Raw genomic sequence first — 72,089 nt, forward strand, 5'->3', positions numbered from 1 at the left:
GTTAAGCTAGTGCAAGACCCTATCTGAAAAACAAAGTATAAAAAAAGAAAAGGAAAAAAGGACTGGGGCATGGCACCAGTGGTAGAACACTTGCCTAGCAAGCATGAAGCTCTGAATTCAGTCCTCAGTACCACATTAAAAAAAAAAAAAAAGTAACGTTTTATTTCAAGACAATCTAAAAGCATTAAGTGAGAGCCACGTGTATTGGTACATACCTGTAATCCAGGCCAGCCTGAACTGTATAGCAAGACCTTGCCTCAAAAAAAAAAAAAAAAAAACCATGAAGATATGGAAAAAAACCTAAATTGAAATTAGACAAATTCAAATCAGTTTAAGGAAGCATTAGACATAAAAAGAAACTCATTTTGGAAAGAATTGCTATACTAGAAGGAACAGAAGAGTGAATAAATAAAACATAATACCTGCAGAAAAACAGTTATGAAATGGAGGAAATTTTTAAAACTCTAAAAGAAATAAAGAGAAAGAAGTCACATAAAAGCAACAAATATTAAAGATAGGCAAAAAAGATCTAATATGTGGATAAAAGGAATTCTTGGAAAAGAAAACAAACAAAAGAGTAGAGCAAATACTAAAAAGTATGACTAAGAAAATTCTTTCTTTTAGAGTTTAAAAAAAATCAAAAGGTTGTAATGAAAAGGCAGACTTGTCAACCAACAGTATGATATGTTCCAGTAGGATACCTGAAATTTTTTTTTAAAGGAAAACATTTGGGCATTTAGACAAATCATTGACCTTCAGGGGAAAGTATTAGATGACATCAGACTTTTTGACAGCAACCCTTGAATGCAGAAGAAAATAGAATAGAAGAAGACACGAGGAAAGAGTTAACAGTCATGGAATGGACCTTCAAATACAAAAGATACCAAGTTATCAATACGTAAGAACTTAAAGACTGTCTTTCCCGTGAGTGTCTTTGTTTTTCTGTAAGAATCTCCTAGAATCTACTAGAAAATCATCTTCAGATCACCACCACAAGAGACATTAATGTAAGAACTGGCAGTAGGCATTAATGTGTTATTGCTTGTGTGTATCTGTGACTCAGAGGAAAACTATGGTAACTGTGGCCATGATGAGCTGGCAATGCAGGCAGAGTGTAGCTGTGAAATTAAAGGAGGAATGGGAGAGCAAATGTGAAAGACTGCTTCAACCATTGTCAGGAATAATAATTGGTGGTCTTAGTACTATCCTAAGAATCATCTCTGTATGGAGATCTAATCTACGAAAACTAAGGTAAAATTTCTACAATCCCAAATTTGAATTAGAGTATAAATTCATGAGATATTTAATCTTTAGCATTAAGGATGACTAACACTGAAAAAGAGTAAAAATAAGACATGAGTGTTTCTAGGTGAAACCTCACATTACCATCATCAGCCATGCTAACAGGATGAACCTGAGTGTGATCAAGACTCTGGATCTGGCTGTCACTTTGCAGGAAATGCCTAGGACAGAGGAAGAGCCTGTGAGGCAACCAACAAAAGGAAGCTCCACAGGTCACATACCACATGGTCCTCAACAAATACAAAGAAAATGAGTAGAGGAGGAAAATAATCTCATCTAGAAGGTCTTCTTCACCTTGCTTGTGTATTAACAGAGTAGTTGTAGAATTTAAGAATGACACTTGCCCCTCAGTATCCCACCCTAGGCTCAAGTCTCTTATATAACATTGTGTGGCATTTGCATGGTACATATGCACATATTCTCACCTACTTTAAATAATCTCTAGATTCTTTACAATACCCACTACAATATAAATGCTATATAAATACTTATTAAACTGTATTGTTTAGGGAATGACAAGCAAAATAGCCTTATATGTTTAATACAGACATATTTTTTCCCAAATATTTTTGATTCATCGTTGGCTGAATCCTTGGGTGAACCTTTCGATAGGGATGGCTGATTGTGCTTTGAAACTTCAGGAATTATTTACAAATCCAGTTGCATGATAAGAAAATGTAGGAAAGATTTGAGGATTCATCTCATGGCAGTGAAAGGAAAAAAAAAACCATCATTTATGGAAAGCCTATCCTATATATGGTACTGTAACAAGAACCTTACATGTGTTGTCTTTAGTCCTCACAGAAAGACTGTGAAATAGTGAAAAGTGCCTCCATTTTACAAACAGGTTAAATAAATCTCAGAAGATGCCTGGTATAATATATAGTTGAGTCAGTGGGCTAACCCAGATAGGGACTTTGTAGCATGAAATTTTCAACCGTATTGCATAAAAACTATATTTTAGCTTGAAAACCATCTATAAAGAAACCTGCCTATGTTTTAACCTTAATGCTATCATTTAGGAATTAAGATTGTTACTAAAAAGAAATCGATGTAGGATGAGTATTTTAGTATTAGTATTGGCACTGAATCAGCATATCAGAGAGAATTTATATTGGACATTAATTTTGGCTCACTGAAGAAGCCATATTTTTTAAATTTTATCCTGGCTTGAGAGTTGTCAACCACTGTTTCTCAACATTTTATCACTTTCAATCTTATTTTGCATCTCTCATTTTACAGAAATTTTGTTTAGCTGCTTCCTTAAAATCTTGGTTTCTGATGGAATCTGAACAAGATTTTGATGATACCCTTGAAGGCAAAGTGAGAACCTATAAATCAGTATTCTGTAACTGGTCCCTTGGACCAGGAAGCTAAGCTTGTTGAAGGAAATAACTTCAGAGTTTCTGACCCAGTGTAAGAGAGTTCTGTGCTTAGCGCAGCCCAAATATTCCATGCATGGTAAACAGGGAGTCATCTCTTAAAATGGCACTGATTTTAGGGAATTCCTCATTCTGATTGGGAGACACATAAATCTACAATCCATTTTACCCTCTAATATCTTTGTTCTGATGCCTCCATGGCAAGAAGCATGGTCTTAGAGCAGCATACACCACCCTAGAGATTGCTGCAGGGGATTGCCATGATAATATTTCAATTTGCTATAAGGCCAAGAGTTTCATCTCTAGAACCTTTCTCTTCCTTTCTATTTCCTTTCCTGTCCAACTCATTCTCACTCAGCTTAAAGCCCATCTTGAAATGGTGTTAAATCTAATACCACTCTCAGATTTCATCAGTCTTTGAGGTTGGCTGTTGCTGCATAGAGTAAAAAGGCAAGCAAAAATGGGCCTCTATAAATTATAGATTGGAAAGTACCTATTAGAACACCAGATTCTAACAAAACTTTCCCCTTCAATATACAGGGCTTGAAATTGACCTGGTTTTCTCCTCTGAAATGCCTCAAAGAATTTTAAAATCTCCTCTGTGGCAGTTTGTGCTTCCTTGTGCATCCAATGCTCATACTACCTCAGTTTCTTAATTCTGACTTAAAAATTTAGTCTGTGTCCTGGAGAATTCAGGATGCTACAGAAATTGATATAAATTTCTGTAAGGGGACCCCAGCCAAGGAATATGGAGAGCACTGAGCAGCATTTCACATTGAAGGTCAGTGCATTTTCAATGATATGGAGAAAAAAGTTTATTCTGGGTATATTTCAGATCCAGGAAAGAGGAGTCCAGAGAAAGTCATCTTCTCTAATATAGAAGACTTTGTGGAGGAGGGGGATTTTAAGAGCTTTTTAAATGATGGATGAGACACCAGTAACTTCACAAGGATTCTGTGTTGCTGAATCAAATACTTTTAAATCACTTAGGTATTACAAGAAGAGATTCTACAAAAGTACACAGCCGGATCTCTGTTTGAAGTGGTCCTTTAACTTTGCTCATCACCTACCCTTTAGATAATCTAATTTCCTCTTCTGAATGTTGGTGTGTGCACACCTGTGCTTTTGCCTTTGGAGTATCCATGTGTGGTTGATACAAGCAATAATTTTAAGGATGCTGTATAAAATAAAATCTATAGATCATTGAAAATGTAATATATTTTCACAGTTAAGTGTCTTTGGGATTGATTAGGGCTGTTCAGCACGACTTGTAAAGGTGAAACATCATCTCCTTTTAGACAAATGGGTTTGGTTATCCTAATGAAAGATTTTTATGGAAAAAGATCATATTCTCTTTCACTATGACCATCAGATCATAATTTTTATAGTGATGATCAGGTTTCCTATATTATATTTATTTGAAATTCTTTTATTTTAATTCTTAGGGGGAACTTAGTAAATTATCAAAATCTCATGATTTTCAGTAAATACTCATAATCTTGGTGAGTTGTTTATTATAAGCTAAAAGTAAGTAAAACAACAGGAAGCCCCTGGAAGGTTTAATCAAAGTTTTTAATTCTAGACCCAACATTGATTGGATGACTTATGTAAGTCATTTAACATTTCTAGACTTCTGTTTCTCCCTCTGTATAATTTCAGTGCATCTTCTATTTTTAAAAAATTTTGTGAGCACATCATAGTTGTACAGGGGGATACATTGTGATATTTACATATATATAAATATATTATATATAATAGGTATATATTATAATATATCTTATTTAGATTTACCATCTCCTTCTTTCTCCCTCTTCTCCCCTACCCTGCTTCTTAGAACAATTTCAACACATTTCATTCTTCTATTTTCATATGAATATGAGTGCAAAGTATGTGAATTCAAAGTACATCTACCATATTCACCCACATTCACTCTTTCCTTATGCCCCCTCCCAACTGGTACCTACCCCCGAAAAGGCCTACCTTCATTTACCCTTCTGACCTTCATTTTATTTTAAGTGTATATTGATGGTTCAAGGGGTTTCACCTTGGTACTTAGGCCTGTGTGTATGGTGCTTTAATCAAATCAACCCTCCTGTTACTTGCATTTTCTCTATGACCATGCTCCCTTGATGTCCAACAGCTCACAGTACAGTACATTATATTATATTCATATAGATAGATAGATAGCTGGGTTGTTTCAATATTTTTCATTCTCTTTAAGAGGTTCTTTCCCTCTCCCACCTCTTGTAGTCCCCTCAGACAGATTCTCTCTCTCACTGTGTGAGTGAGTGTGTGTGTGTGTGTGTGTGTGTGTGTGTGTGTGTGTATGTGTGTGTAATACATGATCAAATATGTAAATCTTATTTCCCAAAATGCTGGATGGATAGATAAATTCATGGGCAGATGCATGGATGGATACATGATTGAAGTTCTGGATAGATTCTTGATTCCTGGGCAGTTGCCCAGACAAATGCAGGGTTAGATTTCTGAATGCATTCAGGGATTCGTGGCTGAAAGAAGGATAGAAATACACACAAAATGACATACTTTTATAACAAAAAAGAAATAAATTCATCAGAAGAAAAAGATATTGAAATAAAACTGGAAGAATTTATAAAATTCATAGAAATGTTTTTTCACTCCCCAAAGGAAAAAAACTATAGTGCCTAAAAAATATGTATATATATGTGTGTGTGTGTGTGTACACATGTATGTATATATATGTGTATATGTACATATTCAGTTTAAGTACTCTGGTTTTTGTATCATCAAGAAAAGTATAGTTGGAATGGGGAGAGGGGAGATAAAGGAGAATGAAGGATAAGGTGAATTCAGCTATGATATATTGTAAGAAATTTTGTTAAACCTCCAGTACAACAATAATAAAAAAAATTAAGAAAGCATAGTTGTTTTTCTGAAAGGAATACATCTAAAGGAAAAAGTCAGCATATCCTGGAGATCCCTGCACACCCATGTTTATATCAGTACTGTTCACACCACCCAAACTATGGAATCAGTGTATCAGGTGTCTATCAACTGATGCATAGGTAAAGAAAATGTGGTATATACGATGAAATATTACACAGCAAGAAACTTGAACTAGAAAGAACTGGAGGAGATTATGTTAAGTTGAAATAAACCAATCTGAGAAAGATAAACACTGCATATTCTCTCTCATATGCAGAATCTAGACTGAAAAAACAACAACAAAAAAGTGGAAGAATGTCAGGAGTATAAAAATGGGAGGTGGGGCTCTTTGGGAGTGGGAACCAGCAGGAGTGGGAAGGGCAAAAGGAGAGGGTGAATGGGGACTTGAGTATGATCAAAGTACTTCATAAACATGTATGAAAATAGAATAAAAAAACCCATGAAGTCATTTCTAAAAGGTGGGGGGAGATAAGAAACAGTAATAAATGGAGTGAATTTGATAAAAGCATATTAATGCATATATGGAAATATCACAAAGAAACCTCTTTGTATTAATATATGGTAATAAAAATAATAATTTTTTTTAAAAAAAGCACAATTGTACCTTAACATACTTTGGGAATAAAAATAACATGATACTAAAAAATGGCAAACAACTGACAATTTAGTCATGCAGTTTAGGAATTTATCCTTGTATAATATGACAGACATTAGTCACCTGCGGCACACTGTTGCATACCATTGTTTAGGGGAAAAAAGCCAAAAATCGAGTTCACATTCATAAAGAGCATGACTTCTGATTCACCTGTAATTTAGTTAAGTAACTCCAGGATAGCTTTGGCCTGCTGGTCAGAGGGGACTCTGAGGACAGCACTTGCCCACATCCAAGTAACTAACAAGAGCAGGAGAAAAGTTTAAGCAAAAACCTTGAACAGGAAAATCACCCTAAAAGCAGGTATAAGGAAACAAGAAGTTTCTAGTTAAGTCATAAAATGGGTCCAGGGCCAAGATAAAAAGGCCCTATGTGGAGATAACTGCCCATTCCTGCCTTTCATTGTCTCCTGTAAAAAGACATTTCAACAGAGGTCCCCCGCTGCTCCTGCCAAAACAAACCTGATCCCTAACCCCCAATGTGAGCCCATCTATTAGTGACTCACCCTAACCTGATCCCTTGCTCTCCCCTATAAGAATCCTGTAATTTCAGTGCCCTGGGCCCAGAATTTTGAGTATGAGCTCATCTGGGACCACTGGCATAAAATAAAGTCTGAGTTCGCCTACTTCTCTGAGTGTCTCTTGGTTTCTCATTGGACAATATTTCAGCAACACCATCACTGCCTAGACACGCAATGCTGACAAGGACTTTGCTGAAGTCATCCTTCCCAATTAGAAAGAAAATGGTTTGTGCCAGTCCCTATGCTAGATTATGTTTCATAGGTTTTCACAGGTGTTTCATAGTGAGTTTCCTCCATTTTTCTAACAAGATTCTTGCAATCAACTCCAAACTCCAATTCATCTTAGGATCCAGTTCGGTTCATAGTTGGGTCTGTATAGAGAGCTCTTAAACATTGGTCTGAAGGTTTCAGTCCATCCAGAAACCCACAACATACAGAACACTAACCAGGGGAGCCATTGTTGTATTAATTTGTTTTGTTAGATTAATGATTCTTCTGCTAATATTTAACCTTTTGTCAAATTGTGATACATAGGGTTGTAAATCTAGATCAATACAAATGAATAATGGGACAGGCGTATTTTTTCATCTCATTTCTTTTCCCACTAGTATACAACACTCTGTTTTATTGACAGGGTGCTTTAAATGGTCTGTAATTAATTAAACTCAGAGAATGGCGTATTCTTTCACCATATGAAAAGAAACACCAATGTGTCCCCCTTGGGTGTGTCCTGAAGCCTTGGATTTGTGAAGTCTCTTAGAGGTCTGAATGGAGGGGGACAGTATGGTATGTTTCCTGTACTACTTGCAGACAAGGTGCTGTGCCCAGAGAAGCAAATATGAAAGTTTCTATGTGTTTTGGAAGTCAGCAACATTGAGGATATTATTGGAAGTGATGCTAAATAAAAAATGAGACAGTACCTGGGAATTTTTTCTAATAGCATTGTTTAAAATTAGTAGGACTTCTCTCAGAATAGAAAAGAAGGAGGATAAAATACAGCTCTCCTTTACCCCTTACAATATTATTTTGACAGCTCTTAATTTTAAAAGCATCCTTATTTACCCATTGTCTCAATAAGATTTTTCAGGGCAAAGTCCTCCCTTCATGTAATGCAATATTTAGAATAGCCAGCTTCACCACCACATAAGGTTGAAGTTTCTGCTTTCAAATCCACATTTCTCATCATGGCTCTGAACTCCCTACTTTGCATCTGTTTGTCTGTGTCTCTGTAGCTGAATAGCTTCCCTTTTGCAAATCTGTTGCTTCCTCCTCCCTACCTGGGGATCCCCTCACCCCATATTTTTTGAAGTTCACATGGGTCATGCCAGCCACATGCAAAGATTGATGAGCTGATTATAAATTTCAGTTCCACATCTGCAGAGGAACCTATTTGTCTCACTTAGACTAATTGGTCAAACATGGCTGTAGATCTCCGTGGGTGTGAAGGCGGGAGTGATTGTGGGAGAAGGGGAACAAGCATGACCTAGGAAGATCCCTCCACCAAGATGCGGTGGGCTGAATGGAAAGAAAGTTGGAAAATTGGAATGAATGGCTTATATTTTTTGTTCCTTTGGATTTTTGATGGTACTGGGATTTGAACTCAGGGCCTCATGCTTGCTACACAGGCACTTTACCACTTGAGCTATTCTGCCAGCTCATGATTTATATTTAATTGGGAATTGCACTTCCTTTTTGAGGGCATCTAAATTTAAGAAACAGAATAATTATAACAGCATTTTCATAAATTAAGTAGTATTGGGCTTAACCTGAGTCACAGCTGGGTGCCTAACACAGCGGGGGTTTAATAAAGACTTGTTAACTGTCTAGAACTCTGTTGAATTTAATTTAGCTTGATTTAGTATTTCCTATATGCAAAGTGCTTGACAACAATTGCATTTCCTGATATTTGCAGTCTTCCTGAGAACACAAAATGTTATTTCTCTATTTTATAAATGGAAAGATATTATTGCCCAGAGAGATTCCTTTATTTGTGGGGGAAGGGAACAAATTGTGAAGGATACCAAGTGAGGTCCAGGTATTGGCTTCCCACTCACAAGCCCTATGATCTTAGTCATGTGACACAGTGCTTTAGAGCTTCTCTTTCCCAAATCTTAAATAAATATTCTGAACTTACCATTCCAAAGTTTTGTGAGGATTAACTGAGAGTTAGGATCAGAGAAAGTACTCAACATGTTAACTCGTAATATTTGTTTTGGTACAAAATGTTATAGTGTGTCAGGAAACAGTTTCTTTCTTAAAGAAGAGTCTTGGGAACATTGTGACACAAACTGCTTAAGAGTTCATGGTGTTGTTTGCCTCATTGCTCCCTGGAATACTTTTAGGTCATAGGTCAAGTTCATATAGTTTTTGACGGAACAATAATGTCTCCATTTTGTAAATCGGCAGCCATTTTATCCTCAGGCCTCACTTGAGAAATGGAGCCATTCCCAATAACAGCCCTGCCCTTAAACAGAAATTCCCACACTCCAAGACAGCCCCACCCCTACCGAGACTCCCACGCATGTGCTCACTTCCTCAACCTCCCTCTTCTGTAAAAGCCACGCCTGGCCCAGAGTCTGTGCTGTGCCATCTTTCCCCAGCCAGTCTGGCAGTTTGAGCCTGCCATTAAACCTTGCTCTTGGATGTGAGACTTTTCTCATGAGCTTTCTTTGTGAGCGGCGTTTTTCCTAACAGTTTTGTTGTTTTTGTTTTTTAACTTGTGTCAGAGTGTAGTGAACAGGCCAACGAAAGTGTGCATCAATCAAGGCGATCAACCACACTCAGCTGGTGACACACGTGGAGGAGGATCAGAGCCACAAGTTCAATTCACACATTTGTTGAGGGAATTGTTACACTCATAGGGGCTCACCAAAGGGAGAAGGGGTCCTCTGCAGAAACGTCACCAACCAAAAGCAGGTTCTGTGAAAGCCAGGAGGAAAGCTAACTTGTCTCCCTGGAGCACTCAGGTCCACAGCAAGTCTGTTGGGGAAAAGGCGACCAAGGGAAATGTAGAAATATTGTCAGACGAGAAACCAAGCGACACTCTGAGAAGTAGCAGAACTTGGATTTTTTTTTTTTTAATTTTATGCCAGTAGTCCCAGATGAGCTTGTACTTAGAATTCTGGGCTCCCAGCAGTGAAATCACAGGATTCTTAAAGTGCAATGCAGGGGATGGGGTTACAAGGAACGTGCTGGTTGCTAATAGGTGGGCTCACACTGGGGTTAGGGATCCAGGGTTGTTTAGGTAGGAGCAGCAAGGGGGCCTGTTTTGGAAAGTCTGTTTATAGAAGGAGACAAAGAAAGGCAGGGATGGGCGGTTATCTCCACATGGGGCCTTTTATCTTGGCTCTAGACTCATTTTATGGCTTAACTAGCAATTTCTCACATCTATAACCTGCTTTGAGGAGATCTTCTTGTTCATAACCAGACTCTGGAGCCGTGCCTCTGACCTGTGGTGAGTGGCCACAGCTAAAAGGTACTGGTTGCAGTGGACTGGTACTACAACAAGGGAGATGGAGAATGACTGAGGAGAGAAGGCTGGCAAGGACAGGCACACAGGAATAGTACCTAGATGCTCCCATATGTTTGAATGCACAGGATGCAAAGAAGTGCACTCTGGTGGTCGGGTCCTGCTGGTCAGCTTTTATAGTGTCAACATGGTATGTCCTTCTTGGGCATAATGGATTGGTTACACCCTTGGTGTGTATGGGTGTTCCAAGTTTGGATGGGCGTGTCCTCAAGCTCTCACTTTGTGTGCTGTCACGTCTTGGCATGAGTGAGTCCATATTCTCCATGTTCGGGTCACAGAGTTTGCTCTTCCCCTCAGAAGAAGGGGTTCTTCTTCTTCAAGGGATAGACCAAGCTCTGGAATTCAGACTTGAAGGGCTGGAGAGGTAGGTACCTGGCTGCTCTTATCTAAAGAGTAGCAAAGCTAAAGGTCAGTTGTACACAAGCCACACACACTGTCAGGATAGAGTAGGGGAGCATTGTTAGAACATGGGAACAGATTCAAAAGAAGGCTGAGCAAAGAGAAAGGGCCCAGGTATCATTCCAGAAAGACATTTACCTGGAGCATGGTAAGTATGCTCCTGAGGCACAAGCCAGAGAAGAGCTTGGGGGTTCATGGGATGGGGAGCTAGAATTAAAAGCACCACATTGAGTCAGAGGCCATTATGCAAATATGCTACTGATCTTAACAATAACCAAGAAGCATTATATGCTAATCATTGTATAATGTATATGCTAATTACTGTACTATTGATTATATGTTGATTGGCTTTCTTGCCACTAGTTGGAAGAACACAAAGTTGTTCTACTAGCATGGCCTACGGTGTTGTCTTCAAAGCAGCTCAGTTAAATCAGACCATAGTATCAGTGTTGGTACATTCATGTTGGTTAGTTAAAATCCTGATTACATCATCATTAACCATGGATATAGATCCATCTCTAAGTCATATAAATACCATTTTGTTATTCATCTGTCACCTCATTTATTTCACTACCATTGTTATAAAAAGTATAGTGTAAAACTATAGGAAAGCTGGCAGATACAGCCCATGTCTCTTTTATCTATTCTATGAGGACTAAAAACTGTTGGCTGATTTATAGAGGGTCAACAGATGGCCAAAGAATCAACCAGAGAAGCAAGTTCAGCCTAAATTCAACTGATTAGAATTCTAGGTCAGCCGTCAGGCAAGAAACCTGAACTCACAGGTTAGTAGAATTAGGCAAGGGTTGGTACAAGTCACCTTCAACATTAAGACCTGATTTCTCCTGTCATTAAGATTGGCAGTCCAGAAGGAATGAGCAATGGTGTACCTTCAAGCTGGACATTGTATGGAAGCAGCCTATTTGAAAGTCAGAAGGAAACAAATGTGTTTACGAGGGTCTAGTATTCACAGCAAATTGCTGTTTTGGAAGACAGTTGCCAAACAGACTCCAATATGGCAGAGTTGGCACTGCTAAATCCTAGATGAGAGTTCATGGTCAAATGCTTTCTTTATTATATAAACCCATCTTTTAAGTGAATTGGCAGTGCAAGAAAGTGCCTTTATGATTCCTTGTCCTTGGGGAAATGATAATTGAAGCAAAGCACTGCCATCCTACAAGTTCTGTATCCATCATTTAGTCAATCAATACCCCTCAGGCACCTACCACATAAGGAACCACTAAAAATTTCTGAGTTATAGCAGCACAAAGAAAAGTTGTAGTCCTTCCACAGGAAGAAGAGAAATGGCTAGCAAGAACATAGCACCAGAGATTTATTCTATCTGTACCATGTTCTGAGACAGGTAAGAGTGTCAGCAGATTTGGTGTCTGGTAAGGGCCCAATTCCTTATTCTGTTTTGTTTTATCAATGGTGAAAGGGGTGAGAACAGCCTCTAGGTTCTCTTTTATTAATTAATGGAACTAATCTCATTAATGAGGGCACTCCTCTCATGACCTAATCATCTCCATGACCTAATCATTTGGAGGTGGAAGTTTCCACTTCCAAATACCCATGAGAGTGTAGATTAAGTTTCAACAATGAGTTTTCTAGAAGCAAAAACATTCCATCTATAGAAGTCCCTCATGCTATGAATGATGCATTTTACTTCTCTGGTGGTCACTTTTTGCCAACCCCTTCCCTGCCAGCTCTTATGTTTTTATACTTCTATTTATGTGGCCTCTCACTGTCAATTTTCCTTTGCCCTATCAGGAAGGCTCCTGGGGTGGGGAATGGGGGCAGTTTAGAATGGCTCCAGGTCAGCTATCTACTTTCAACCCCACTGAATCCACTGCACATTCCTAGAAAAGACCCATGCTTCTGTTACCTTAACATAGTCTGGGAACGAAGTCTAATTCCAAAGCTGCCATCTTTGTTTAACTCTCACCTACTCAATTGCTCATGCAAGACTCAGAGCCTAACCTACTGGGCCCCTCGGCTGTGGAGAACACATATCAGGCTCTCCTACACTTAAGTCTCAGTCCTTCTCCATGAAGGGTGGGTAGGGACATACAGCACACCAACAACTCTCTCTAAAACATCAGTGCCCTGTTCTCTAACTACCCAGCTCTTTTATGGCATCATCAAGAAAAAGGTCAGGAAACCACTTCCTAGACATTTCCATTGAAAATGGAACCCGTTCTTATATTTTGGTGCCACAAGCAAAACTTCCAGTGTAACATTCTGCTGTATAGACTTGTAATCTTACTGCTGTGTGTTGGAGAGAACCAGGCAGAAAAGAACGTCCTCCATTCTCCTTGATTATGAAAAGTAGATATTGGTGGAGAGAAGTTAGGAAGAGTCTGAAGAAGGAAGAGAAATGAAATAGAGAAGGAAGAAATCATAAGAAATGTAGACTTTCAATGAAACATCTGAGATACAGTTGTTGAGAAAGGAGGTCATTTCTCTAGTTTGAAGTCATAATTGATGAAAGAAATTTGCAGTTAGAATCCTTGTCTCCAGCCTAGAGTTACTATTTTGCTTTAGTATAGGCCTGTCTTTCATTGTGATCCTCCTACCTCTGCCTTCTGAATATCTGGAATTACAGGTATATACCACCACATCCATTTTGTTTTTGAGACAGGATCTCACTAACATTTGCCCAGGCTGCCCTTGAACCACGATCCTTCTATTTCTGCCTCCCAAGTATTGATTACATTTTAAACCAACTCATTGAAGAGCAAATGGCTTATGCTAAGCCTGACAATCAACTCCACAAATGGAAAACACTGCAGTTTTGCTTCTGGGTTTTGTATTTTCCCTTCACATGCATGAGATTTGAGGACCTGTCATTGGAAAGCAGCCAAGTAAAACTGGGTTATCTTGAGATGTCTCTAGAATGGAGGCTGCAGCTCAAGTGGTAGAGATGTCTACTGGCATCACTATCATGTGCTCCCAGAGCAGCCCATGAACACCCAGTCTTATCCAAGAAAGTGACAAAAAGTCACATTCTGCTCTCTGGGACTGGCAGATGCCCACAATGGTACTCTTCAGGTTTGGGCTGCTGAATAGAATATGAGTGTTAAGAGATCAGTGTTAAAAGCTTGGTACCCAAATGACCACACTTCCATTATCCAATTGAGAAAACAGTGGCTTATGTGGATGAAAAATGGGAGGTCCATGTTAATCTACCTCCCATAGCTCTCTCATTGGCTGTCTTGTACTTGTTCTAGCTGTCTTGTATTCAATGCTTGCTCCCTCCCAACCACTGTTTTAGTTCCTGACATGTTTCTTACTTCTGTAGTAGTTACCTTTTTAGGGTATCTTTCCAACTTACCAGTCTGCCATTAACTGATGTCACTTTAAAAATCAATGAATTCTCTTCCATAGCAAAAATTCTGCACCATGTGACCCAATGCCTCAGCTTGGGTCACAAGCTTAGATAGCATCCTACCCATGCTGGACTTCTCAGGATCCTTTTCAACTAAATTTGGAACTGATCTCAATAGACAGCCTGAGAGGTTATCTCTATGTGGTAAAACTCAGGAATTCTGGTGAAGTTGGGCCTTCTGCCATGAAGACTGGAGCAAAACAAGGCAACCTACAGGGAGAGGTAGGAATGATGTACAGTCATAAAGAAACAGTGACAGGAGATGGGGAGAGAACACTGGGTGAGGTGTTAGCAGAAGCCAGTGTATAGTTCCAACCTTTCCTTAGGCTGTAATCCTAATCCTGATTTTGCTAGAGGTACAATAATTTGTACTGTTTAGTCACCATAGTGTTGTTTTTCTCTACTTTAGATGAAAAAGTCCACAGACACTCTATTTCTATTGGACCTTAATTTTATTCTTGTTAGAGAACCCTCTCTTAGTCTAAGTTATCTCAAGTTGACTTTCCTCACTTTCATTAGGACCAATGCATATGGCAACATTCACGAATGGACATTTTAAAGGGTTATCTCCATTTTGCAGGCAAGAAAAACTTAGGTTCTGGAGTTAGGCAAGTTATCCAAGGACAAGCACTTAATAAATGATAGAGCTGGGATTTGAACCAGTTCTGCCATGTCTGAAACTGGTGCATTTTCCACCTAACTTCTGTGTGTCTCAGGGACACAGGCTTCAGTTGTTCTTGTAGTCAACTGCAATTTTGCCTGTCTGAAAGCCTCGAAAGACAGATTGGGTGTCCGAAAAATGAATCCCAAACTTTTCTGATTAAATATCTGCTTTCCAATTGCTCTTTGAAATATGAGATAGAAAACGGCAATGCTGATGAAGATGAAATGAACTCTGGCGGAAGCCTGAGCTGAATTTGGAGACGATGATTAGTGAATGGAGTGCTGGTAGAAAACAAAGATGTTGTTTGCCTTTTTTCTATTATCTATGTGTTATTGAAAAGGTGGACTAATTCCCACCTGAGAGAGCTCTAATTAAAAGGTCTTTTGGATAAGACTCTGAAGGCAACAGTGGGACAATAAATTAAAGAATATATGTTCTTTGTACTGTTCTGGTTTCATTAGCCACTGGACCACATCTTTTTCTATTATGCATCAGGGATCATTATGTAGAACAGAGCTGAGTGCAGCCACAGGCCAAGACATGAAGGCCCATTAGACACTGATTCTTTGATTTTTTTTTTCTTCCCAACTAGGTAAAATAATGTTTTTTAGAACCGAGTCTATTATATATATATATATATATAAATTAGTTTTAATCATTGCCAGTTTCTTTTCTATAGGTCCTCTGGAATGATCTGATGCTGCTTAATATTGCAGCATTGTTTTTATTTGTTTAACTACATTTCCCCAGTGTAAGCAAGGTCTCCTCCCAAGGATACAGGTCAAAGTTCCACTAGAGGAAATTCCCCCACTCCAACCACCGCCCCACACACAATCCCGCTACCTTTTCTTATAAATTCATTACTGGAATAAATCAGGAATTGTGGGGACTAAAAACTTCCATACTGCTGGCATGCTTTTCTCATTAAAGTGCTTATACTTCTCCCTGCAATTCATGCTGTCCTTTTAATTGCAAAGGATATAGCACTCATTTTACTGGTCAGCAATCAGAAGAGATCGATAGAGAACAGAGGGGCCAACTCATGTAAGGGAGGTGTTTTTTTTTAAATAGCTCACCAAGCTCTAGAATTAAGTTGAGCTTGGAAGTATGGACAAACCAGGTCTAATAACTCTTAATTTTTCCAGTTTCCCACAGTTTATCATTATCTTGTTTGCTAAAAGTAAAATTTGCTCTTGCTGCTTCCAGAGGAGAATAGGGAAAGGGAAGGAAGGGGACAGGTAAAGATGGAGGAGGAGAGGAGGAAAGAGTTTGAAAAGCTCCATAAATTATCAGGGCCCAGAGGATGACATAATACCTCCTAGTAACTTTAAATTGTCTGGCACTGTCTACATTGCTGACTATGTTGTTGGCTGGAAAGTTTATTTAATGCAAATCTGTCATTTCATTACAATTCTCTAGCTAATGTAAATCAAATTGCAACATTTGCTCAACATTGAGCCCAAAGCCACAGATGGAGAACAGATACTGTTCAAGGGCTAGGGTGATTTCTCTTCAGTCAGGACCCTTTCCTAAGACAAAGCTGTTCTTTGTTGGTGTTCTACTGGTCAGGCCTAAGGAATGAGGTCCCACATACATTGAGCGCCCTTATTCTTGTGTTATGTCATGGACATGGCATAAATATTGGTGTTAGGGTTGATTATGAAGCTGAATGGCTTAGAATAAACCAGATAATTTTTGACTTTCTACTTAGTAGACCAAAGTGCACTATCTCCATCAATGAGAAATATACCAATGAAGGGGCTGCTGGGATTACCAGGGAGAGTTCTGTCTTTTCAGAACATTGCTTCATGTTTTAGTTTGGAAGAAAACATATCCCTTTTGTGTTTTCACTATTAGAATATTCTGAAGAGGGAAAGTCAGATTTTTTTTAAAAACAACTGTCAACTGTTTAAAGTGGAACCACGAGTGGTGGTACATGCCTGTAATCCCAACTGTTTGGGAGGCAAAAATAGAAAGGTTGTAGTTCTAAGCCATGGGCAAAAATTAACAGTGTCTTGTCTCAAAAACAAGCTGGTTGTGGTGGTATGAATTCACAATGCCAGCTACTTAGAAGGCAGAGGTGGGATGATTGAGGCCCAAGGCCACCCAAGCAGAAGAGAAAGACCCTATCTGAAAAACAAACTAAAAGCAAAAGGACTGAGGGTGTGGCTCAACTGAGTTTAATTCTCAGTACTGAAGAAAAAAAAAGAAACTCTTTACAAGACAGTAAAGGGTCAATTCATGCTTAGCCCAGATTTGAAAAGGAGGAACAAATGAGCAGGCCTGCAGAGTAAGTCATTTTCAAACCAGTCATTCCTTCTAGCTTGAGATATTTCTATGAGGTGAGACCCACACATTATCATATATATATTTATACCCAAATTACTACATTTAGATCAGTCCCAAGAAACAGTGTGAAACCAGGAGCCTCAGAAGTATTTGTACCTAAGATGTATGATTGGTAGCACAAAAATCATTTCATAAAATACTACACCTATCATTTTTGATCACTGTCTTAAGGTGGATGATCTGCATAAAAATATAAATTATGAGTGTTAAAAATGGTGATTAAATATGGGCTTTGTATATCAGTCATTAATCTTTTCATTTAAATGCAAATTCTTCATTTTGACCACTATCTGAAGATACTCACATCTAATCAGAAACAAGTTTAATCTTCTAATTTATTATTTTAGACAAGATGTTTAAAATATGCATTTCTTGTCATGAGAAAGGGTGGGCTCTATTTACATTTTTTAAATGCACTCTAAAAAAAATAACAGTCAACTAAACATTTACTTAAACTCTCTTGGTGGGTGTAATTGAGAACTAGGTATGGTGGTAGAAACACATTCTCCCTCAGTGGTCCCCAAGTTAAGGACTACTGGGGAGCTTGGAGTTATTACTGGGGTTTACAAACCTTTTCTCCACCAAGAATTATCTTAACAGTCAAAAAATAAACATGTTTTTATATTTTAACAGTAATTATTAATATATATGTCAAGATGTACCATATTAAACTCTTAATTAACTCATCTATCTGATCATCACAATAACTATGAGTGATACAGGCAGCATTTTATCCCCAATTTACAGATAACGATGTGATGCCGGAGAGGCTGAGGAGCTGGCCTAAGATTAATTGAAGGAACCAGAACTCAAACCTGGATTGGCTGATGCCAAAGCCTGTGAACTCACCTCTAGACCCTGCTGCCTTCCCAGGTTACAATTTAAAGGCATTTCTAATGAAGCGTTTTTCAAAATTAGTATTTCAAAAAACACAGTACTCAAGCACAAGGAGGCTGAAAGCCCATGTTCTAATTGAATCCCGACCTGCAGTTAATCAAGTTCGCTCTTGTCACCTGGGTGCTTTCTGAACTTAGGAGATAAGAGAAGATGGGCAAGAGAGCAACTGAGGGTGCACAGTTGGTACATAAACTAATCTGCCACTTGGAAGAAAAGGCACAAGCCATAGACCTAGGTGTCAGACAGCCATCAGTTAAATCAGTTGAATGAGCAGAAGGGTTATAACCACTAACAAACTGCTTTCCTGTTCCTTATAGATGGCCAGGGCAAGATGACCCAAAGGGAAAAAAAAATGGGAAATGAAGTACAAACCAAAGCAGAAAATTTCATCATTAAGCAGCATTTCCTTCTCCAATATCATAGGTGGGAAATGTTTCTTTCTCTAGGCTGTCACTTAAAAAAATGTTAATAGTATCATCTCACAATGTCCAGTTACATTACTCAGTGACACATGCTTACATGAGACGCGCATAAAATGGACAGGCTTGGTTTATCCAATAACTTTTATGGCAGGACAGAATAGAAAAATGAGCCTCACACCAGTGATTTGCAAAGTTCTTAGAGCAGCAAAGCAAAACAAATCATCTACCCTGTTGTCTTGTAGGGGCTGAGTGTTTTGAAACAGGCCACAGGAGATACGGGATCTGGTTCAAAGCCTTTTGTTTGGCGGTGTGGCATCTGAATGAACCACTGTGGTCTCTTTCAGTATCTCATTGGTGCTGGGCTCTGCAACAAAACAATGAATAAAAGGAATTGATCAATTCATACTACATAGAAAATCAGTTACAGAAACATCTAAAGCAATATGCTTCACAAACCCCACCCTTCTTGGGCGATTTTCCTTGAAATCAACCATAGTGAGAGTATTTATACTTTGGAAACTGAGGAGTTCTATAAACCAGAATTGCTGTCCCAACATGCTCCCTGAAATGTTGCAAATCCTTTACTGAACACACCTGTTGACTCTTCTCTGCCACCGCCTAGGTGATTTCAGACAAAGAAGTTCTCTGTATAATATTTAAGCTTTTTTCTGTAAGATGATAATGTTTGTGCCTACCTCATAAAACTCTGGAGAAGATTAAATGAGATAACATATAATGAAGCTCATTTTCAAGTATTTGCCATTTAGTAAATACATGGGGACATAGTGACTCTGGCCACTGGTACCTCAGTGCCATTCATGAATCTGGCTAGATGTCATCTTCCTCATGTCCATTCATGTTATTTTCCCACTGAAATCATTCAGTTACCCACCCCACCCTGACTCTTCCTGCCTACAGCTCTGAGCATGGAATCAAAGTTCCTTGGCAAAGCAAAGGAAGCAATCAACCTAATTTGGAAGTCAACTGTGTCATCTTAACCTACCAGATCAGAGGAGCAGGTCCCCTTTGGAGTAATCACTACAGAGGGTCTGGTGCTATTTTAAGGCTCTATCCTTGCATTTCCTGAAAGACAAGGAAGAGCAGGAAGGGGTATCAGGGCTCATTGTTGTGGACAGGGATCCTTCTAGCATGTGCTTGCAGAAAGAGGTGAGACATAGGTAAAGGTTTATTTTAGAGACTCCTGTACCTTTAGGTAGTGAGAAAACTTGTCTACTCTATCCCATGGAGCTTGGTCATGAGACCAAGGTTTGGAGTCAGAAGGTTTTCAGTTTAGTATCCAGTGCCACAACCTAGAAGCCATGCAACAGTGAACATTTTTAAAAACGTTTTTTGAGCCTCAGTTTGCCTATAAAATGGGTAGGTTAATACCAGCTTCATAGACTTGTTGTGAAGACTGAGTTGAATAATCTCTGTTACGTCCTTTAGCATAGAACCTGCAGTTATTTCTGACACTGTACCCCGCCCTCTCCCTCTCCCCCAGCCCCCATGGACAAAGTAGTAAATGCTGTGAAGAGAAAGGGGAAATTCCACTGCTTTTTTTCTTTTCAAGCTGTTGTGGTGAAACATCTGTTAAGGCTCCCTCTAAGATTCTAGGACACTTGTGTTCTCTTAGGCATGAGGTGACACTGGGAAGAACTATTTAGTAGTTACACAATCAGTCATTAAAACAAGCAGGGTTCATGGCAGGTGGGCCTCGCCATGCTCTGAAGACCATGCTGTCTCTGACCTCTTCAACCTTTCCCAGTTTTATTTGCTGGTCCATCCATCCCCTGCCCTGCTCTGAGCATTACTAACCTGTAAGCCTTCGAAAACATAGATAATTGTAAAGGTTAAAGCAGTTCACAGCATTATAATTAACTGCTGTAATAGATGTTTTACAATCCTGACACAACCACAGAGAGAAAATGTTTAATCACAATTGAAAGCACCTCGGAATTAATCCATTTTCATGCTAGAAATTGCAGTGAAGGCATGAAATCAGGCACAGGCAGGAAAGTCAGCCCATTTTCCTTGCAGATGCTAGCCACTGCCATTTCTGCTGCTGGTTAGACTTCACCACCCAGAACTTTCTTTGTTTTTTATTGACTGTTTTTGAACTATAGTAAATTTATCATATTTTTCTTGGGGTTAAGATTCTCACATAACCATCAGAAGTAAGTTGCAACTGGCCATATTCTGAAAGTGGCTGAATCTTGGTCGACAACAGCTTCCTGCTCCGTGATTACGTCACACAGCCCTTCCATAAAACCTGACTCAGAACCAACTATCTATGGGTGGCTTGTTCTTTATGGGAGCCACAGTTTTGCAATTGGGCTGGGCAAATCACTTAGCTGCTCAAAACCTCACTTTCTTCACTATAAAAGTGACCTGTGGGGCTCCTGTGAGAAACATAAGTAACAGATACAAGTTTCCAGGCACAGAGTATGTGTCCCAAAGATGAAAGCTATTGGGATTCTCCTCACTGAGACCATGAATGAATAGTGTCACACAAAAGGGGATGTTTAGTTGTCTGTTGGTATTACTACAAGTATTTTTTTAATGACTCCATTCCTGTACTCAGACAAATTTATTTACTGATTTCCAAGATTCTTTTGCACAGTCTAAAATTAATTACTTAAACCCACATGAGGAATCCCCAAAGATTTGTGATTTAAGTCACGTGATAGCACTTACTTTAAGAATAGGATGTTTTGTCCTTGGCAGTGACTAGCTCCTAAGGTGCAGGTTTGCACAGCCTGAACCCATTCTACAAATAGATTTCTGCCCATCACTGTCCAGTGGATGGGCAATTTAAAAATGGTTTCTAGCACCCTGCATTGCAGAGCTCCCTACGCAAACAGTTTACCATCTTCTAATAGGAAACAACGAGGCCGCCAATGCAATCAGGTCTTGAGGGTGGCCAGGTAATTTATTTGTACAGCGTGTCTGGCCTTATCTGCAGAAGGTGTTTATTTTTAGCTTCCCACACTGTTTCTAGCACCATCTCTCCTTTGGAGGCCGACAGCTTGATCGAGGGACCTTAAACAAGCTGTTAAAAGCAAGGAACTGCTGCAAGTGAGAGGCAGCCAGGCAGCCGAGAAGGTGATTAGAGCAGGGATCACCTTAGGTGTCAGAGGCAGGAAGGCGGCTTCAGTGGAGTGTCAAGCAAGTTGGCCAACAAACTTTTAAAAAACGGCCCTGGTGACACTTGCCCGCAGCTTTAAAGAAACCATGCTTGAGAGGGCCTGGGAGTGCAAAGGCAGCTGGGTACAGTAGCTGGCGCTGGACCTAGGACTTCTCACAAAGAGCAGAAAGCTGTACTCCTGAGCTCAGGCTGCAAATGCCAAGGGCAGAAGCAGGAAACGAAATCCAGGGTCATTGATATTCCCACAGGGCCAGCTGGTTGGTGCCTGTTCAGGCTAATTCAGGGTGGCAGGAGGTCTGTGCTTGAGGTCACATCCATAATCATGATGGTTAGCATCAGAAGCCTGACACCATCCAGACAGTCCCTGGACACCTACAAGGGACAGAACTCCAAGGTTACAGAAGTCAGCAATGACAGAATCTCAGCAAGTTAAGTCCCACAGGGTCAAATTCTTTGTGGCAATGAAAGCAGGAGGAGGGGCTGGGGATGGTGTAGTTTGGAATGGTGCCAAGTGTTCGGAGTATCCTTGATAAATATTAAATAACAGTGGTGACATATCACATCAAGTATATCTTTAGGACTTGGAAGCCTGGTTGAACCAGTTCAATGTGACAATCATCAGAAAGATTACTTAAAGATCTTTAGTGTGAAAGTGACAAAAAGGGAAATTAGACAGTAAATACCACAGGCTCTGAGAGCAGCTTCAGCTCTCAGTCTAAGCAGGCACATAGAGTTCTCTCCCATAAGAACTGGTCAGCAGCCTCTCTGCCTGGTGCTTTTTAAAAATTTATTTATTTCAGCAGACTCAAAGACATGGATGGATTCACAGAGCACCCAGGAAAAGGAGAGCAGATGAAATTCCTTCCTTGCAATGGTTTAGAATCACCTTAGATCTTTGGTTGGGAAGGGTTCAAAGTCTGGGAGGCAACTGAGAGGAGAATGGGGTTGTGGCTTGGCAAGGGAATAAATAACCCTACCTGCTGATAGACATTGTAGGAAGTATTCTCAGCTAAGGATAGGACATTGAGGAGTTGCACCAACAGAACATGGACTTCTGAAATTAAGCATTTTCCTTGTATACCTCTTGTGTTCTCTGTTTCATGCCTTGAACATTGTTCTGATGGTAAGGTATACATTGAAAAGTCCAATAATTTGCCCAGGTTATGAAGCCAGTCTGATTGAACCCTGGAAATCTCTTGGCTGTCAGTGAGAGATTTGGGACCTCTAAATGAGTGGCATAATGACCATAAAGTCACCTGGAAGCAGGGAGTTAGTTGTGGGAAGAGCCTGGCCTTTGGAATCAGAGAGATCCTAGACACAAACCCCAACTCCACTATTTACTAGCTTTGTAAACTTGGCCAAGTTGCTCAGCCTCTGAGTCTCAGTTTCCCCGTCTATAATGTGGGGAAAAGAATGTCAGCATTGTAAGACTGAGAGATATGTGTGAAGTCTGGGATGAGGCTGAAGGGCAGAGAGGAATAGAGATCACTCGGAGGGGATCTGAGAGTCAGCTGTCACCCTAAAGGTGGAGATTAGTCTTGAGCTATGCCGGCACTCTACCTGGTGGTTCCAAACAGGATGTCCTGTGGCATGCAAGTTATCAGGACTGCTTAACTAGCCAATCCAGACAGCCATCCATCAGCAAACACTGAATAAACAATGGATATGTTTGCTTTTAAGTGACTCTGAAATATGTACAACTGGGTGTACACATTAAGGGTAGAACTTGTCTTTTGGGATGTACCAATTTAAGAAACATATTATTTAAAAATCCCTTTCTGAGCTGCCTTCCAATAAATAAAAGGCAAGAAGGTTCTTACCAAGGGCCTTTATATTTTTGTATGGAAGGAGTATGAGCTGATACACAAAATGTGGGCTAGCCATCCAAGGAAGTGATATCTGTGACAAAAATAAACAGAGTACTGATACAAGCTACAATGTGAATATACCTCCAAACCATCTAAGTGAAAGAAGCCACACACAAAGCACACACATAACATGATTCCTTTTATATAAAATGTCCCAAAGAGGCAAATTCAAATTCATAGTGATAGAAGTCAGTCCCAAGGTAGGAGGGGCTCAGCAGTCAAAAGCCCAACCTTGCCTAAAGTTGCAGTGGGAATGGAGAGTAGCTAAGGATAACATCAGGGTTTCTTCCTGGGGTGACAGAAATAATCTAAAATTGGATTGGGGGGATAGTGGTGCAACTCTCTGAATATAACAAATATGACTGAAATGCACATTAGTAAAATTTTACGGTATGTGTGTTACATTATAATAATGCTGTTAAAATGGGAAGAAGAGTATGATATTTGCTAAATGCTACTGAAAGAACTCTTTGACAAAAAGGTAGGGACAGAAGTTTTGAAGCCACCTAGGATGACAAAATGGGGGCAAAGGGACCAACAGGTTACACTACAAAGTGTTCCTTATGGTTCTAACAGCATCCCTCACCCCCTGACAAACATAAGACCACAGTTTCTTCAAGGTCAGATGTGTGTCTGTGTATGCACTGAGACAGAGGCCCCAGTGCAAGGGAGATAAGCAAAATAAAACTGGATCAGATCTGTCCTCCCAGGGCATTCAAGGGAGGAAGTAGTCACAACACTTGAAGGAAAAGAAAACTAGACCACAGGGTCCATGGTCCCCAGAGAAGAAGGTCTCAGAAAGAGTGGAAACCCCAAGCAAGTGCAAGCCAGAGACAATTGTATTACAAGTAGCATTCAAATCTGGTAGCAGCAGAAAGCAAGAGATGGTGGGGGCTGGTTGTGCAGCACAGTAAGACATACCACACACAGCCTCCTCCCGCCAGTGTGACATCCTGCCAGAAGCCACATTCCAGCTTATTATTCATAAATGTGATTGGGAACCACACTTGGGAATTTTTCCCCATCTGTCTAATTAAATGGGAAGTCTCCAAAGGCAGAGACCAGCATGAGCTTCAGCATGTGCCCTTGGCATAGTTTTTGGTGCTGGATAAATATTAAACAATAGTCTAGTAATAAAAGATTAGCATTTTCCACAGGCTGAAGTGAAAAGAAACCCTATGAATGGATTTGCAGGGGTTCCTCCAGGTTTGCATATTTCTCAGCAGGAGGCTAACTCCTTGTTGTCAATCACATTTTTTTGTACCTAGAAACCAAGCTGAGGACTTTAAATAGAATAGTTTCATGTTGGAGAATAACCAGGTAAGACCTCAGGTAAGAACTAGTTCTTGTTAGAACAAGGAGGCAATTGAGCTAGTCTCTCATGTTAGTTCCTCCAGAAGTTGACCCAGCTCAACCATTGCCTCAGGCAACACTGTCCAACTGAACTTTCCAGTGGTGGGAATGTCCTTTGATATGGAAGCTATCATAGTTAGCAGCTACCATATTGGACAGTGTAGCACTAGAGGCTCTTCAGTGGAGAAGGTGGCACAGCTATTTGATAACCCACATCAAAGTTTATTCATATACAATAGTGAAAAATTACTATTCAAAATTGTCATGGTAATCTCTCCTGTCACAGCAAATATTTGTTGCAAGCTTTCTGAATGTTAGGCTTTCTGAATTCTGGAGATATATTAGTGAAAAAAAAAAAAAAGCAATAACAACAACAAAAACCTGTCAAGACCCTTGCTTTCAGTGTGCAGAAGCAAATATGTGAGGAAGGAATAAATGAATAGTTACAAATACTAATCAGTGTTTTTAAGGCAGCACACAGAGTGGAGAGACAAAGGTTGAGCCTCTTTAGAGAAAGAAGGGCCAGGGGATGTCTCTCTGAGGAGGTAGGATGGAGGTGTCTGTCAGTAGGTGGGAAAAATTGCTCCAGGCAGAAGGAACATTGCATAAGGAGCCTGCAGGTTTATGAGAAAGCTGGATGTGTTTGTGGAAATAAAAGAAGGCTAGTGTGGAACACAGTGAGTGAACAGGAGAGAGGGTGGAGATTGCATTGATGAGGTAGGGCAGAGTCAAATCCCATGAGACCAGAGGACTACAAAAGCATATCACAAAGTATCAGGAGGAGTTCAAGGATGAGAACGATATCATCCAGATGTAAACGTTTATTTTGACTGCAAAGTGGAGAGTGATTTGGGAAGCAAGTGGTGATGCTATAGTCTAGGATCTGAGCTTAGGTGGGAAGAAGGGAAATGGATTTGAGAAATGATTTTGTGGGATTGACAACAGCCTGATGGGTTGGACTTTAGAGCAAGAAGAAAATGAAAAGATCAAAGAAAAACAGAAAATCCGTGGACCTTGGTTTCATTCGCAATATTGGGAATGGAATATGATAACTGTTCCCACTCTTGAAATGCATGCTTACTATTTTTTCCTGATAATGGAAGGTTAGTGGTAACAGAAATTAAAGAGGACCATCCTATTACCACTGAGGCTTTTCTGTTTTCAGATCTATCTCTTGAAAATTGCCTTTTAGAGTAATAGAGGGAGTGAACCTCATCAAAGTACATTATAAACATGTATGGAAATATCACAATGGAAATCCCTTTGTACAATTAATATATGCTAATAAAAAAGAAAAATGTATATCCAGTAAGTGTTTGTAACATAAAAAAGAAAATTGCCTTTTTTTCATAAAGGCTGCATTTAACACCAAAATCCTTTATGTGACAGAGCTAGAAGGAAACTTCTAGACTGTTTTCCTCATTGGTTCCCAACCTTTTAAACTGTGGAAACCCTCCCTCACAATAAAGTATGAAGCTCCATGTCATGGTAATAATATCATCCTTTAAATGACGTATAGGGTGGCTAAGAGATACCAAACATACAGCCTCAGTAGGCTAGGCAAGAATATGGAAACTAACTGAAAACACTATGACCACAAGGCAAGAAAAGGTGCAGCAATTACAATCCTGGTAGAGTTAAGAAAACAGGGAGATTTTTGCAATGCCATTGCCCAAGGATTATATTATCAGTTTTCAAACTTTGACACAGTAGTAGATAGCTGTACCTGAGTACTTAGAGTTAAGGGAGTGTTTAAAGAAATCATCTCTCCTACTTTTTGGCTCACACTTAGCATCCCTATCACAGAACAAAGGCAAAGCCTGTGCCCAAGTTGAGTAGCACCTTCTTCCTCCTGTGTCTTGGGGAGACCATCTCTTTCTTCTGTAGTACGAAGTGCCTTATAGAGCACTTACCATGGCCAATACAGGGCCTATACCAAGCCCTTTCTTGTAGTATTTTACGTGATCTTTGCAAAAATCCCCTCAGCCTTTACTTCTGATGCAATGAACATATGAGAATGTTGAAACTTGAGATGATAAAGAAAAGCCATTTTTATAAATAGTGACAAAATACTATAAAATGTACAGTAATTATACATTAACTTGGTTTGTATTCATTGCAACATCATCTGTCTACTTTGAAAACTTAGTCACCATGTCATTCATTTAATATTTAAGCAGTATTTCCAATGCTATAGGTTCAAGGAACTCTTGCAATTACTATGGACCCCCAGAGGTCCTTGCATCATGATTGACATCTTCCAATCAAATGCTAGCTACTTGTTCTAGATTAGAAAATTGAAGTTTAAAGAGGGCTGGTAATTTGGCCAAGGAGAAAATAGTTTACTGGTGGCAGAGTAGAGGCAGGTCTCTAGGTAGACATCCCATTTTTCCATTCAAGATCTTTTCCACTATAGCTTGTACCCCTTAAAGGTAAAAACATAGAAAAGGAAGGTGGTTTAATCAGGATTGACAGGAGTGTTGCCTGGAGAGCTCTGTAGAAGAGGATCAGGGGCCCAATCTGCACTCACTGAAAAACAGTGTGGTGATGGTTAATAATGTCTGTCATGAGTACACAATTGGGAGTTAAGTCACATGTGGCATGATTTTGGATGTGAACTGGTTAAGTCTTTTCAGGTGGCCTTGAGATGATTATCCTCATGGTTTGGAGCTGAGCTCTGCTTCCTTTATATATCTCCCTACCAGATCAAAAGACTTAGAAAAGAGCAACAGAAACACACTAGCTGTGGGCACTGGAGGAAAATTTTCATCTCCTTTCTCTCCAGCCTATGATTTTCTGGTATAATTTTAAAAAAATTCTGAGTATTACATACAAAAATCTCCCTTGACATAAAAACAGAGGTCATGGTGAACAGAGAAAAACTGGATCGTGATAATTGGGGGTAGTGCTTGACATTTATTCAGAAATTTAAGTTGAAAAAACCTAAACAGTAGCATTTTATTTTTTCTCTGCTTCCATTTTTCTCCAAACTGACAATTATTGCCCTTACATCTGAGTACATAGCTGAGTCTGGAAGTAGCATTAAGAAAAGCAGAATTTCCACTGAAAAGCCCGAATTCACAGACAGGATATTGACCAGAAATGTAAGGGCAACTACTTTCAGTGGAGTTTAAACTACAATCTCCACCCAAGCATATAGGTACCTCACACAAAAACAAAGAATTTTTTTTTAAATTGATTATGTTACCCCAAAAAAAGAGCAAGCAAGCTGGCCTTGAATGTATGAGGGTATTTGTTTGTTTGTTTGTTTGTTTGTTTTGGAGGGCCAGAAATCTGTTTCTGTCAGCACAGGAACAACCATCATGAAGTGATGGAAGAAATAAAAATCAAAGAGAAAGTTAAATACTTTTCTCAGACGACCTGGTATAATGATTTAAATGCTGAACTGCTTTTTAGAAAGGTCTTTCCACTGGAAGAAAGAATGTCTGAGTTCTCCCTAAGCCCCATTCCATTCTTTCCAAATGTCTGGGAGGGAAAATAAAATGGGATATATGTTTATATATATTTTCTTGGTAAACAATTTGATCTCTTTTATCTGAAAGTTTTGCCAGTGTTTTCATCAGTTCTCTGAGATGGCTGTGATTCCACTTTTTCTTTGAACAAAAAATAAATTGGGTTTTTTTTTTTCAGTGAAAAATAGAAGACTTCTAAAAGCGCTGACTTCAAAATGGTGTTTATTGTACATTTGGAGGGAACATTCTGGAAAAACAAGTGCCTGTGCCTCCTGCACCTAGAAGCCCACTTTGGCCTATGTTAAGCTGCCCAAATTTTTTGGAAAAAAAACCCCCAAAACCTTTAACATTTGCTGAGCTTCAGACAGTGTTGATATTTTCTTTTTGATTCTGTTTCTGACTCATTCACTTGTGCCTCCATTAGCAATTTATTTTTAATTCCATATTGTATGGAAAAAGCATATTGCTGAAAAACAGGCACATTTTACATGCATATGCCTGACATTTAAAAAAAAATGAATGTAACGCACTCCGTGCTCAAAATAAACAAGCTGTCTTTCCATTTCACTGGCAAATCATATCCAAGATACTATTGGTAATGTGTTTCCTACACTCATCCTCCAGACCTGACCATGTAACTCCTTTGTTCTGTTTGAAAGAGCTCTGTCCTTGGTCCTCAGAGGTCCACTCTGACTTCCAAATTCATGGACAAGGCCATCCTTCCCAGGTAGATTTGCCTAATCCAGAGCAGCAATGTTTCAAAGTTGGCCCAAGAAAGTTCTTCAACTTTGCATGTTCCCAGATGAACTGTCTGGCTTACATTGGTCAGTAGTATTAATCTACTTCCTCTGTGTTCTGTGTGTTGAATAATAGTTAAAATCATCACACAGATCTGAGTTGAGTCCCTATTCCACTATTCTCAGAGACACTAGGCAAGATAAATCAGTTTTCTAAGTCTCTATGTATTCATCTATATTTAAAATATGTATTTAAATATGTATGCATATGCATAGCCACACGTATCTTAAAACATTATTGCAAAGATTAACTAGAAAATTCTTGTGGAGCACTTAGCTTAGGACTCAGCTTATTAATAATTGTTAATTGCTAAGTCAATGGCAAGATAACATTGTTGGTGTTAGTATACAGCTTTGCATTCTACCAAGTGCTATCCTGAACAGCATCTAAGAAGCAAATTGGTGTCCACATCTATAGCATCCCCTTCGAATGTGATTTCAATCCTACAGATGGTTTATCTGGGCTGGATGCTTTGGCCCCTTACAAAAAAGATTGATAGCAGCTGATATTACTTTCTCCAGGGTCCTGACCTACTGGGTGGCCATCATATTCTGAAGAAAGGTGGTCACTGCTATAGATTCTAACCTTGGGTTAAATCTTAGAGAGTCAATCAGCTCCAAAAAAAAATAAATAAAGAGAGAAAGAAATATTTTCTTCTAATAGTCAAAACAAAGTTTGCTAAATTAAATTTGTATTTGTTCAAGTTGGATTGACTTGAAGTACATTCATTGAGTTAATATTCTTGGTCTTATCAGTTTGAAAATTGCTCTTCCCTGTATTTGTCCTCTGGAGCTTCTATGGAATGTGTCTTTGGACTTTTCAATCTTGTCCCTGTTGTCTCATAGCTGCTTTAATGTTGTCTGTTTGTCTATACCACATTCTGAGCAGTTTCTTCAAATCTAGTTAGCCAGTCCTTTTCTTCAGATGTATCTGATATGTTGTCCAACCTACAGATGAATGTTTTAAATTTAATGATTATTCATTCTACTGCCAATTTTATATTTGGTTCTCTTTTATATCTTCATGGTCTTTTAAAAAACAATACCCTATTCATTCACTAGAGTTTTTATGACTTCCTTATCTCTGATCATTTCACCACATTTATTTTATAGTTTTAATCAGACTATTATTTCTATTTCTTGAGATGCTAATTACCTTATCTGTTGTATCAGTGGGTTTTCCATCATGGTACTATTTTTCTGACATAGATCATCTCATTAAAAAAAAGGTGGGCCTTCATCAATGAAATAAAAGAGGAAATTAAAAAGTTCCTGGAAGTCAATGAAAATGAAAACACAACCTACCGGAACCTATGGGACACAGCTAAGGCAGTCCTGAGAGGAAAGTTTATAGCCATGAGTGCATATATTAAAAAGACTGAAAGATCCCAAATCAGTGACCTAATGATACATCTCAAACTCCTAGAAAAACAAGAACAAGCAAATCCCAAAACAAATAAAAGGAGAGAAATAATAAAAATAAGAGCTGAAATCAACGAAATAGAAACCAAAAAAACCATACAAAGAATTAATGAAACAAAAAGTTGGTTCTTTGAAAAAATAAACAAGATCGATAGACCCCTGGCAAACCTGACTAAAATGAGGAGAGAAAAAGCCCAAATTAGTAGAATCAGGAATGCAAAAGGGGAGATAACAACAAACACCATGGAAGTCCAGGAAATCATTAGAGACTACTTTGAGAACCCATATTCAAATAAATTTGAAAATCTTAAAGAAATGGACAGATTTCTAGATACATATGATCATCTAAAACTGAACCAAGAGGAAATTAATCACCGGAATAGACCTATAACACAAAATGAAATTGAAGCAGCAATCAAGAGTCTCCCCAAAAAGAAAAGTCCAGGACCTGAGGATTCTCTGCTGAATTCTATCAGACCTTTAAAGAAGAACTGATACCAACCCTCCTTAAACTGTTCCACGAAATAGAAAGTGAAGGAAAACTGCCAAACACATTTTATGAAGCCAGTATTACACTTATCCCAAAACCAGACAAAGACACCTACAAAAAGGAGAACTGTAGGCCAATCTCCTTAATGAACATTGATGCAAAAATCCTCAACAAAATAATGGCAAACCGAATTCAACAACACATCAAAAAGATTATTCACCATGACCAAGTAGGCTTCATCCCAGGGATGCAGGGGTGGTTCAACATATGAAAGTCAATCAACGTAATAAACCACATTAACAGAAGCAAAGACAAAAACCACTTGATCATCTCAATAGATGCAGAAAAAGCCTTTGATAAGATCCAACACCATTTCATAATAAAAGCTCTAAGAAAACTAGGAATAGAAGGAAAGTACCTCAACATTATGAAAGCTATATATGACAAACCTACAGCCAGCATTGTACTTAACGGAGAAAAACTGAAACCATTCCTTCTAAAATCAGGAACCAGACAAGGATGCCCACCTTAAAGACCCAAAAAACTCTACTCAGAAGCTTCTAGACATCATCAATAGCTATAGCAAGGTAGCAGGATATAAAATCAACATAGAAAAATCATTAGCATTTCTATACACTAACAATGAGCAAACTGAAAAAATACATGAAAATAATTCCATTTACAATAGCCTCAAAAAAAATCAAATACCTAGGTGTAAACCTAACAAAAGATGTGAAAGACCTCTACAAAGAAAACTATACACTTCTGGAGAAAGAAATTGAGGAAGACTATAGAAAGTGGAGAGATCTCCCATGCTCATGGATTGGTAGAATCAACATAGTAAAAATGCCTATACTCCCAAAAGTAATCTACATGTTTAATGCAATTCCCATCAAAATTCCAATGACATTCATTAAAGAGATCGAAAAATCTACCGTGAAATTTATATGGAAACACAGAAAGCCATGAATAGCCAAGGCAATACTCAGTCAAAAGAACAATGCAGGAGGTATCACAATACCTGACTTCAAACTATATTACAAAGCAGTAGCAATAAAAACAGCATGGTACTGGCACAAAAAACAGACATGAAGACCAGTGGAACAGAATAGAGGACCCAGATATGAAGCCACACAACTATAACCAACTTGTCTTTGACAAAGCAGCTAAAAATATACAATGGAGAAATAGCAGCCTCTTCAACAAAAACTGCTGGGAAAACTGGTTAGCAGTCTGCAAAAAAATGAAACTAGATCCATGTATATCACCCTATACCAATACTAACTCAAAATGGATCAAGGATCTTAATATCAGACCACAAACTCTAAAGTTGATACAGGAAAGAGTAGGGAATACTCTGGAATTAGTAGGTATAGGTAAGAACTTTCTCAACGAAACCCCAGCAGCACAGCAACTAAGAGATAGCATAGATAAATGGGACCTCATAAAACTAAAAAGCTTCTGTTCATCAAAAGAAATGGTCTCTAAACTGAAGAGAACACCAACAGAGTGGAAGAAAATATTTGCCAACTATACATCAGACAAAGGACTGATAACCAGAATATATAGGGAACTTAAAAAACTAAATTCTCCCAAAACTAATGAACCAATAAAGAAATGGGCATGTGAACTAAACAGAACTTTCTCAAAAGAAGAAATTCAAATGGCCAGAAAACACATGAAAAAATGCTCACCATCTCTAGCAATAAAGGAAATGCAAATTAAAACCACACTAAGATTCCACCTCACCCCTGTTAGAATAGCCATCATCAGCAACACCACCAACAACAGGTGTTGGCGAGGATGCGGGGAAAAAGGAACCCTCTTACACTGTTGGTGGGAATGTAGACTGGTACAACCACTCTGGAAAAAAATTTGGAGGCTACTTAAAAAGCTAGACATTGATCTACCATTTGATCCAGCAATACCACTCTTGGGGATATACCTAAAAGACTGTGACACAGGTTACTCCAGAGGCACCTGCACACCCATGTTTATTGTGGCACTATTCACAATAGCCAAGTTATGGAAACAGCCAAGATGCCCCAGCACTGACAAATGGATTAAGAAAATGTGGTATCTATACACAATGGAATTTTATGCAGCCATGAAGAAGAACGAAATGTTATCATTCGCTGATAAATGGATGGAATTGGAGAACATCATTCTGAGTGAGGTTAGCCTGGCCCAAAAGACCAAAAATTGTATGTTCTCCCTCATATGTGGACATTAGATCAAGGGCAAACACAACAAGGGGATTGGACTTTGAGCACATGATAAAAGCGAGAGCACACAAGGGAGGGGTGAGGATAGGTAAGACACCTAAAAAATTAGCTAGCATTTTTGCCCTTAACGCAGAGAAACTAAAGCAGATACCTTAAAAGCAACTGAGGCCAATAGGAAAAGGGGAACAGGTACTAGAGAAAAGGTGAGATCAAAAAGAATTAACCTAGAAGGTAACACACACGCACAGGAAATCAATGTGAGTCAATGCCCGGTATAGCTATCCTTATCTCAACCAGCAAAAACCCTTGTTCCTTCCTATTATTGCTTATACTCTCTCTACAACAAAATTAGAAATAAGGGCAAAATAGTTTCTGCTGGGTCTTGAGGGGGTGGGGGGGAAGAGGGATGAGGCGGAGTGGGTGGTAAGGGAGGGGGTGGGGCAGGGGGGAGAAATGACCCAAGCCTTGTATGCACATATAAATAATAAAATAAAAAAAAAAAAAGATGGGCTTGTCATTGCAATTGAGGCTGGGATGGGGTCTTTTTTTTTAAACAAGTTTTTTACATCCGGGGTTATAAAGATATCCATCTGGAAGAGTTAAATATGAGAGTCTCTCATACTTTTTGGTACTCACTTTTATATCTGTTTCCTAGTTTGGGGGTCCCCTTACAACATGGTAATCATTGCCCCTATGGGTTCGAATGTCATTGTATACAGCATTTCTCCCTTCTATAGCTCCAGACAGAGGATAGTTTTACACAATGCAACTCTGGGCCAGCAGATAAATTTTTCTAATCTCCCTCTTCTACGAAGAAGAATATTTAAAGAATCAAGTATTTTTATTGAGAGCTGAATTTCAGCTTCCTGACTTTTATTTCTGAAAGGTCACCACCATGAAATCAGGCTATTTAGATTCTGAGGCCCTCTTTGTTTCTGGTCTCCTAGGGATTATCTTTCACTGGAAAGTTCTGATATGTGTGTATTTATTTATCATTTTTTATGTGTTGTCCTTCTGTTCTTTGTGTTTTTAACAGGAGGGTCCTGTCATGGGTCAGTTGAGTGCACTGGGTTGCCTTAGCTTCTTTTCTTCGAGAGCACACTCACTACTATATGTCACTTAGGTCTGCGCAGCCATAACTCAGGAAAATGGCCAACTCAAAGCACTGAGCTCAGAACTCATTTAATGCTTTGATTACAACTCTGGACCTTTTGGTAAAGCAACAACAAATTTATACTCCCCATCTTGTTTAATTAGTTGTTTTGAATCTAGGTTTTTAATTTTTTTGTGGAAAAGATGTAGGTATTTGATCATCTCAAAATACAAAAAGCAATTTCTCACAAAGATGCCTCTTTACCTACAGGATAAAGCTGTAGGCAGTCCTTTCTATAAACCAGCTCCAGATTACCTCAAAATACATCACTGTTTTTCCCCTAATTTAATCAGTATTGCAAACCAGTGATTGTGTTTTCTGCATAAATAAGACTCTATCACCCCTGGCCTAAAGTTTTCAGAGTAGCCAAGTGAGCATAGACTGAAATTTTAATTAAAACATTGACTAGAAGGGCCAAACCCCTTTCTTGTTGACAATGAGTTTCAGGTATCTCAATAGTTTTTAATCTGCAGAAATATAATTTGGGCTCTAGAACTGTTCTATTGCAATAACAATAACAAAATATTTCCCTCTCTTAAAAAATTTCCCATGGCCTTGAAATAGCCACATGTCCCTGTGACAGAACTAACATGAAGGTTAATTAGCACCCAAAAGATGGTAGGGACTGGGGGGAACTGGGGAGCTAAAGGAAGAAAGAGTGATCTAAGTCTTTCAGGTTAATAGGGCAGTAGGGTCAGGACTAAAGTGAAGCAAGTGAGATACTTGCTTTGGGCACAAATTTTAAGGGGATTCCAGGGAACTCAGTAATTAAGATAAATAATATGCTAATTTAATATTAAAATAATTTGATTTAATCATACAGACATATATCAAAATATCACATTGTATTCCATAAGTATAATACAATTATGATTTATCAATTAGGAATATTAATTAAAAATAAAATTTATAAAATCAATTTTTAAAAAAAAATCAGAGTAGCAAACTAAAGACTATGGGCTATCACTTTGATAAATATAAGATTTTATAGGAACCAGGGCCAGCATTAGGGTAAAGTGAATGAGAAAAAAGTATATGATCAAATACTGTTTTTACATGAAAAATGGTGCTTTATCATTGTATTTTTGCATTGATTTTGATTTGTTAAGATATTGCCATCAAATATCATTTTTCTTGGTTACTCCTTTAAATTTTGCACCCAAAGGGAGTGTCTCACTTAGGTCACCCTGGTTCCAGCCCTGACATAGAGAAATAGCACAGAGAAATGGTACTTTCTGAATTATTACATTTGTGTGGCTAGTTACAAAAACTTTGTATCAGTATTCTAGGATGTGTGATCTCAATCAAGGTATTGAACCCTTAGTTTTCTCAACAGCAAAATGGTAATAACAATAACAGAACTTACCCGACCGGGTTAGATGTATACTGATGTAGACAGCTCAGCACCGTGTACAGCCCACTGAGATGATCAGTATGTGTTTAAGTCTGTTCCAGTTGCTGTAACAAACTACCATTGATTGCGAGGCTTACAAACAACAGAGATTTGTTTTCACACAGTTGCAGAGTCTGGGAAGTCCAGATTGAGCATCTGGGGAGAACCTATATCCTGGTGCACAGATGGCCTCCTCTTGTTGCATCCTTTTTTTTTTTTGATGGTTGCATTTTATTTTATTTTTTTTTCATTTTTCTTTTATTATTCATATGTGCATACAAGGCTTGGTTTATTTCTCCCCCCTGCCCCCACCCCCTCCCTTACCACCCACTCCACCCCCTCCCGCTCCCCCCCTCAATACCCAGCAGAAACTATTTTGCCCTTATCTCTAATTTTGTTGTAGAGAGAGTATAAGCAATAATAGGAAGGAACAAGGGGTTTTGCTGGTTGAGATAAGGATAGCTATACAGGGCATTGACTCACATTGATTTCCTGTGCGTGGGTGTTACCTTCAAGGCAAAAGGATCAAGGCAGCTCTCTGCGGCCTCTCACACAAGGGTTAATCCCATGCCTGAGGACTCTACTTACATGACCAAATCACACTGCCTCCTAGTAACATTACATTTGGGGATTAGGGTTAAACCTATGGATTTGAGAGTGTGGGTGCAAACATTCCATCTGTGGCAGTGAGAATAAGTTAGTAACAGCAATTCTAGAAATGAAAGCTAAGTTTAATAAGCTCAAAAAGGCAGATTATTTAAGGCCTTGATTATCTTTCTAATGATTTTTTTAATTATAAAAGTATACAACCTAAAAATACCGTCTTCATCATTTTTAAGTCTTCAATTCTGTGGCATCAGGTACCTTCCCATGTTCTGCAAGCCATCACCACCATCCCTATCCAGAATTTCCAAGAACTTTGAATGCTAGCCTGGAAACTTCTAAAGGACCTTTGAAAGTTTTGCAGCAGGAAGTCAGCTGAAAGCAGCATGTGGGAAGAATGAATCTGGGAAGAAAAGCTAGTGATGCAGAGAAACAAGAGGTGAAAAACAATTTGAAGGGGCCTGCCAATGATCCAAGTAGGAGGTGACAAAGATATTTACTAGGACGGTGACAAAAGGACTATAGAGGAAGGGCAGAGAAAAAAAAAAAGCCAGGTATCTCAAGAGCCAAGGAAGGGATGAGAAGGATGGGAGGCATCAAATGGGTGAGGAGACATTTTCGAAAAGGCTACCTCTAATTAAAAAGTTCCCTTGGCCTAGGAACATAGCTGTAGATCAGATAGCTGCTTCTCCCCCAAGGCAGTGTGTGCTGTAACAGTCCTAATGGTGGAGGCCATTGTTAAAATTCTAGGGCTGTATTAAACCAGTTTTTAAACACGCTTTTAATTAAAAATTAAACTTGTAATTAAATTATATTAAAAACAAAGGTTATGAAGACTCAACACTCATTACCTTTTAATTACTTTACTTTTTGAGGTATTTAAGTCTATTCTATCTCTATAGTAAAATACTGTGTAATGGTGTGCCACCCTACAGATCTTTCAACTGCACACTCATTGACATGCTTTAAATAGCCCAGAACTGCTATTTAATACCAGAAAAAGAGCAGGCAAAGGCTACCAATTGAGGCTTGATTCACTGTTGTATAAAACAATGTTAATAATTCAGATTACACTTAAAAGTGTGTTGCGTTTGCAGCCATTCTACTGCCACAGTACATTCAAACTTGAAAGGCTGCAAACACAGAGTTCAATAAAAACCAAGGAATCTGTGATATTCACTTAGAACTAAAAGAATATTATATATTTCATTATTATTTGTAAGATAATCTGCATACCCTTCTTAATCAGTAAAATTTATTACCAACTTCCCCATTGTATGTACTGAGAAATATTTTTGGAGAGTCACTTATTGAACATTCTCTGGTACATACTGACCATACTGTTCTGATGGAAAGATTTATTGCATACCGTGTTTACTATCATATCAACCTTAAATCTGTCTCTCTGAAAGACAAACAACTTACTTCCTAGTCAGAATGGAAAAGTGGACACATATTCTCTCTAGTAAACACTGTTGTTTGTTTCTTTAGTCAAGCCACAGCAATTCCACTCTCTTAAATTTTTGTTTATCATCAATAATAGTTAGCATTTTTATCACCATTGTGTCCAGGCCTTATGCAGTACACTGTATTCACATTTCATTCCTTACTCACCTCTGTGAAGTAGGACCAGTATTATACCAATTCAATAGATGGCAAGACAGAATATAATGAGTAAGTAGTGAGGGGGGGGTTTGAATGGCGACCTTTCTGTTTTCTGAACTCTTCATTCTGATACCTTCTCTACTATACTGGCTTCAAAAGTGTTTTTGGAGATAAAAATCTTCCAATTCAAAAAAAGGTAAAATATTTTCAGGCAATAGTTATCAATCTATTTTCTACTCTGCTGTGCTGGGTACCAGGGAATGCACACAAAAAGTCTACTCTGACCTCTAGGAATTCTTTTTTACAAGCTCTTAGGAGATCCTGTGTCCAACTGCCATGACCAGCCACTGTACTTCCACAGTCAGAAGAGTGATTCCTAACTGATTCTGGGTGACTGGTATCACCTGCTCTAAGGCTGTGACACTCATCTCTTAGTTTCCTTGTACTCATGTCCTAACCCTTCCTTGAGGAATTCACTTGTGTCTCCTACTCAGTGCGTTCTAAAGGAGTTAGGTGATGGTACAGAAATCAAGCAGTAGATAACTCCAGTCAGGAGGTCCTCACAGATGACACCTGCTTATATTGTTACTCATCTCTAAGGGGAGTCTCCTATCCAAATCTGTGTGTCTCTGCATGTTCTCAGATGGTAGACCTGAGACCTAAATATGATTGAATTCAAAGCCTTGGTATTGGTAGGCATGTGTTGTACCACTGAAGCCATTCCTCCAAGACCTTTTCTTATGGGGGCTTGTTGTTTTTTTGAGATAGGGCCACTTCTGGACCTCAAACCTCCTCCCTACATAGATGGAGATGACAAGTGAGGGCCACCACACCCAGCCATTGGTTGAGATAGAATCTTGCAAACTCTTTGCCCAGGCTGGCCTTGAAAAGGATACTCCCAATCTCCACTTCCCAAGTAACTAAGATTACAGACATGAGCCTCCATACCCAACCAAAATGTGATATTGAAAGACTTATTGAATACTACTTCTTTCTAATTGGGCCCATACAAAGGCATTTGACAATGAAGTCTTTGAATCTGAGACACAATGGAAGAAACTTTTCAGCCCTGGTTCTGAAAGCCTTCCTTTCCCAAAATTTCAAGGCAAGCTCACATTCACCAAGCACCTTATGTACAACTAACCAAAACAGGGAGGTGGTTTGAGGATCATGGTTCTCTCCCACTATTTCTTCTCTCTTCTTACCAAGATAATTCCCTTACCTTCTTTTTCACACTATGCTGCTAACTAAGGGAATAGTCAGAAATAATGTTGACATACATCTGTGATGCAAACAGAAGCTCAAACAAAGCAAGACAGACGTGAGGTGTGCTAAAGATAGAAAAGAGAACTTTCTGTTCCCCAATGATTTAAAAACAAGAACAATATAAATACAGCAATTGGAAATAGACATATATAATCATATATACATATATATATATATAATGTGCTAAGAGAGTATGCACACACATAATATAATGGAATTGATTCTTTTTTTTCCTCCAGAGGGGACGGGAGGGACATTTGCAAACAAGAGAACCTACTGTCTCAATGTCCGTGTGGGTGTGTCCCTTTGATTGGAATCGTATAAATATAGAACTGATCTTTGTCCTTGAGTGGTCTACATTTCCAAGAATGGAGAATAAGTTCTACTTTGTGAAGATACTAGTGATATCACTGTTGTTTTCCTGTTGCTGTCTTCTCTGTGACAGGCCTATGATACCAACTCTGCACACATGATCCCTTCCCTCTGCTATCCCATCTTAACAAGGAGGATGATCTTTTACATTTGAGGAATCTGAGGTTGAGCGAGCTGAAGTTACTTGCCCAGTGTAATAGTGATACCACACAGCAAGGCTAGGACTTGAGCCCAGGTCTGTCTCATTCTGGAGCCTGGGCACTTAGCCTTGTGCCAGGGCTGAGGAAAACTTGGAGGCCACACAGGCCTGAGTCCAAAGCCTACCTCTGCCGTTTCCTGCCTTAATGCAGTTAGGTGGCAGTGGTGGGACTTACTTTCCCTTTCTGAACCTTAGTGTCCTTGACTGCAAATTACAACCAACCTTGCAAGGTATTGAAATGAATGGAAAAGAATGTGAGTGAATAGCTTAAAGCAGGGCCTGGCAGGTAGCTGCCATTCAGTAATTAGTAGCTGTGATTTGTGTAACTAGTTCTGTTGCGAAATGGTGTCTAATCTTCAATAAGCAAACGTTAGACACGAGTAAAAAGAGAATTGCAAAAACTCAATTCACCCGACATTCATTTCTTTATTTATTCTTGTGCTCATCCATTCAGCAAATATTTATTTGGCATCTACTCTGATGTGAGACATTCTCTTTGGTGCTTTATGTGTTGCTTAAAAAATAACAACTTGAATTTTTTTTTTTTTTTGGCATTTATCAACTCAACTTTTTGAGCCATCTTCAGCATTTTAGGCACTGGGCTAGCTTCTAGGATTAACTAAGAGCATCCCCTGCCATGCTAGGGAGGAGGGGCTTATGATCTGGCCCAAGAGTCAGTGTGTAAGATTGCAAGGGGTGTGAATAGCATGTTCAAAGGAGAGGGAGGAATTCAGTGCTAAGAAGGCTCCCTCTCAGAGATAACTTTTAGAGGTGAATGGTGGAGGATGGGAGGAAGCAATACAGGACCAGAGAGTAGTGAGAAACCCAGCAGGGTTGAAGAATCAGGTGCAAGGCAGTATGGGGGTAGAATGTCCATTTACCCTTTGGACTACAGTCCTCCTGTTGGCATGGCAACCATTACACAATAAATTGAGGGTGGTACTTCAAATGATGCCTCAGAGACTGTCCAGGGCTCATTTAAATTGCTTGTTTGCTATGTATAAGAATTTGCCTAACCTCCAACCTGCAATAGCAGTTTGGTAATCTCTTATTTACTGTGCTGATATGGTTTCTTGGATCATTATCTTCCTTAAACCTTTTTTTTTCTTTTTACTCTGCCCATCTAGAAAACATACCCAGGCATTATGTTGATTTTCCCAGGCTCCCTTGACATCCCTTAGGCCCTCCATCTCTTTCTCTGATGAAAATGCTGCCAGGGTGGTGTTTGCAATCACATCTTTCACCGTGGGTCCCTGTACTCAGCTGTGGTGGGTGTCACAGCATATGCAGCCTACTTTACTTCCCTCTCCCCAGGCTCTTCATAGGAACATGGCAGCACAAGCTATGCTCCTTCTAGGCTGAGGGATGACAGGGTCAGTGCTGAACCAGGGAAGTCTTCTAGGTACAAGACTGTCCTACAAACCAATACCACATATCTGCTGTTCCTCACTGTCTTTATAGATAGAAAGAAAACGAATCATAAAACCCAAATAAATGATTTAGGGTGAATTTTCCCATTTGGAGTTCTAAAGCCAACAAACAAATCTTGGCTTCTTATATCAGTGGTAGGTTGGCCAAAGCAAAATAAACATCTAGAATGCCTCCTCTGGCTGCTTCCCCTCAGTGTGTGTGTCTGTATGTGTGTGTGCCACACACACATGCATGTAAGTGAAAGACACAGAGACAAATGCAGATAGATGAGGGGGTGGGAGTGACAGTGGCACGAGCTTGTACTAACAGAGTTGATCTGTCTACCTTTCTGGAGAAGAAGAATATAAACTCCTTAGGCATGAAAAGAACCTCTCACATATAAACTTCTTGGGAGTTTGGTTCACACTCTTCTCAACTTTCTTTCTCACTATGTTTTTTGAACTTAAGAGGAAAACTTTTCTTATGCTGCTCTTAGATAATAAAGACAGAAAACTTAGATTCTTCTATGTTGTGATTTGTAAAATTGGGAAACTGGTCCCATAAGATTTAGACTTTGAGTGATGTGTCTGCCTATGCAGGTGATACTCATAGCAGATATTTCTTAGGCCCATACTCTGTCTGCTCACTGTTTTGAGAATTTTATGTGCATTAATTCATGTAATCCTTCCAATGATCAATCTTACAAAGTAGTAACAGAATGGTTATTAATGTTCTCGTTATGTCACCTCGCCTTTTTTGAGGATGAGGAAATTGACATCCTCACAACTAACAAACATGGGAGCTGGAATGGGAATCATTGCAGTTCAACTATTGGCCAGTGCTTCCCAACCAGGGGCAACACCCTAACACCCCCTTCTCAGACATTTGTCCATTTTGTGGGGGAAGGGTACTGGCATCTAACGGTTAGAAATGAGAACTACTGCTAACTGCTCTGCCCCTACAAAAAAGGATTATCAACCTAAAACATCAAGATTGTCAAGGCTGAAAAACCTTGCCCAGGTCATATTACTTCTTATGGGTCCTGTGCCAAGCAGGTGGCATATTTAAGATAGGTGAACCAGAGATACTGCCACCAGGTAAGTTCATTGAAATGAGCAGGGGACAGGTTTTGCAGTGTGCCCAGCACAGACTTATTCCAGAGAGAACAGGGCACAATGTCATGTTTCTGTTTCTCCCCTAGGATGGCAGGAACTGATAATTAGGTGTAAAATTTGAAAACAAGGGCTAGAGGCCTGGCTCAAGTAGTAGAGTGCTGGCCTAGCAAGTGGAAGGCCCTTAGTTCACATCCCAGTATGACCAGAAACACAAAGTTGAAAACAAACATTTGAACTTATGAACAGTGTGATTCCCTAACTGACTGACTTAAGCCACCCCTCTTCTGTGTTTTCTAGTACAAAGAAGCCTCTTCTATATGACCTTTCACTTGGCTTCTGGCTATAATTGGCAGGAAGCTCCTGGCTACAATTGGCAGGAAGCTCCTGGCTATTCACCTAAGCCATCACAAGACCTGGATTGGAATCATAAAACCACATGGAAGAGAACGAGAAGAGACCATTTGTGGCAAAGTTATTTTCATTCCTCTTTGCTCTCACTCTCCAGGTGCTTATCAGTGCATTAGGTCTTTCTGCACCACCATCACCATGGACATGTAAGCAATGCCATGTGCTAGTAGGACATTATGACACCGACAATGTTTCTAGGCAGTAGGGTTTTTTGGTTTTTGACAGTAGTGGGGTTTGAATTCAGGGCTTCAGGTTTGCTAGGCAAGTGCTCTACCACTGAGCCACATCTCCATCCCTTTTTGATCTGGTTATTTTGGACATAGGGTCTTGTTTTTTGCCTGGGCCAGCCTGAACTGTGATCCTCATATCTTATACTTTCTGTGGTAGCTGAGCTGACAAATGTGCACCACTGCACCCAGCTATTGGTTGAGATGGAGTCTTGCAAAGTTTTTGCCAGGGCTGGCCTTGAACCACTATCCTCCTGATCTCAGCCTCCCAAATAGCTACTATTAAAGGCATGAGCCCCTGGTGCCTTGTTAGGTGGTAGGGACTTTTGAGCTTCATTGTAATTGTATGGAACAAACATTCTATATGTAACTTCCCAAGCAATCTTTCCAGTACTCCACTAGTAATATTTCATGTGCTTTCTGTTGACCACTGAGCTCTTTGCATGACTCTTCTCTCCTACCAAGAAGGAATATTTCTTGTTAACAGCCACTCACTTTTGGCTGTGACAGGTTGTCACTTATTTGATCTGACTTCTTCCATCACTCAGCAGTTTCTCAGTCCAACTGCCATGGGTCTCAAGGGACGTGAGTTAATCTACTTCCTAGTCCTCTGTAGGACCGACTTCACAACATGATTTTAAAGTGATTCCATTTTTTTAAGTTGAGGCCTAGTTTCAAAAACCTCATTGCAAAGTTCTTAAACCCTTGTATCCATCCATCTGAATATATGCCTGTGTTCTCAGACCACCACAGTGTTTGGCTTGTTCTCTTCCTAGGATTTAGCTAGAGGGCTGTTGGTTGTGCCTGTTCTAGCCAAAGAGATGACATCATCACAAACATCTCAACCAAGATGGCTGTAGCCCTGGTAAGACAATGGGCTCATCAAAAGGTGTGAGGTTGCAGTGAAGCAGGGGTCACAGAGGCAGACATCCACAGGGGCTGTGAACTATTATGCCAGGGCTTGAAGAGCCTGCTGTAACTTGGGGTGGGGTTGTGAGTGGGAGTATATCAGATGCAGGAAGAAGGACATGCCCATGTCCTTCTTGAAAAAAATTTTTTTTCAAAAGTGCAAATGTGGCTTATAATATCTTCCTATTTTTTAAGTATAATTGAGTTTCCTTTTGTTTTTCTAAAAGCGGTGGGTGGGAAAAAGGAAGCATCTGCAGGCTTAAGTTAGGCTTCAGTCTTCAGGACTGTGACCCTCTGATAGAGACCAATCTTCATGTCTCTAATGAGCCTCTTCTACGAACCTGGCACTTTGTGTTTCTCCCAGTTAGTTTCAGCACCATTCACAGCAGAATTGTATAAAATCACCATATGCAATTCCTGGTCTCTGCACAAGACAGCTGTGTTAGTTCATTTTTCTGTTTCCAATACACAAACACAATATCACAGACTGGGTAAGTTATAAAGGAGCAGGTTTATTTTGGCTTATGTTTCTATTGGTCTACAGTAAAGGGCCACATCTGCTGATGGTCTGTTTGCTGGCAGATTCCTGAGGCAGTGCAAAAGCGTTATAAGGCCAGAAAGAGGGAACTTGTGTATATGTTCTAGTCTCTTTCCCTTTCCTTAAAAAGCTACCAGTATTCAATCATGGAAAACCCACCTAATGATCTTATCTAATCCTCATTATCACCCAAAGACCTTTAAATATCATGCCTATCTTTAAATACTATAGTTGGGTTAAGTTTTTACACTCTTAATACTCCATAATGAGGATTAGATTTCAGCATTTTACAAACCATAGTTAAATCATAGCAATAGCTAAATCCCAGATTCTGTGACTGAATCCTCAGAATCTGCCTTTCAGCATACTCCCCACAGGATTCTGAAGGTGCAAAAGTATAATCCCTAAGTGAGGTGACATGCAAAATGCAAAGAGATGAAAAAGTAAGAACCCATACCAAGGCCCTAGAATCATCTAGAGAAAAAATAGATAATTACAAATGAAGCATTTAGTGTGAAAGCCAGCATTCTAGGAATATGTGGGAGGAATGGGTCCAGGACTGGGGACAACTCAGATCAATTTCCTCAAGACTAGGCAATGGCCAGTTACTCTGGAATTCTGAAGGAGGCCAACTTTTTGATTTGGAGGCCAACTTTTGGGTAGAGGCAGGTAGGTGGGGACTGAAAATTCAAATGCCTCAGGAGTCAGGTACATGAAGGAGCGGAACAGATTAGAACGAGAGGCAGTTGGGGTGAGGGAGTGGAGTAAACTATAGTAAACTAGAATGTTCATGCCCACTAATTCTCTGAAAGAAAAGATAACTAGAAACCAAGACTAAGCATATTAAACAAAACACAGCTGTGGATTGCTAATTTGCTACTACGAGTTGTATATCCCTTATCTGAAATGCTTAGGGTCAGAAGTGTTTCAGAATTAGGAGTTTTTAGAATTTTAGAATATTTGCATTGACTTTACTGGTTGACCTTCCCTAATCTGAAAGTCCAAAATCCAAAATGCTCTGAAACCCTTGGGTTTTCCCTACACACCAAGCAGATCTCCAGGGGACACCAACAAGGTATCTGATATTTTAGTTTAATTTTGACCCTGTCTACCTGGAGATAGCATCAGATTCTACAGGCTGAGATCTTAGCTCTCTAAGTCCTCCCCCCAGTTCACATGATAAAACTAAGAAGTAAGCTGTCACCTATACTTCTGACTATCCAGCTCTAAATCTAAGATTCACACTACATTCTCCTTGGGCTCAATTAATTTGTTGGAATGCCTCTCTGAACTTAGGGAAACACTTAGGCTTACCATCTGTTAGTAAGTGATATCATAAAGGATACCGATGAACAGCCAGGTAGAAGAGTTGTGTAGGACCAAGTGTGCAGGAAGAGGTGCTGAGCTTCCATGTCCTCTCTCGGTACACTACCCTTCAGATGCCTTCATATGTTCAGCAATCTGGAAGCTCTCTGGACATTGTCCCTTTGTGTTTTTATGGAGGCTTACCCTTGATTGATTAAGTCATTGGTCACTGGTAGTCAACTCACTTGTGATCAACTCAACCATCAGCTACTCTTCCTTGCCCAGGAAGTCAGGGTATAGGATTGAAAATTCCAACCTTCCAATCACATGGTTGATTCCCTTGGCAACCAACTTCCTACCCTGTGACTATGCAGGAGCCCACTAAGAGTCACTTTATTAGAACAAAAACACTCCCACCACCATGAACACTCTCACGGATGTGGGAGCTCTGTCTGGCACTTCTGCCACTCAAGATATTTGATATTCTTTGTCAGAAACCTGGGTCAAATATTAGAACAAAAGGTTCTCCTAACATCCCTGTCCACAAAGGTTTTAAGAATTTAGGAAATGGGTGCAGAAACTAAATATATGTTTCTGACATCCCATTATCACAATAGTTTAAAAGTCATACAGCCTGAAGATCAGGGTTCTTCTACTGGGGTGTGACCATTAAATTATTGCCCTGTGTACTGCTCCAGAATGAAATGGGCACACCTGCTGCTGCTCTCTCTCCATGGATTTTCCTCATTAGACATTGCTTAAGTCAGCCTTTTGTGTCCTGCTTGGCCCTTTGACCTTGTCTGAGTGACTGAATCCAACAGAGAGCAAGGCAGACACAGTCACTGCTTTCAGTGAGCTTACATTCCACTGGAGACTCAAAACACACATATGAGCTTAGACATAGGATCCAACCTCAGGAGTGAAGACTATGAGGTACAAAAGAGAAACTGATCAAAGATAGGAAGAGGAGGCTATTCATATTGGGTGGTTAGGAGAGGCCTCCATGTAGAGATGATGAGACCAAAAAGAATTTAGGAATTGAGCCACGGGGCTGGTGAAAGAAAGCATGCCTGGAGAGAGGAATAACACTGAAAAGGGCAAGAGAGGTGGTTGTGACACACTGGTTTCTAGCTGGCAAGGAGGACTCAGTATCATCCATCCAGTTCAGAAATAACTTTGAGCATCTATGCTGTGCAGGATTCTGATGGTACAACTGATAGCCCACAGACCCTGCCCTCAAGGAGGTTATACCCTGGCTAGTATTTGGGGTGCTGGTAGAGGGAAGAGAAGTGCGGCAAAGAGGTAAAGAGACAATCATGGTGTACAGTGACCAGTGACAGGACAGGGGCTAGCAGGGCCAGTCATGGATAACATGGATAAGAGGAAGGAACCATAGAGGAGGAACGAGGACCTGCCTGGGTGACTGATTGTCAGAGCTTTGGGCTAATGTAAAGAAGAGCTGCTGCTTTGGGGGTGATGAGAACATTAGCTCTGAAATTTGCATATTAAACTCTTGCTCTGATGCTTACTAGCTGCATAAACTTGAGCAAATTTCCTTACCTCTGTGTGCCTCAGTTTCCTCATCTATCAAGTAGGAATGATAACAGTGCCTTCATTGACAGGATTAGCCTGAGGAATAAGAAAAATGCATGTGAGTGTTTAGTCAAGTATTTCTAATGTAGTTAAGTGCTCAATAAATAAACGCAAGCTCTTATTATTTAAAACACTATCAGCTGTCCATTTTGCTGCACTAATGAATGGTTTCTGGATGTTTAAATTTCATAGCTATATAAAAATTTCCCTGCCCCTTTATTTTGTAACTTTTGTTATTATTTAGGGTATTAAGATCACCAACAATATCATCTTATTCTATAAAGAGTAGCTTAACGCTTCAAATGTTGTATGTACATACACTTGGAAAACATGTTTCTATTTAGCTTTATGACAAACTAAAAACAGCAAAGGCACTGCTGGTTTTTGAAGTCATATTGAATCACGAGCTAGAAGAATTAAGGAGCCTAATGCAGAAGATGAGTCATAACATGTAAATGACTGACCGAGCTCAAGCTTTCCTTCCCAGTTTTGGTTTTGAAAACTCCTCGATGAGAATTACCCTAAAACCAAAGAGAAGAAAGAACCCACAGTAGGCAGAAATTCTTGGCCGTTCCCCCGAGAAATGAAAACACTTTGCTGGTGAGCTCACTGTGCATACTGCTCTGTAGATGTGTCCCAGTTGGGCCAACTTCTGTTCTTGGCTGTTTAAATATATCCTGGCAGCTCAGAGGTGTAATTTCTCCAAATGCCGCATTCCTGCTGAGCCCCCGGGATGAATTGTGCAATTTCAGGTGAGCGGTTCTTTATGCCCTAGCAGGACTTATGGCGTCCTTCCTCCTGCCTTCACTGCAGGCTCCACCTGTAAAATTGAGGGCCACAGAGGATGCCAGGCTGGGAGTACAGAGGTGGGGTACTGGAATACAGAGATCAAGAAGGACAGGAAGAGAGGAACAGGACAGCATCACTGGCCAGACAGATGCCAGATCCACATGTAGAGAATTAGAGTCAATTTTAGTTTCCCATGATATCATTCATTCATGCATTCGCTTACTTTTAAAATATTTTCTGAGTATCTTTTCTGTGCCAAATGAACCCAGGGAGGTAGGGTCAGAGATAAAGGGACAGGTTGAAACTTAGCTGTTAGGAAGGCAAGTCTACTTTATTCAGAACATCCTTCATGGGGATAGGGTCGACCCAGTCAACAGGCCAAGTGTATCTTGTTGTGAGGGAGGGGGCTTGAGATTCAACAACAGTATGAAGGCAAGAAAGGGTTTGTTCTGGAGAAGAAGGAAGACTGAAGCAGAGGCAATAGTCTGTGCAAAGCTTCTTGGGCAGGCAGGATACCTGAGTAAATGAAGAACCAAATACTACCAGTCTTCTCCCTGCTCCATTAATGAGTGCTGACCTTGGGTCTGGCCTAGACTTTGAGTTTTATAATCCTATGATGAAGTTTGTCAGGATCAGGATTTTTACATGAGGAAATCAATTTTAAGAGGTTCAATAATTTGTCCACAGACATACAGCTTGTACCTGGTGGTGTTGAAATTCAAATCCAGGCTTGTGTGATTCCAAAGAAGGATTTCTAAACTGCTTATTGATGTTATTTTTATAGAAACACCTCACTGCTTGCAAAGCCTTTCATAACCTGCATATATATCTGTCCCAGATTTAACATAAAAAATGACGTGAGAAGACCTGTTTCCTACAGGATAAACAGAAAGCAAAGAGAATTGCAATAATAATAATTCACATTAGCCAAAAGGTTAATCCATCAATAGATGAAGAGATAAAATGTGTACTCATACAATAGAATATTATTCAGGCTTAAAACAGAAGGAAATTCTGACACATACCAATTCATAGGTATATCTTGAGGACATTATGCTAAGTGAGATAAGTTGGTCACAAAAAGACAAGTACTGTGTGAACTGCACTTATATGAAGAACCTAGGGTAGCCAAATTCTGAAGACAGATGGCTGCTAGGAGCTGGGGGAGAAGGAAAAGGGAGTTGTTTAGTGGGTACTATATAGAATTTTAGTTTTTCAAGGTGAACAGGGATCTGCAGACTGGGTAGACAACAATGTGAATGTATTAGATGCTACTGGAATTGTACAATTTGAAATGGTTAAGATAGTAAATTTTATGTTATATGCATTTTACAACAGTTGAAATTGTTTTAAGAAAAGGAAAAAAGGGAAGAAAATAATCACCCATCATTTTATCTGAAGATAATCACCATTTTAAAAAATCAGTTATACATTATAACCTCCCATATTTATTCTATATACATCTTTATATAGAAATAAATCTTTATTTTTTCTACAAAATCGGATCTCATGATACATATAGCTTGGCAGCCTGTTTGTTTTCCCATATTTATTTCCAAGAGAGTAAATATATATTCACATCATTCTTAAAAATGACGTGGTAGGCCTCACTAATCAATACCAAGGTCTGTATCACGGCTTACAATTATAAATAGCATCATAATCAACACCCTTAGGCTGATACCCTCATCAGGTAAAGAAACTGTCAAAATATCCCTATTTGCAGACGACATGATCCTATACCTTAAAGACCCAAAAAACTCTACTCAGAAGCTTCTAGACATCATCAATAGCTATAGCAAAGTAGCAGGATATAAAATCAACATAGAAAAATCATTAGCATTTCTATACACTAACATTGAGCAAACGGAAAAAGAATGTATGAAAACAATTCCATTTACAATAGCCTCAAAAAAAATCAAATACCTAGGTGTAAACCTAACAAAAGATGTGAAAGACCTCTACAAGGAAAACTATACACTTCTGAAGAAAGAGATTGAGGAAGACTATAGAAAGTGGAGAGATCTCCCATGCTCATGGATTGGTAGAATCAACATAGTAAAAATGTCGATACTCCCCAAAGTAATCTACATGTTTAATGCAATTCCCATCAAAATTCCAGTGACATTCATTAAAGAGATTGAAAAATCTACCGTTAAATTTATATGGAAACACAAGAGGCCACGAATAGCCAAGGCAATACTCAGTCAAAAGAACAATGCAGGAGGTATCACAATACCTGACTTCAAACTATATTACAAAGCAATAACAATAAAAACAGCATGGTACTGGCACAAAAACAGACATGAAGACCAGTGGAACAGAATAGAGGATCCAGATATGAAGCCACACAACTATGAGCAACTTATCTTTGACAAAGGAGCTAAAAATATACGATGGAGAAATAGCAGCCTCTTCAACAAAAACTGCTGGGAAAACTGGTTAGCAGTCTGCAAAAAACTGAAACTAGATCCATGTATATCACCCTATACCAAGATTAACTCAAAATGGATCAAGGATCTTAATATCAGACCACAAACTCTTAAGTTGATACAAGAAAGAGTAGGAAATACTCTGGAGTTAGTAGGTATAGGTAAGAACTTTCTCAATGAAACCCCAGCAGCACAGCAACTAAGAGATAGCATAGATAAATGGGACCTCATAAAACTAAAAAGCTTCTGTTCATCAAAAGAAATGGTCTCTAAACTGAAGAGAACACCCACAGAGTGGGAGAAAATATTTGCCAATTATACATCAGACAAAGGACTGATAACCAGAATATACAGGGAACTTAAAAAACTAAATTCTCCCAAAACTAATGAACCAATAAAGAAATGGGCATGTGAACTAAACAGAACTTTCTCAAAAGAAGAAATTCAAATGGCCAGAAAACACATGAAAAAATGCTCACCATCTCTAGCAATAAAGGACATGCAAATTAAAACCACACTAAGATTCCACCTCACCCCTGTTAGAATAGCCATCATCAGCAACACCACCAACAACAGGTGTTGGCGAGGATGAGGGGAAAAAGGAACCCTCTTACACTGTTGGTGGGAATGTAGACTAGTACAACCACTCTGGAAAAAAATTTGGAGGCTACTTAAAAAGCTGGACATCGATCTACCATTTGATCCAGCAATACCACTCTTGGGGATATACCCAAAAGACTGTTACTCCAGAGGCACCTGCACATCCATGTTTATTGCGGCACTATTCACAATAGCCAAGTTATGGAAACAGCCAAGATGCCCCAGCACTGACGAATGGATTAAGAAAATGTGGTATCTATACACAATGGAATTTTATGCAGCCATGAAGAAGAACGAAATGTTATCATTCGCTGGTAAATGGATGGAATTGGAGAACATCATTCTGAGTGAGGTTAGCCTGGCTCAAAAGACCAAAAATCGTATGTTCTCCCTCATATGTGGACATTAGATCAAGGGCAAACACAACAAGGGGATTGGACTATGAGCACATGATAAAAGCGAGAGCACACAAGGGAGGGGTGAGGATAGGTAAGACACCTAAAAAACTAGCTAGCATTTGTTGCCCTTAATGCAGAGAAACTAAAGCAGATACCTTAAAGCAACTGAGGCCAATAGGAAAAGGGGACCAGGAACTAGAGAAAAGGTTAGATCAAAAAGAATTAACCTAGAAGGTAACACCCATGCACAGGAAATCAATGTGAGTCAATGCCCTGTATAGCTATCCTTATCTCAACCAGCAAAACCCCTTGTTCCTTCCTATTATTGCTTATACTCTCTCTACAACAAAATTAGAGATAAGGGCAAAATAGTTTCTGCTGGGTATTGAGGAGGGGAGCGGGAGGGGGTGGAGTGGGTGGTAAGGGAGGGGGTGGGGGCAGGGGGGAGAAATGAACCAAGCCTTGTATGCACATATGAATAATAAAAGAAAAATGGAAAAAAAAATGGTTAACAAGAAAAAAAAAAATCAACACCCTAAGGCTGATACCCTCATCAAATTCTTTCCTTTGGGCACTTTCCAAAATTAGAATTGCTGTTTTAAAGATTTTCAGCTTTAGAGAGCCTCCTAATACCATTGCCAAGTTGTCCTTCAAAAAAGATTGGGGCATATCAATCATTGTTTGTCTGTCTGGGACCTCACCCTTTTGTGTTTGATCTCAGCTCTACCACCATGTGCCAGTGATTGATCTTGGGCAAAGAAGCCTCAGTCATTCCAGGTGGATATGGAGGCCATATTGTGCTTTTCTGCATCCTTGTACAGAATCAGTAGCACACAGCAGGTGCTCCATGAAAACAGTGGATTACCATACTCCTCCTCACTCAAGGTGCCTATCTCCCCCATAAATAAGCAAGCTCTCTAGGAGCAGGAACACAGCATCTGACTCAGATGTGAACTAGTCAGGCTATTGGAGCAAGCAGTGAGTGAGGGCTTTTAGGAGGCATGAATTAGATGCGAGAGAAAAGTTTATTTCTGAAATCTGAGGGAAACAAACAGGAGGATAGACACCTCTGCCTTTCTCTCACTTGTTTCCAGGTGTGTAAACCTTTTGGTCTTGCTTCTAAACATTTTGTTGTTCAGAACAAAAGGTACCCAGCTGACCAAGCCAGCAAGTATCCCCATTGGGCACAGAGGGTCCACCGTAGGCACAGAAGGTCCCAAGCAACCTCATTGGGCCAGATACCCTGTGTCACTATAGTAATGGGAGTTTTTGGATCAATCTGAAATGAGCGACAGGCCCAGTGGGCATTCATGAGCCAGCCCTTTTCCTCTCATGATGAAGTGCAGGATCTAAGCAGACATGCAGTGTAAACCTACCTTGGAAGGTGCTCTAAGGATGGTGATACTGGTAGGGCCAGGGTTGTATGGTCCTAGGCTGTTCATGTAGCAACTCAGCAGCCTCACAAGGGAGCCATCCTTTCAATTAACTCTCTTTTTTCTTGATTTCATGGAGATTTTTCTCCCATAAGAAACTGTCCCAGACGCAGTCTTAGCAATGACAATGAAGAAGGGACTCATCTCTGCTCATCTAATGGGCTTGTTTTATTCTCACAGAGACTCAGAGACTTTTAGAGGTTAGTGTTTTGAGGACTTGGGAGGTCAGCATTTTTCACAAGTCCCCATGTTTGACAAATAGGGACACTGGGATCCAAAGAGAAGTTGTTTAGCTAAGGACAGATGATAATTAGCCTTGGACTTGAACTCTCTCTCCTCCCCCTCTTATCATTTTGGACCCTCTCAGGCATTGGGCCTAGTCTTTTCCTGCATTATATTCATTATTCCTGCCAACCACCCAGGAACTAGAACATTACCATGTTGAAACCGCCAAACTCTTTGTTGGACAGTAATGGGTAGAAAAGTTGCATTGAAGAAGAAAGGGGAGTAGCTTCTTCCACAGAAGTAAGCATATGGATCAATCTACATGGATAAAAACTATGGGGGGAGGGACTGAAAAGAAGTGGAAAGTAAGAGATGTGGTCAAAATGGCTGAACTGCTTGGAGATAGGAGACAGACTTGAACAGCTACTGTGTGAAGGAACTTTGGGAAAAAGGAAACATGTCTACAAAGAAGACACATGCCAGGCTGTGTTAGTGTAAATTCTCCTTGTCATTTGATAATGAGGAATATAGTAAAACATGTGCATTTCTGTTCAAGACTCTCAGGAGTCAAATTTGTGTGTATTTGTGTGTGTGTGTGTGTGTGTGTGTGTGTGTTTTATAGCTGTGTGCTACAACTGGCCTCAGGTGGCCCAGTTTTACTTGGGTTACAAGGTTGATAAAGTGCCTTCATTTTTGTCTTCTCATTTGACCTTCACATTACTAATCTGTAATAAAAACTCATCAGGCTTTAGTTTTGAATTGTTCTCCACTCCTCCTCTCCCCCCTACACGTACCAACACCACCACAAAGGAGAGACTAAATCACTGAGTTCACAGTTGGCAGAGATATAAGCGAAACTCATCTGCCGACTTTCAGGTCAATGTGTTCTTCTTTCCCTTCTTCCACCCCTCTCACTTTCTTCCTTCCTCTCTTCCTCCCTATTTTCTCTCTCAATATATTGATGTTAAAAATTAATCACAAGCATGAGACATTCGCCAACCTACCTCTAAGTTTTTGGTTGAAAAGTTTTTAGTCTCGGAGAGTCCAGAGCATTGTCTACTAGGAAGCGAGAAGGCTTGAGTGTGGTGTTCAAGCTTGTGGAGACTCCAGAGAACTGACGTTTTCAGTTTTCAGTGGAGAGGCTCATGAATGGCAGCTTGGATGATGGTGCATACATCTCAGTGCTTTGCCTCCCACAGGCAAAGAATTCAGACCACATGGGATTTGAGATCTCAAGTGGGTCAAGCAGGAATGTAACAGGATCCCATCTGGCAGGATTGGGGGCTGCAGCTTCACCTTGGATCACGTGTACACCCAGGCCAGAGAGAGTGGGTAACTGCAGTCTCTTAGGGCCCACATTCTTGCTTGCTTCCTTCTTCCTTCGGCTGCTAACAGAGCCCATTTGTGTGTAGTTTGGCTAAGAAAAATCCTGTTGCTTTCCAAGTGGATGCTTTGTTGTTTCTGTTACACAAACATCTGAAAAATAAGCATTTCCTATTCAGCATCGAGCCAAAATTGACTGCTGTCTCTATATAATAAAAGCAGCATGCTTTGCTCCTCTCTTCTAATTGGAAGACAGAAAGTCTCAACAGACTGAAAGAACGTGTTTATTGATCCAGCTTCATCCCAGAAACTGGACTGCACCACAGGGAATGAGCAGAGAGAAAGAGAGCTGGTTTTAAATACTTTGCAAGTGCTCCTTAGCAGTATTAATGAGCAGTAGACTGTGAGATGCATTAAGACCTCGCACGATGGAGTAAATGAAGGTGGAATGTACTGTTTTGTAATGACCTGAAATTTCCATGGAACTACTCATTGCCTGAGTTACCTGTCTTCTTGTGCTGATCTGGAAATAAGCTGGTTCCCCAAATGCAGAGATAATAGAGCTCTTATGAATGCAGGAACAAGCCCGGCATGCTTATAGGGGAAAAATAGAGATACTTCAACTGGGTCTCAAAAGAAGCAGTAGAGAGCAGGAATCTGGGCTAGCACAGCTGGTCAGAAGCCAGGAGGCTTTCTCCTGGCCCTGGGCGTGAGTCTGAATCACTTCTGCTTTTCCTGTCCCGCTCTCACTCTCACTCTGCTCAGCCTACCTACTCATTGTAGCAGAGTAGACTGGAAAATGGCTAGGCCTGGCCTTCAGGACACCCTCTGTGGCCAGTTGATCATTTCCAATTCCAGAATGAGCTTGCAGAGGCTCAAGAATATACTGCTAACAAGCACACAGAGCTGAAAGCCTTTGGCAAAAGCTACTGTTGTTCCACTTGGCAGCCTGGAAACCTACTTCTCCCCTGTATGCTGGTCTTGAGGTCCTGCCGGCTCCCCTTGCTGATAACAGCTGCCTTTTGATTTGCTGTGCCTGGTGCCATTAAGTCATTATACTTGCAGACAACCCCCCAGGGTGGTCCTTCCTCCAGCTGCAGACCAGTTGAAGCAAGATTGGTCCTTGCTACCATCCTGAACATGAGCAATCTTGAGTGAGCCACCTTAAAGAGTGTGCTCTCCTCTTCTGAAGCTGTCCTCGGCTCCTGACGACAATAGGGAGAGTTGCCAGCCCAAGGAAATGAGAGAAAACAAGAACATGGTTAGGAATGAGGGCTTCCATTCTGGCAGATCTAGGTTCCAAGGTTCCAATCCTGATTCTGCTGTTTACTACCAGCACTTTGGGCAAGTTCACCTCACCTTCCTTAGCCTCCTGTTCTCAGGCATAAAATAGGGATGATAATGATTCATAAGAATCATTGAAGGGAAAATTAATCAGTAAAGCCATAAATGGCCTTCAAGTAGAGACGCCAACATAGACCCCATGTTGAATCTTCCTTCCATCACCTCCTCACCATCAGTTTAAATTACTGAGCACCTACTAGGCACTCTGAGCATGTTTGAGGAACTGGAAGACAGACGATTTGCATACGTCAATGAATGTGTAATTTACACTGAGACATCAGGCTGGACAGAAAGTCAGAAGATGTGGTCTTGAGTTCTGACCCTGATGTTCAGTTGAAGGCATTGCAGGAGAAATTTGTTTTGTAAAAATATTTATTCAGTTTTACCTTTTAAAATATTTTTTCTTGTGGCAAAACATATCTTATAAAATTTACCATTTTAATAACTGTTAAGTTTATAATTCGGTGGCCTTGGAACCTTCACAATGTTGTACAAACACCTCTACTGTCTGTCTGTCCACTATCTCCATTAATCCAAACAGAGTCTCTGAATCCATTAAGCGCTTATTCCCAGCTCCCCCTCCCTTCAGCACCTGGTAACTTCTGTTCTCCTTTCTGTCTCACTGATTGTTTTCATTCTGGATATTTCACATAAATGGAATTATATATTGGTCCTTTGTGGTGTCTGGCTAATCTCGCTCAGCATTTTTTCACAGTCAACCATGTTATAACATGTTTCAGAATTTTATTCCTTTCTGTGGTTGAGTAATATTCCGTTGTACGTTATAAACCACATTTTGTCTATCCATTCATGTGTTCATTAACACTTGCATTATTTCTACCTTTTGGCCAATAGTGAATAATGCTGCAGTGAACCATGGCACATGGGTATCAATGTTAGGTCCTAACTTTTAGGTATTTCAGGTAGATAGGAATGGAATTCCTGGACCCTATGGTAGTTCTGTATGTAGCTTTTTTTGAGGAACCACCAAACTGTGTCCACAGTGACTGAAGCATTTTATATTCCTCCCTGCATTAATCCCCTCCCCTGCAGGAAGTTTCCAATTTCTCCACCCTTTAGTCAATACTTCTCATCATTTTTATTTTCACCACCATAGTGTAGTGATATCTCATTGGGTTTTTGATTTTCATCTTCCTAATGACTAATTAATGATGCTTAGCATTTTCTCATGTGCTTATCCAACATTTGTACATCTTTGTGGGAAAAATGTCTATTCAAGTCTTTGGGCCATCTTTTGTCCAAAAAGAGTTGTCTTTTTTTTAAGTTGGAGATGTTGTTTACATATGCTGGATATTAAAACCTTATCAGATATACGACTTGCAAGTATTTATTTTTTCCCATTTTTTACTTTATCCATTCACTTTATTTAGCTTTATTTTAAATTAAAAGTTATAAACACATGCACGTATATAAGTGTGACTTAAAATTACAAATGTTGTTCTGCTGTTCAAGGACCAGAATCAGCCTTGTGTCTGCACCTTCCAGTGCAATGTCTTTCCTTTAGAATTCAAAGGCAGGAAATTTCTCAGCATTAGAAGTTTATGACTTGGTAGAATCATACTTGTGCATGAGACATTTGAGCTATTTTGTTATTCTAAGTGTCAGTCAAAAACTTCTGCTCAGGCCCATCTCCGAATGACCACAGATCCATAAGATAAACTCCAAGATCTGCTCTGTGCCCTGTGTTCAGCAGTAGAAGGACAGGATACAAGGACCTAACTGGACAGATTTCTAATTGGCTGAAATCAAAATAACAAAATAGCAAGGGAATGGAGGTATATAGTGATTCAAAAGATAACTGTGATGGAACAGAACTTAGTATTTTAAATGCACATTTCAGAATCCCAGAGGAGAATGTCCTATAGTTATATATATATATACATATATATGTATAAATATATATAGTTATATATAAATATAATATACATATAATCTATAAATAACTATTCAGCAGAAATTCCTTGCTCTTTACATTGATAAGAGACAGTGGGTTCAACCTTCTCTGGAAAATTCCTGAGAGAGCACAGGAGGACTCAGAAGGGAAGGGGACAAGTCACCCAACAGATTTATCCCTGCCTATGCTCCTCTTTCCCACTCTTAGCCTTTTGCATCTAGAGAGGAAATGGTCAGATCTGGGAGGAATAGAAAAACAATTAAGGAATAAAAAATACTTCACCACTATCAGCCTTAAAATGATTCTGGTTGCTAAAGTATAGCACATAAACTCTCCTGGATGCAGTCAGTCTAGCAGGCAGGAGTAGCATGAAGCTGAGTCTTTGGGGTTCCTAGGATAGCTCTAGCCAGAGGAAGGGATAGAAGCTCCCACTCTAATGTGCAGCAGAGAAAAATGGTGCGACTTGGTGCCTCTTTAGTCCAGGCAGGATCTCAGACATGCAGAGAAGTCAAATCCTTCCAATCATGAGCTTCATAGCATTAGGCCAAGGGCAGCTAGATGACCCAAAGTCCAGGAGGCAAAATGAAGAATTTCTCTGCTAAGTACTAAAAAGGAACTCGGTTTGGCATGGAACACTGAGCTGGTTGCTCTGAGTTGTCTGTGGTTGGAGAAAGCTTCCTGCCAGAAAGGGCCAGAGGCCACTTGCAGTAGAAAGTTTTATTTGGTACCTGCAGAAACAAAAGAAGAAATTTGAGTGTGGCTGGAGAGGACATTTGGTGATTACTGGTACCCACTCCCCCAATATATACACATATACACATATACAGAGAGAGAAGGAAGAACAAGGTGGTAACAGAAAAGAGATTTTGGCTCCTGGCCCCCTGACCAATGGGATACCAGTCTCTTTGCCCAAATGCAATGCCAGGGGCTGCCAGCATGACAGGCTCTGAGTGCCAGGTGACAGCAGAGGCAGCATGCAGTATTTTTTGTTTGTTTGTTTTTTACTCCTCTGTCTTGCCAATGCCCATGAAGGGAGCTCTCCCTTAGCCCATAAACAATCAAGACTAATAGAATATCTCTGGCAAAGGTGGTTGGCAGAACTCACTATCATCTTGAGCCCTTGCTGTAAGGAGGGACCCAGTCCCTTGTTACCCTGTGAAGTTTTGACAGCCCATGGAGGAAAAAAATGAGGAAAACATGTACTTTTTGGAGAAAAAAAATCCAGAGTGAGAACATATTGTTTTCATTGTCTCTGGAGGAATCTTTCTGGTCCATCAGTTTCCAGTTGGAAGACATTTGAGATGATGTTCTTCATATCAGAAAAACAGGGATAATAAAAACTACTTCATGCTTAAATATACTGAGGCTCAGGGGAAGAAACTGTCATTCTGCTCTTGCCCAACTGATCTTCCTCTGGTAATGACACCAAGGTCAGTGAGTGGACGAAACAGGAGACCCTTATATGCATTCTCTAGGTATTACATCCACACTGTCTTTGCAGTGGCAAAGGCATGCTCCCTTATCAAAGGCAGTGTGTCCCCTCCCCTATGAAGAGTACCAGGTTCCTATAGGTGGCACTCACAAGTAGCCATTGGGTAGTAAAGGACTATGGTTAGTTGCCCAGGTTCTGGAGACAAACTAGTTTTGCTTGATTGAATCTCCTGTTTCCTTACAGTATGACTTTGGGGAGTTATTTATCTTCTCTGTGTCTTGATTTCCTTGTGTCTTGACAGTGTGTCCCAGTAGTTACTAGTGAAAGATCAGAATCAGAGTGTCTAGGTTTGAATCCCCCATTTACAGGTTGTGTGGCCATAGGCAAAATAGAGTCCCTCATTCTGAAGAACATGTTTCACAATAAAAGGGAGAATATAATAACACCAGTGCATCTAATAGGAAGCCTTGGATGAGCTCATCTGAGGAAAATGCTGAGAATGGCCTGCAGCAGAGACAGACCTAGGGGCTAGCTGTCTGCTTTCCCTCAGCATCCCCACCCTCTCTTGCCATTCCTCCCTGCCCTGCAGCCAATTCCATCTTCCTATGGGTCTTGGAACAGGCTGAGATTTCTCTCTTTCCTCTTGCTCAACTCCACCTTAGCCTTGAGCTTCCTACATCCCCCTCAGGGCAGTTTCCCATGAAGCCCCTGAATGACAGGAACTCACTAGTAAACTATGCATTTCCTTTTACACCATTTAGCACCATTTTAATATTTTATCAATGAATTAACACGTTAGATGTTAGAATGTCAGCTTGCTCCCTCACTGTTATATTCTCAGCATTTAGTAAATTGCACACCTCAGGCACTTATTGACTGAGGGAGTTGAATGAGTAAGTGAATGGAGACATGCACAATGCCCTGGAGCTGGCTGTCACTTCACAGTCTTTCTACCTTCTTGCCTAAGAATGAAAACTGCATTGTCAGTTCAAATCCACTCTGATTTTTTTTTTTAAAGAATAATGGTGGCACTTCAGCATTAGAAACAAGGCACCAGTGAGACCCAGACACTGATATGCAAGTGTTTATGAACCTGCAGGTGACGAGAGATGGCCTGGGATCTGAGGAGGCAGTAAGGTAGAGTGACTAAGTGAGGGCTCTTTAGTCAAACTGCCTGGGTGGAGCCAGCTCCAGCCAAGTGAGCTGTGGCATCTTGGGCAAAGTCTGTGTCTGGACTATGTCTCCATTTCTAAGAGTCTTAATAGGATTCTTAGGAAGATAAAACAGCCTCACATATACAAAGTAACTGATACATAATAAGTCCTCTGAAAAGGCTTGTAATTATTTTTTAAATTCAGATTGTATTTTTTAGACACTGTAGCCAAATCCTAGAGATAAAAATACCTTGATTTTTCTGAATTCCGGTTTCACTTAATGTATCAGGCTCCCAAGCCTAAGTGGAAATGAAATCAACAGAACCATTTAGATTTATATGTGCTCAAGATACCTTGACTGATGTTAATCCAGGCATTTATGATTGCCTAAGATATATTTACATCAGCCACTAGGGAAAAAAAATGTCAAGTGCATGCAGTACCTTTGAAGAGACCTGCTTTAATGTCCAAAGCCACATGGAACAAGCACATAAAAGTTCAGCAAGGCAGGCATAGTGGCACAAGCCTATCATCCCAGCTACTCAGGAGGCTGAGGCAGGAGGATTACAAGTTCAAGGTCAGGCTGTGCAGCCTAGTGAGACCATATCTCAAAATAAAATTTTGAAAAGGGCTCAGTGGCGAAATACTTGCCTAGCATGTGAGTTCAATCCTCACTATTGCAAGAAAAAATAAAGATTCAGCATGGTGTGTGCATTGTGCCTCTAATGACTACTGAAGTGAACATACATGTGTTCATAGAGTGTGTTTTCCTCCAGGGTTGCACAACATGGCCAAATAAATCCTTATCTGCCAAGACGTTTGACTAAAGACTGGATGTTTCTAACTATGGAGCACCATAAGAAAGCATTGTTTTCTTTCTGCCAATGTCAACAGTTCTTCAGTCTATTATCAGTGGAATTATTCTTCAGCCTCATTTACCCAATTTTCTAATGATTTGGATGCTGCCCACAGAGGAGGACCCCTGCCAGCCTCTGCCTTCCTAGGAACCTTGCCAGCACCATGCTTGAGTGGAGTCTACAGGGTAGCTGGTGGTGTTCTTGCCGACTAATTGCACCCCAAAATCAGGAGAGCCAAAACAATGTCTGGATGGTGACTAGGAAGACAAATGTTCACTGGAATTGTGAGCATTCCATATTGGCCTTCCACTGGTGGTATGTGATAAGCAAAGTTTTTGTTTAATTGCTCCATAGGCCACATTTGTGTATGGATGAAATGCTGTAGCTTGAGAAGGACTTTTGACAGCAAAATTATTCACCTTTTCTAATATCATTTTCTCCAGAAATATGTATTGGATGTCAGCTATATCCCAGGGACAGTTCTAGACTCTGATTACTCAGAAGAGATAAAGATAAGCCATATCTGGGCTCCCAAGTGGTTTATATTCTAAGGGGAGTTGGGAATAATACATGCACCCATGTATTAATAAGCTGAAAGGTAATTTCAGGTGTGGTACACACTAAGCCTTCCCAAGAAACTGGATGACACAATGCAGAATTATTAAGGCTAAGAGTACCTGCACAGGATGATAACATCAATATGGCAGAAATGAGCCAATAATAGGAGAATCTAGGGAGAAAGTTCAAAGAGCAAGCTCAAAGGCCCTGAAGACAAAAACACACACATTTTCCTAAGAGAGGGACTAGAAGACTACCATTGTGGCTGCTATGTAATGAGCAAGAGCAAGGCAGCCCAGGGTCACACCATGCTGATCCTTCAGGCCTTGTTCAAGAGTCTGGACTTGATCTTGAGTGTAGGGGAGACACTGTGGACTTTGAATAGAAGTATACACAGCCTGTTTGAAATTTTTAACAGACACTGTAGTGGCTGTAACATCCCACATTCAGACCCATTTCTTTGTCACTGGTCCTCTTCTAAAGAATGACATTAAAATGAGCTCCTTAATGCCCATATGCTTGTGCTGCTGCTTTCAAAGCCGCTGACTTTCCCAGACTAGCATTAGCAATATATTTAACTTTCCTTATCCTTTGAGAGACCCCCTGGAGGCAGAGCGAGCCCTTTAATTCCAATGGGAATTCGAGGAGTTTTGGGCAAAGCTTCAAGTATAGAAAACTGCTACAAGCAGAGAAAGGAAGGTCTACCTAAAATAGATGGTGCCTGTGAAGGCGTTTCTCAGCTTGTTCATCCCTGTGGTTCTTCGTAGAAAGGGAATCAAACAAATGTACAATCATAATAAGACTCTCTCTGGAGTCCAGGGAGAACTAGTCAGAAAGCAAGTGGATTAAACTCCCCAAGCAAGAATAGTTTCTTATCAGAGTGTTTTTCAAAGTGGGCCTCTCCATAATAGATTCAGTTGTCTGGTTTCCAGTAGGCTGAAAGTCTGAGCTCCAGAGGTTCTTCTGTGTGGTCATCAGTGTGCCTAGCACTTAACAGGTACTCTATGAATGCCTATGGAGGACGGGTGGATTCCTATAGAAGAACTACCATATACAGTGAATACTTTGGCAAGGACTAGAAGCCAGGCAATTTACCCTGATGCAGTTGGGAAGACATATGCCAACTGCATAAGAGATTTTAAGACATAAGACATTTTTAGATGGGGACAGAGGTCTCTGGAGAGCTCCTGAAGAGTCTTGGAGGATGTAGCTGAAGGGAAGGAGAAGAGTCTATAGTCAAAGCCCTGACCAGTGTCCTGGGCAGAACTGGCTGCTAGGTGATGATGGGCAATAGCAGAAAGACTGAAATAAGAATGTTCGAAGCTAAGAGTCAGGGATAAAGATAGGTTGCTACATAAAAGTCAACAGATTCTCAAATCTCTGATGGGTGAAAAGGAATGATCAGAAGACAAGTGACAGGTAGACGTGGAATGGGAGGGTTTAAAACTCAGGGGAACAAATTTTAAAGAATTACAGCTGTTCCTACTGGGTTGATCCATTTGCTGGTCTTTCTGTTTACTAGACTATAAGTTCCTTGAGATCAAGAAAAGAGTCACACCCACTGTCCTCATCCCTGGAATGTGCTAGCTTTCAGTAGATTCTTGTTTGCTGTAATGAACAAAGTACCCCTTCCTGGTATTCCCATCTGAAAAACTTTTTCACAAGTCATGTTTTCCTAGTCAACCCTAGTAGTGAGTCTTCTCCTGTCTTCTCAAGTACATCTCTCTTTAAGCAGTGTTTTTCTTAGCATTTATCTTACCTACAAAGCAGGTGACCCTGTAAACAGAGTTACTGTCCCAGTCATATCTGTATTCCTGTGCTGAGCCCATTAACAGGTATTTAGTAGATGCTAAGTGCTTTTTGTTAAAAATAAAATGAAGGATTTTAGTGACAGCCTGAATGTCATCTCTAACTTTGAACATTTTTAGCTTACTAAAGAGAAAATGTGGTATACACCAATGAGAAAAGTGCAATGAATATAAGGGGTTGGAAGATATTTGGTAAGTTTCAAGGTACTACACAAGTGTTCTTACTGTTTCCATACTTATTTATAGTGTGACCCTACCAGTGTACATTTATATCATGACTTTTAAGATGTAGGGAGACCTGATGGAGTACATAGGAGTGATGGATACGCTAAAAGATGGTTGTGGCTGTCTTGAGTTGGCTTTGATGAGGACAGGTGGCAAAAGATGGTAGGAATGTGAGTGAGGACTAAGCTATCTGTAGCTGTTCATTGACAGTGAGTTAAGGGATGTCCTCCAATATCAGTTGAAAGCCAGAGTTCATTGTGAGTAAATAAAGCTTTTCAAGGTACCATCAGGAGATGAAAGAGCTATGAAGATTAACTCTGACTGGTGTCAGTCTCAATCAGCTCACCTGCTCGCCACACAGAGGCCATACTCACTCTCTGCTAGAGTACACTCTGCTGTGTAAACATCCAACTAAATCCATCATGCATCTGGAAGAATGGCCAAGAAATTGTGAAATACCCAGGGCAGAAGGGTCTCTTGACCCTGGAACCAGTCTAATTTCACACTGAAATAACACCTGCCTGATTCCTATCTCCACTTATGTCAGAGTCCAGCTGGATTCCACTGGCTCCTCCAGAATTGTCCACAGAAACCCAGCTGAGATCATCACAAGCCCATTATCAATCTAGGAAATATGCCAACTTCTTTAACTCGGTTAATAAAACACTAAACAGTACTAGTGAGAGCTGTGGGGATACTTTCTGGCCCTGAGAAAGGAGGTAGAGGAGATAGAGACACCCATGAATCTAACCCAGTGTGTTGTGGCGTGGGAAGTGTTTGTTTTAACTCTGGGCAGAATTATGCCTGAGTTTTAAATCTCAACTCTACCACTTGCTAGCTGGGTGATCCCACCGAGGTAAATGAAATTCCCTCTCAAAGCCTCAGGCTCATCATCTATAAAGTGGCAATAATAACTGCCCTTGTAAGGATTCAGTAAAACAATGAATGAGAAGGAATTAGCCCAGTGTCCGACAATAGTAAATGTTCAATAAATCTGTCATCTTTTCTTCCTCTCTCTTTTATTACTCCTATTACTGCTCCTGTTCCCTCTATAATTGTTCTGATCATTTCCATTATTACTTATACTGCACAGAGGTAGAGGAGAGAACTTAGAGGGTGGGAAGAAGATTCCCAAGGGACCTTGGTATGAGGAGCTAGTAATTTCAATGGTGTTTCACTAATTAGGAAGGAACATGGAGGTCACCCTGGGCAGAATAATCAGCAGAAGGAAAGGAGAACAGCAAGTAGTCCATGATGGCAGGTGTGAAAGCAGGCACAACTGTTGATGGGGGGCTCCTAGCAGCAAACAAGTACATAAAATCATGAGAATGAAGAGTCCTGAAGCCAAGGGGGTGGGAGTCATCCTCCATACCAATGCTGTTGGTGGGTAGGATTGAGACACAGACCACTGAATTTAACAATGTGGATGAGGTCACTGGTAATTTTGACTTAGACAGTTCTGATAGAAGTCATTTTGAAAAATTTAACCTAATTCAGAATAAATATATTTCTGTCATCACAATAGTTATCAGCTCTTGGTCTATTTATGTTTGAAAAAAATGTTCCTTTGATTCCATATTCATGTTAGCATTTTGGAATGCAATGGACTAGCCAAGAACCTCCTGTAGACATGATGGAGCTTGTGGCTATAAGCACCTTCTTTCTCTTCTGAAGACCAATTCATTTATTTCATTTTGTAATTCACTGGTTTATGCAGCTACTCACCTGTCAGTCCAAAGATCTTGTGTTTTTCATTCATTCAATCATTGAACGTGTATTTGTCAGGTATCAACTAAGTACATAATATAGCTTCCTCGAACTCCTCCCTTGACCTGCTCCAGACAGGCAAATCTTGTTTGAAAAAAAGATAGAGAAGCAAAATCTCTATGGTCCAATGTCTCACGCAATAAATATATCCTCAAAAGTTACTTGTGGATTGATTTTTCATAAATTAGATGACATTTTAAATGGCCAATAAAAACTCACTAAAGGAATACTATGGCAGAGCTTCTGGCAAGTTAGAAAACCCTCACATAATGTGAAACATCATCCATTTATTTATCAATAAATCTAAAGATTGGGTCCATATCTTTGTTCTTACTCAAGGAGTGATGAGATACACTTTGTGTTTGGCTATGCAATGACAAAACCAGCCTGGAGCTGGGCGTGGAGGTACATGCTTATAATCTCAGCTACTCAGGAGGCAGAGACAGGAGGACCATGAGTTCTAGAGCAGCCAAGCAAAGTTAGCTAAACCCTGTCTCAAAAACAAAATACCAAAGGAAAGGGCTGGGGATATGGCTCAAGTGGTAGAGTTTTTGCTTTGTAAATACTAGGTTCAATCCCTAGTACTGCAAAAAACAATGGACAAGCCGAGGAAAAACACTTTCTACATGGATATCATGATTTTGAGTGGGATTGTGACACGTGTGTCATGCATTTTTGAGTTGGCCAACAACATTGGTATTACTTTAAATAAGCTGATGAAGGAAATGAACACAATTCTGGGTAGTGTTATAAATACAGAAGGCAAAGGCCAGCGCATGCAAGTTGTTCTCCATGGTGCCACGATCAGTGTGAGATCTTCACATCACAGCTTGTGCATCCTGGCAGCAGCCAGGACCATGTGTGAGTACTGCTAGGACTTGACACTGGACTTCGTAGAAATTTACTCCCTCTGCCTATAATGAGAGCCGTGTGGGTGTGCTGCTAATTATAATTCAGGTGTTACAAGCTTAATACTGAAGAAAGACACTAGCTGGAAGAAGGATCAATTAAAGGATTATGAGACATGGAGGAGATTTCTAAAATATTTATTTTAGGCTCAGATGTCAGACCATCACATAAACAAAAAATAAATATAGTCCAAAGATAAATGCTATACTTTGCATATTTTAGACTCTTCATTGCTGACATATAGTAGAATGTAATCAGAATTTCCATATGGAAATATTTAAGAAAGAAAAGACTTTGCTATGCTTCCACATGTGCCTACAGAAAACTCACAGCCAACAAGAAGGTGATTTGCCCCTAGGAGTCTTTTGAGACATTATTAATGGTCATAAAATGGTGTTGATTATCACATGGATAATAGTACATGACATATTTACTTTAAAATGTTTCATTTATGTGTCAAAATAAACTTCAGGCTTCCTGACTAGTGGGGATAAAGAGCAATCCAGCCCCTCTAGGGGCCATGACATCCTTAATAATTAGGATACCCCACAACTATGTGACCTTTTGTAGTTTATCCAAAACATAGAACCATATTATTTAATCCTCATAATGACCTGTAATTGGTTAGTTATGATTATCATCCTCTCATAATCAGTCTGAAACATATAGACAGTAGATAATCATCCAGGGCCATAAAATAATAAGAACTGCCAGGTGGTCTGTGTCCTCTTTTCCAGGATCTAAGTGGGAAGCTAATTTCTGAGAATTAACAAAGTCATGCTGTCTTTGGAAGGCAGCTGCATTCACTAGAGTTCTCTCATTCCAGCCAGACCTGGAATATGGCTGCTTCTGGGACCTCTTAGGCCTGTTTGTACCTCAGAGGGTGAGTGCTACTTCATGTAGACTCACACCCCTTCCACCAAAGTTAAATATCAATTTGAAAAGGTAGAACTGCAGGATTGATGCAAATCTGTTGTTACTGTTGCTTCTCTGGGTATTGAACCCGGTGACTGGAGACCTGTCTGTACCCCTGTAGGGCACATTAACTCATTGTTAGCTGTTTTACTTCCCTTGGGCTCATTGGTTAGAGAAGATTGGAGGAAGCAGCTGATGGCTGTTTTCAATGAGAACAGATTTTCATTTTTATTTGAAGTTCAAGCCAAGTTTATTTAATTAGGTCGTTGGACTAGTGAAATTACAATTGACACAGGCCCTTGCCAGCTTAGACGAGCACAATTTTCCAATTACGAAGAGGAACTAACTGTCTAAAAGGAGAGGAAGGGTTTCTCAAACAAAGGGCTCCCTGTGTTCCAGCCACACTGGTTCCCTTCAGCATCCTGAATGCACCCAGTCCTTTCTTGGGTGAGGCTTCTGCTGTAGCTCTTCCCTGCTCCTAGAGCCTTCTGCCCTTGGGTCCTAACAATGGTCCTTTCTTGTCCCTCAAGTCTTGACTGAAATGCATTCCAGAGATTTTTGCTGTCCAGGTAACCCAATGCATCCCAACATTCATTTTGATTGGCTATATGAGATCACTAGCATTTGATGGTTATTTTCAATCTTTGTTCATTGGCTTGCTGCCTTTTCCCTTTACTAGACTCAGGTGTGTAAGAGCAGGGGTCGGTCTGACTCAGTCTTCACTGTTTCTCCACAACCTGGTTTAATGCCTGTACATGGTGGGTACTGAATAAAATACTTGTTGAATGAAGGGAGGACTTTGAGGACTGAAGCCAAATCTATCCTCTTTGATCTTATGACACACTAATTAATAAAGTATTATGGAACAAAGTACCCCTAAACTTGGTAGCTTAAAACAAGTCTGTTATCACTGTTCATGCAATCTGCAGGTTGGCTGAGAGTTGGCTGATGTGGTTTGGCTCTGCTGGTGTTGGCTGGCCTAGGTCACACATCTGCAGGTCAGCTGGAGGTTGACTAATTTAGGCTGACAAAGTTCCAAATTTGCTCCTTGGACCAGAAAGATATTCAAGACAAATTTTTGTCAAAGTGATGACAGAACCACATGAGGCCAAGCTCAGAACTGGCCCAATAACATCTCTGTGCACATGCCACTGGCTAAGGCCAAATAAATGGATAAGTCCTCTCTGCCCTGATAAGGCTATAGGTGAAGGGAGAGGTGATGAATTAGGGTCAGTGTGACCACCCACCATGCCCAAAGATATAAAATAACACAAATGCGTAATTTATGAAGACCCAAAATGTGAGCATGCTCAGGAGAAAAGCCCAATGTTCTCTTTTTCACCAACTCTCTGACACCCCCTTTTTCACTGTGTCACTTTTCTTGTGTGGTGGCACCTTTTTCTATATCTCTTTACTTTTTTCTCTATTTTTAAAAAATTTTTGCTTAATTAAGTGTATTTTAATGGATGCATAAAAACCACATACATTAATGGAGTACCATATGACGTGTTGATGCATATATACATTGTATGTTTACATTAGGTCAAAATTACCCATCTACCCAAATCCCTCTATTTCTCTTTAATTTTATGTGGGTATTTTTTGAATTTTGCTATCTTTCTCTTTCCTTCATTCTTCTCTTTTCTTAACATTTTTATATCTTTCCTAAAATAAAAGGGTACTTATTTTTAATGGTACTTATCATGTAGTTTTGAATTTCTTGTTACAACATTTAAGAGATGAATGAATCAGTTATACAAAATGCAGCCATTTTTATTTAATGTAGCTTTGCAGTTATTTTTCTATAGGTTATTTATATTCTATATAAAACTTCCTCTTCATCTGGCACTGGTTTATGCATCCTAATAAAATGCCTTTTTTTCCATACATTGTTGATGAGAACATAAATTATAAGCCCTCCCTGATGGGCAATTTGACAGTCCCTGGAGAAATTTAAAGTATCCATACCATTTAACTCCAAGAGCTCCCATTCCAGAAATTTATCTAACATGTGTTCATTGCAGTAATGTTTATATTGAAAAAAATGTGAAAACATAAATATCCTTTAATAGGGAACTGGTTAAATAAAGTAGCATAGATCTATCTTCCTTCCTCCTTCACTCTCTCCTTTCCTCTTCCTTCCTTCCTTTCTTTGTTTTCTTTTCTCTTCTTTTTGGTTTTTTTTGGAGATAGGGTCTCTCTATGTAGCCCAGGCTTGTCATGGTACTCCTGCTTTAGCCTCCAGAGTGCTGGAATTATGGATGTGTGCCACAATACCAGCCTAATGAATAGTATATCTATAGTTATAAATCATGTAGTTATTTAAAAGAATGAGACAGCTCTTTATATTTTAATATAGAAAAGTCTCCAGGGGATGTTCATAAGTGGTAAGTTCAAGGTATAAAAGATTATATGTAGTATACTATGGGTATTTAAATTTGATATATAAATGTGTGCATAAGCATTTATATGGGAAATATATGAAAAATTTCTAGAAAATCCATAAGAAACTGTTTGAAATGATTATCTTTAATGACTAAATCTGAAGTGTGAGAGACACAAACTTATTTGCATGGTGTACTTGTAAGTTATTTAAAAACTTAAATTGTGCTATTTTTCTTTGGCACAGAAGTTGGCAAATTACTGTACATGAGTGTTGTCAAAGTGGCTATCAAACGTGGGGAGAAAGACAGAAGGATAAATAAAATTTGCCCTCTGCCCTTGAGGAGGCTACAGTCTGATGGGAAAGGAATACACTCACATACAGGGTTCCATCAGTTTGGGAAACAGGTTTTATATTGTGCTATCAATGCCTTCTTCAGTCTGTAAAAGCAAAGGTTTCTGGATTCTGTAGAACTGTGTAAATAACTTCCAGGTAATGTTTAGAGTACTGCTACGCAGGAAATACTGTAGGAACAAAAGGGGGACAGATTAATACAACTCACCTGCTCTAGGAATTCCTTAGTGAGGACGCATCATCTGAACTGGCCCCAAGAGTTAGGATTTCTGACCAGGGATCAGAGCATCAGTAACAGACTTAGTGCCAAGTTGTACACATTACCCACTATGGATGGCACATGGCTCATGGCCTTATTCGGAGTTCCTCTGTGGAAGTCACCACCTGCTGGGAGGATGGACAGCTGATTTTGGAACATCTTGAGCAGCTTTCTCATATTCTGCCCAAGTGGGTACAAAACTCAGTGCTCGTTTCACTGCCAATCTCCCTGGATTGAGACTGGATTGAAACCACTTCAGAACAATTTAGGTGAATGTAGCCGAAGAACACAGGTTCTTCCAGAACCTGAATGCTGAGAGGTCAGCTGAATCTCATGAAGCATTGGATGGAAGGTTTGGAAAGGCCTCTATGTCTCTAAAGCCCCATGCACTCTCGTGTCTGTCCAATCCTTGTGTCTCTCATCCTTGACGTATGCCAGCTCCCTTTCTAGTCTCCAGTTTTGAGTTTGCTTGTCTCCACAAATAATCAAGTTAGGTTGTCCATTGATCCAATGGCAAGTATGGGCAAGCAGACCTCTCCTAGGTTCTGCTCATGCTAATCAGTTGGGTCCAGCAGAGGGATCAAGCAGCATAAACTTGGCTTCCAAAGACCCAAGGCAGGAAAGTGTGTGTGTGTGTGTGTGTGTGTACAAAATATTACTATACCTTAGTCTTTAGCTAGAAAGGAATAAAAAATTTGGTATGCTAATTTGAAAATAAAATAAAAATTTTTAAATACTGAGTGCTTCACTTATCAAGGTTTGTCAATCTTTAGAAGAAGGTCAAACTAATTTCCATAGGCCTTAATGAAGGCATGCTAGAATTCCACTTGATTACAAACATTCTTTAGTATGGACTTGGTTAAGTGACATGTCATTGGACCAACCTGTCCTTTGCCCCTATACAAGTCTCATGGCCATAAAAGAGGATAATTTCTTCCTTTTTTAAAAAAAAGCCATGAAAACACAATTTTTAAAAATGTTTAATGACTTAATTATTGTTTTTGATTTGGGGGATTATAAATTCCATAGCAGTTCCTGTGGACCTTCTAGATCTCATATAGACACCTACGGTCTGAACTTGAAGCTTTAGTATACTTCTACCTATATTATGTTTTAAAACATTTGAAATCTTGTGTTTCTTTTGAGGTTTGGGAATAGTGGGAAAGTTTGGCATTTTTAATTAATCATATGCATGATGGCCTAATCCATCTTCTTAACTGTGAACTCTTTGGGTTCAAGAGTCAATCCATAGGGCACTGCATCCTGTTTATATTAAATAAACACCCAATTGATCAAATGTTAAAGTTAAGTAAGATGCTTAAAAACCCAGATTTTCCCCCACATTCGCAGGTTATGGCTATTTTTCTGAGAATAAATGGGTTTTTCCTAAACAGAACTGGCTGAAAAAATTCAAGGTTATAAAACTAATTATTTTGATCAATGCTGTTGAAATATGGTGCAAGCCACATAAAGAATTTTAAATATTCCAGTGACCACATTAAAAAATATTCCACATTAAATATTCCAATGGCACATTAGAAAAAAAACCAAAAAAACAAAAAAGGTAAATTCATTTTAGTAATACATTTTGTTTAATCTTATATATCCCAAATACCATTATTCGACATGCAGTCAACATAAAAGTTATTAATGAGATATTTTCAACATAAAAGTTATTAATGAGATATTTTGCAAGCTTTCCGACATG

At 39.8% G+C, this 72,089-nt stretch overlaps 1 long non-coding RNA gene across 2 annotated transcripts; it reads right to left on the minus strand.

Moving 5' to 3' along the window:
• Positions 1-17,019: 17,019 nt before the first annotated feature.
• LOC141411516 (uncharacterized) lies at positions 17,020-54,846 on the minus strand. 2 transcript variants are annotated; one of them, XR_012436329.1, is made up of 7 exons: positions 54,183-54,846; positions 47,912-48,121; positions 47,766-47,822; positions 47,269-47,337; positions 21,127-21,949; positions 19,436-19,515; positions 17,020-18,796 (listed from the first exon to the last, which is right to left on the minus strand). It is a non-coding gene; the product is annotated as an uncharacterized lncRNA (long non-coding RNA). The 2 variants fall into 2 exon arrangements; XR_012436328.1 differs by lacking the exon at positions 19,436-19,515.
• Between the last annotated feature and the right edge of the window lie 17,243 nt (positions 54,847-72,089).

The sequence above is a fragment of the Castor canadensis genome, chromosome 10, assembly GCF_047511655.1.
Source record: "Castor canadensis chromosome 10, mCasCan1.hap1v2, whole genome shotgun sequence".
NCBI lineage: Eukaryota > Metazoa > Chordata > Mammalia > Rodentia > Castoridae > Castor > Castor canadensis.